Source organism: Salvelinus namaycush, chromosome 35 (genome assembly GCF_016432855.1).
Source record: "Salvelinus namaycush isolate Seneca chromosome 35, SaNama_1.0, whole genome shotgun sequence".
NCBI classification, from domain to species: domain Eukaryota; kingdom Metazoa; phylum Chordata; class Actinopteri; order Salmoniformes; family Salmonidae; genus Salvelinus; species Salvelinus namaycush.
In genome coordinates, this window is record NC_052341.1 from 20,175,534 (window position 1) to 20,247,622 (window position 72,089).

General features: G+C 44.3%; 1 protein-coding gene across 3 annotated transcripts; it reads left to right on the forward strand.

Moving 5' to 3' along the window:
• Positions 1 to 18,142: 18,142 nt before the first annotated feature.
• Positions 18,143 to 52,624, forward strand: LOC120029705 (UBA-like domain-containing protein 1). Of its 3 annotated transcripts, XM_038974968.1 has the most exons (3): positions 18,172 to 18,494; positions 19,137 to 19,196; positions 50,617 to 52,624. In XM_038974968.1, exons 1-3 carry the CDS (start codon positions 18,387 to 18,389, stop codon positions 50,953 to 50,955), a joined length of 507 nt encoding a protein of 168 aa, XP_038830896.1. In that variant the 5' UTR covers positions 18,172 to 18,386; the 3' UTR covers positions 50,956 to 52,624. The 3 variants fall into 3 exon arrangements, with proteins under 3 accessions (XP_038830897.1, XP_038830896.1, XP_038830898.1); XM_038974969.1 differs by lacking the exon at positions 19,137 to 19,196 and having other exon boundaries at positions 18,143 to 18,494; XM_038974970.1 differs by lacking the exons at positions 18,172 to 18,494; positions 19,137 to 19,196 and adding an exon at positions 47,670 to 47,926.
• Positions 52,625 to 72,089: the final 19,465 nt, after the last annotated feature.

Sequence of the window (72,089 nt, forward strand, 5' to 3'; positions counted from 1 at the left end):
GAAACAGAAAACATAGACTGCCCACCCAAAACTCACGCCCTGACCAATAAACACATACCAAACAACAGAAAACAGGTCAGGAACGTGACACAACATAAAAGTGACTGGTCTATGGGAGAAGCACAATGTATGATCTTAATCTTTATTTTTTCAGTAAAGTAATAGCTGCAAAATGTAAAGTATGAGGAAGCTGTTTTTTACTCTAGACCGACCTTGATCATAGGGAGAAAAAGAGGCATCAACCACTCAGAGAATTGCCTATAGAATTCTATAGGTAACCAATCTAATCCCAATGCCTTTCCATTTTGGAGGGAACCCATAACATCTGATAGCTCCTCAGTAGTAATGTCTTGATCTAAATTTAGCCTTGCTTCTTTAGGGCTAGGCCCCTTTTTTCTCCACTTCCTGTCTGAATGACATGCCCAAAGTAAACTGCCTGTAGCTCAGGCCCTGAAGCCAGGATATGCATGTAATTGGTACCATTGGAAAGAAATCACTTTGAAGTTTGTAGAAATGTTAAAATAATGTAGGAGAATATAACACAATAGATATGGTAGGAGAAAATTCAAAGAAAAACCAACTAGATCTTTTTTTTTTTGAGACCAACCTCTTATAAATTCAAGAGAAAGGTCATATTGAAAATTAGCTCCCTGGATGCAATTCCTATGGCTTCCACAGGGTGTCAGCAGTCTATGTTCAAGGTTTCAGGCTTGTAACTTCAAAAATGAATAAGAAATATCAGTTTTAGCAGAAGGACACAGTCTTGGAAATTCGTGTTTGCGTGCGCTATGAAGACATTACGCACCTGCTAAAATCGGTTTCCTATTGAACATACTTCTTTCCGTAAGAAATATTATAGTTTGATTACATTTTAGGGTATCTGAGGAGTAACTGGAAATGTATTTTGACTTGTTGAAACAAAGTTTAGGGGTAGAGTTTCGGATTCCTTTCTCTGCATGTTGAACGAGTGGATTACTCAATCGATGGCGCCAACTAAACTGACTTTTTGGGATATAAAGAAGGATTTTATCTAACAAAACGACACTACATGTTATAGCTGGGACCCTTTGGATAAATATTTTGATTTGGGGCGCCATCCTCATACAATCGCATGGCATGTTTTTGCTGTAATAGCTACTGTTAATCGGTCTGTGCAGTTAGTTTAACAAGAATGTAAGCTTTCAGCCAATATAAGACACATATGTACATAAATGTTTAAAAACCATATTATTTATGATTATTTATATGAATTGCGCGCCCTCCAGTTTCACCGGAAGTTGTCCCGGGACACCTAGCCCTAAGTTATAAAGTTGGTATATTGATATCATTCAGGAAGGTATTAAAGAGTCTGAGTTACATTGCAAACTAGATGAGTACAAGTCTTCATAGAATAGTCTAAACGTTTCATTAATTTGAAGTGGATCTACTGTTGAATCTAACACTGCCATTTTTTTTAACACTGCCATTGTAATGAACACGATGGGAGACAGAGAGTTGGTTTCAAGCGCAGGGCGCAGCAGGTGTTTATTTGTAAAGGACCACAGGAGGAGGCAGGTTGCTGGGTCCAGGGGCAGGCACAGTGGATCCAAAAAGGCAACAGTACAGGCAAGGAAAAGGCTAGTAACGTCATCCGGGAGGTCACACTATAGGTTGAAAACAGGAAATCCGATAGACTAAAGTACAGGCAGGGAATAGGCAAAAGGCATCGCTAGTGAGGCAGGCCTAAACTATCATACACAGGAGGATATATATATATATATATATATAAAATATATTTTTAAAAACATATATCCGAATAGAAGTGTGTCACAAAACAAACAATACCTCACAATGATGGGATGCAAAGAACTGAACTAAATAGTGTGTGATAATGACGTACAGGTGTGTGAACAGGTGATCAGAATTCAGGTGATTGGGATCTGGAGAGTGAGCTGCGTTCAGGGGATCTACATGATTGAGAGTGTGAGTTGGAAGCAGACGTTACAGCCACCCTTTCTTCTGTTTCTTTCTTTCTTTGCCAAGCCAGTAACTTGCCAGCCATTTCACCTTGTTCTACATATCTTTGTTTTGTTTTTAAAATAGATAGTTCTATAGAGTGAGTATTTCAAGGTGTTGTATCTCATATTTTAATTCTCTAGTTGGCGAAGTGTGATAGATTCTTTAGTAACCGGATGCAGAATCTCCAAGTGTTTTATCTCCTTTTCAATATATTTCAATTCATCTTTTGTTTTCCTTTTTAGAGAAGAAGCAAATGCTATGTTGTTCCCTCTAAAGTACGCTTTCAGGGTATCCCAGACCTTTCAAGGCATACTGCTGTGTTCCCGTGCACTTCAAATGAACATAATCAATTAATTAATGATCTGCTAGTAGTGATATGTTGAATCTCCAAGACTTTGGTGTCACAGGAGGTTCGGCAAATTCAATTGCAAAAAACAGGACAGAGTGGCCAGATAGGATTCTAGGATAATAAACACAATTTGAAATCTTGGAGAAAAATGTTTTTTTTGGAACAAATAACAATTTGTGTACACTAGAATAAAAAATACCCTTTCATTAGGATGTTGTGCTCCATACTTCTTGAAGTCCCAAATCTTGAGTGTTATGGACAAGTACTATAGACATATTGGACAATGATTGGACATTAGTTGATGATTTATCAAAATTTGGTATCCAAAAATACAAATAAAATCCCCCCCACACACTTGGGGTCATCCTGATTAGGGAAGTAGCAGTTTAGTAAGATGACCTCAGACTTAATTTATTCTGGGGAAAAATACATATTTTGTCTAATCAGGATGGCAACACCTCTAGTGTCGGATGTAAAAGAGGAATAGAAAACTTTCAACCCATCCAGGTCAAAGTTGCTCATGAGCAGGTGGTAAGAGATGAGTCTCTTGTAGAAAAGCTGTCTACTCTCTTTTTATTCAAATAACACCACATTTTTGTATTTTTCAAAGTGCTATCCAAACCATTGACATTATGGCTCACAAAGTTGTATTTGAGCATTTCATTTTCAAATTCATAATCATCTTAGGAGTGACATAATAAACACAGGAAAGACAAACAAAATAACAACACAAGACAACATAACACAATAAGCACATATAACAAGCAAGACATGAGGGGGAAAAGTGTCCCCCCCCCACTCACAATTGCAGCACCCTAAGAATGTCCCCCCTGTACAGATGCAGGGTTGTGGCATAACAAGGTGTGTCACGACTTCTACCGAAGTCGTTGCCTCTCCTTGTTCGGGCGGTGTTCGGCGGTCGACGTCACCGGCCTTCTAGCCATCATCGATCCATTTTTCATTTTCCATTGGTTTTGTCTTGTCTTCCCACACACCTGTTTTCAATCCCATTCATTACCTATTGTGTATTTAACCCTCTGTTTCCCCTCATGTGTTTGTCAGAGATTGTTTTATGTCAAGTATTGTTTTCTTGTTGTATAGGTGTGCGACGGGTCCCCGTACCCATGTTTATTTGATATATGTATATTTTCGTGCTTGGAGCATATTGAGTGGACATTTAGTAAAAGTCTACATTTACACTCCGTCTTACTCTCCTGCGTCTGACTTCCATGCCACCTATACACACTATTATGACAGAATCTCTGACCACATTATGAAGTCAGCAGGAAGAGGCACTTCGCTCATGGAGGTAGAGGAACGCGTTATGGAACAAGCGGAGGAGATTGACAGTCTGAGCGCTGCCATGGATCGCATTGTCCAGAATATGGACCGCTGGGAGAGACAGGGAGCTTTTCCAGCACCTCCACCACCACAACCTGGATTTCCTTTGAACGCTTTTTCTCCTCCTGAACAGAACAGGATCCATTTATCCCTACCCACGGGATACAATGGAGATACTGCCAGCTGCCAGGGTTTTCTCCTAAAACTGAACTTGTATCTGGCCACGGTCTCTCCAGTACCATCAGACCGTGAGAAGAGTTCCGCCCTCGTCTCATGCCTCACCGGGAAAGCCCTGGAGTGGGCCAACGCTGTGTGTGGAGAGGATGCGGCGTTGGACCATTTTGAGGAGTTCATCCGCCATTTCCGGAAGGTATTCGACCACCCATCCGAAGGCAGAGCAGCGGGTGAGCTCCTCTATCATCTGAGGCAGGGGATGAGGAGTGCACAGGAGTTTGCTGTGGAGTTTAGGACTTTAGCTGCCGGCGCTGGATGGAGCGACAGGGCCCTGATCGACCACTACCGTTGTAGTCTACGCGAGGACGTCCGTCGGGAGCTGGCCTGTAGAGACACCACCCTCAACTTCGACCAGCTGGTGGACATGTCCATCAGGCTGGACAACATGCTGGCTACTCGTGGACGTCTAGATCGGGGTCTGGTTGTTCCATCCTCCCGCACCCTCTCTCCCGAACCTATGGAATTGGGAGGGATGGTGCGCAGGGAGACCGGAGGGGGTTCCCGCTCGAGCACCATCTATGATCGCAGAGATCACACTGCTGGTCGGTGCCGGGTTGGTTCCTCTGGGAATAGAGAAGGCAGGCAGGGCACTCTGGCATCACCCCAGGTGAGTAGGCACCATTCTCATCCAGAGCCCTCTGCTGCACTTATGTTTGTCTCCGTCACTTTTCCGGATTTTTCCCTGCATTCCCAGTATAAGGCGCTAGTAGATTCAGGCGCGGCTGGGAATTTCATTAATAAAAATTTAGCTCATAGTTTAGGGATTCCTATTGTTTCTGTGGATATGCCTTTCCCTATTCATGCATTAGATAGTCGACCAATAGGGTCAGGGTTTATCAGGGAGGTCACCGCACCTTTGTCTATGATAACGCAGGAGGGTCACAAGGAGAAGATTAGTCTTTTCCTTATTGATTCTCCTGCGTATTCTGTGGTGCTAGGCATACCCTGGTTAACTTATCATAACCCCACTGTTTCTTGGCCACAGAGGGCTCTCACGGGGTGGTCGCGAGAGTGCTCAGGTAGGTGTTTAGGGGTTTCCGTTGGTGCTACTACGGTGGAAAGTTCAGACCAGGTCTCCACCGTGCGCATTCCCCCAGAATATGCCGATTTGGCTCTCGCCTTCTGTAAAAAGAAGGCGACTCAATTACCACCCCATCGACGGGGGGATTGTGCGATAGATCTCCTGGTAGACGCTGCATATCCCAGGAGTCACGTGTATCCCCTGTCGCAAGCGGAGACAGTGGCTATGGATACATATATCTCTGAATCCCTGCGTCAGGGGTTCATTCAGCCATCCATTTCACCCGCCTCTTCGAGTTTCTTTTTTGTGAAGAAGAAGGATGGCGGTTTACGCCCGTGCATTGATTATCGAGATCTCAATAAAATCACGGTGAAATATAGTTACCCGCTACCTCTGATCAATACAGTTATGGAGTCAATGCGCGGGGCACGCTTCTTCACAAAATTGGATCTCAGGAGTGCGTACAATCTGGTGCGTATTCGGAAGGGTGATGAGTGGAAGACGGCATTTAGCACCACCTCAGGTCATTATGAGTACCTGGTCATGCCATATGGGTTGATGAATGCTCCATCAGTCTTCCAATCATTTGTAGATGAGATCTTCAGGGACCTGCACGGGCAGGGTGTAGTGGTGTATATCGATGATATTTTGATATACTCCGCTGCACGCGCCGAGCATGTGTCCCTGGTGCGCAGGGTGCTTGGTCGCCTGTTGGAGCATGATTTATATGTCAAGGCTGAGAAATGCTTGTTCTTCCAACAATCCATCTCCTTCCTAGGGCATCAGATTTCCACTTCAGGAGTGGAAATGGAGAGCGACCGCATTACAGCCGTGCGTAATTGGCCGACTCCAACCACGGTAAAGGAGGTGCAGCGTTTTTTAGGGTTTGCCAATTACTACCGGAGATTTATCCGGGGTTTTGGTCAGGTTGCAGCTCCCATTACCTCACTGCTAAAGGGGGGACCGGTGCGCTTGCAGTGGTCGGCCGAGGCGAATAGGGCTTTTGGAAAACTGAAGACTCTGTTTACCTCGGCGCCTGTGTTGGCTCATCCGGATCCCTCTTTGCCATTCATAGTAGAGGTGGACGCATCCGAAGCTGGGATAGGAGCAGTGCTCTCTCAGCGTTCGGGTGTGCCACTGAAGCTTCGCCCCTGTGCTTTCTTTTCGAAGAAGCTCAGCCCGGCGGAGCGAAACTATGATGTGGGGGACCGAGAGCTGTTAGCTGTCGTAAAAGCCTTGAAGGTGTGGAGGCATTGGCTTGAGGGGGCTAATCACCCTTTTCTCATCTGGACTGACCACCGCAATCTGGAGTACATCCGGCAGGCGAAGAGACTGAATCCTCGCCAGGCAAGGTGGGCCATGTTTTTCACTCGTTTTGTGTTTACGCTTACTTACAGACCAGGCTCCCAGAACGTCAAGGCAGACGCATTGTCTCGGCTGTATGACACAGAGGAGCGGCCCATGGATCCCACTCCCATACTCCCAGCGTCGTGTTTGGTGGCGCCAGTAGTGTGGGAGCTGGACGCGGACATTGAGCGGGCGTCACGTGCAGAGCCCTCTCCTCCTGAGTGTCCAGCTGGTCGTCTGTACGTTCCGTCTGCTGTCCGCGACCGATTGATCTATTGGGCTCACACGTCACCCTCCTCTGGTCATCCTGGGATAGGTCGGACGATGCGCTGTCTTGATGGGAGGTACTGGTGGCCCACTTTAGCTAAGGACGTGAGGATTTATGTTTCCTCCTGTTCGGTGTGCGCCCAGTGCAAGGCTCCTAGACACCTGCCTAGAGGTAAGCTTCTACCTTTACCCGTTCCTCAACGGCCGTGGTCGCACCTGTCAGTAGATTTTTTGACTGATCTTCCACCTTCACAGGGTTACACCACGATCCTGGTCGTTGTGGATCGGTTCTCGAAGTCCTGTCGTCTCCTCCCTTTGCCCGGTCTCCCTACGGCCTTACAAACTGCAGAGGCCCTGTTTACACATGTTTTCCGGCACTATGGGGTGCCTGAGGATATAGTGTCTGATCGGGGTCCCCAGTTCACGTCAAGGGTCTGGAAGGCGTTCATGGAACGTCTGGGGATCTCGGTTAGTCTTACCTCAGGTTTTCACCCCGAGAGTAATGGGCAGGTGGAGAGAGTTAACCAGGATGTGGGCAGGTTTCTGCGGTCCTATTGCCAGGACCGGCCGGGGGAGTGGGCGAAGTTCGTGCCCTGGGCAGAGATGGCCCAGAACTCGCTACGTCACTCCTCCACTAACCTTACTCCTTTCCAATGTGTATTAGGGTATCAGCCGGTTCTGGCTCCTTGGCATCAGAGTCAGACCGAAGCTCCTGCGGTGGACAATTGGTTTCGGCACGCTGAGGAAACCTGGGAGGCAGCCCACGTCCACCTTCAGCGTGCCATAAGGCGCCAGAAAATTGGCGCAGACCGTCGCCGCAGTGAGGCCCCGGTGTTCGCACCAGGGGACAGGGTCTGGCTCTCGACCCGAAACCTGCCCCTCCGCCTGCTCTGCCGGAAGCTGGGTCCGCGGTTTGTGGGGCCGTTTAAAGTCCTGAGGAGAGTGAACGAGGTATGTTATAGGTTACAACTGCCCACTAATTACCGTATTAACCCCTCGTTCCATGTGTCTCTCCTCAGGCCGGTGGTGGCTGGCCCGCTCCAGGAGGCTGAAGTGCGTGAAGTTCCTCCGCCTCCTCTAGACATCGAGGGGGTCCCGGCGTACTCTGTTCGATCCATTTTGGATTCGAGACGTCGGGCGAGGGGCCTTCAGTACCTCGTGGACTGGGAGGGGTACGGGCCGGAGGAGAGATGCTGGGTTCCGGTGGAGGACGTTTTAGATCCTTCCATGTTAAAAGAATTCCACCGCCTCCATCCGGATCGCCCTGCACCTCGTCCTCCGGGTCGTCCCCGAGGCCGGTATCGACGCGCTGCTGGAGCCGCGCGTCAGGGGGGGGGGTAATGTCACGACTTCTGCCGAAGTCGTTGCCTCTCCTTGTTCGGGCGGTGTTCGGCGGTCGACGTCACCGGCCTTCTAGCCATCATCGATCCATTTTTCATTTTCCATTGGTTTTGTCTTGTCTTCCCACACACCTGTTTTCAATCCCATTCATTACCTATTGTGTATTTAACCCTCTGTTTCCCCTCATGTGTTTGTCAGAGATTGTTTTATGTCAAGTATTGTTTTCTTGTATAGGTGTGCGACGGGTCCCCGTACCCATGTTTATTTGATATATGTATATTTTCGTGCTTGGAGCATATTGAGTGGACATTTAGTAAAAGTCTACATTTACACTCCGTCTTACTCTCCTGCGTCTGACTTCCATGCCACCTATACACACTATTATGACAAGGTGCTTAGCATCCGTCTCCTAATGTAAAACATGAATTAGTAGAGAAATTAGCAGTCTAAATAAAAACATTTGTATTTTATTTAAGTGCTATATTATTAGCGAATACAAAAACATTATGCACAAATGCTGATCTTAGGCTGGCTGCTTGAGATGTTCATTCATGTCAGTGTTCTTACGAAGCATCCCAATGAGCAGCGCCTGCATGGCTTAATTCAATATTTTTTAAAACTCGGCAAGGGAAAATTGTCAATTTACTTTCCCAGTTCACTCCCACCCCATTTGTATAACGGCCAATTAGCAAAAGGGAAACTCTACTAGATATTGTATAGGCCTAGATTATTTCGATTGTTATAACCATATACTTAACAGGGCTCCAAACAAAACAAAATGATTTCATTCTTGGCAGATCATCCGTTCAAACACAACAAGTCTCAATTATCAGACCAAATCTCAGTCCATTAGAACAAGTCGGAGTGGTCTGCTCTGCTTGATTCCACAGAGCGGCGCAATGTCCATAACCAGAGAATTGATTGTCCATTATGGCCCCCCAAAATTATAATAATAGCAACCAAAAATAGAAATAGCTTGATCATTTGGCCCTATCAGCAGACAGTCGGCTCAGATTGAATCTACAGAATAATTAGATCTATCGTCTGATAGGTCATTAGCCTAATTAGCTATACAACAAAAGAAAAAGCATCTGTGAAGCATTTCGGCCGAACACAGCCAGTGGCGATTTTAGCATGTATATCTTGGTTGGGCAAACTCCATTTTTTTTGTTGCTGTATGACAGCAAAGTCACTACACAACACAACGCAACACAACACAACACTAAACAATACATGAATTGCACTATAATGTGATAAATGGTGCCCACAAACTGTTAGGGCCTACATAAAGCTGTCCCAACAGCAGAGATTTCTTTTCAGCACCATGGAGTGAATCCTTATCACCGCTACACCTGCCTAACAGCGCAGCTAAGACTAACATAGTCAGCATAACTATTTGTTCAGCACTTTTGAAATGTACAGCGACAGAATTCAGAACATGGACTGTTCTTACAGTATTCTCCCTGTACACCAAGTCAGAACTGTAGGATATATAAAGGAGGCATATAAGCAGACAATGAAAGCTCTTACAATATTCGATGATTACATTTCTCTAAACAGGCTATATGCTACATGTGCACCACCAAATTAGAACAGTAGGCTAAGTTATGAGGGGGAAAGGGACCAAATTATTAGGGTGAGCCACATGGGCAACTAACAGATTACTACACAACATACACTTAGTATTACTTTGTTAGCTACAGTATACATATCTTCCTGGCATATTACATAATTTATGCAGCAGCATACAATACATTTTTGGACTCACCATTGTGCTGTACTCACTTGTACAGTACTCACTTGTACAGGAAGGTGGTGCGGCGGTCCTTCTTGTGGCCAGATTTTGTCATGCTACTTGATCATCAAAGTCTGGCATTCTCTGGATTTATGGGGCTTTCAAGACAACTGGGAACTCTGAAAAAAACAAGGTCGAATCACGACATCAGTGATCTTCAGGTCGGAGCTCTAGAAAGACGCCCGAGTTCCCGACTTGGAATTCCGAGTTGGATGATCGTTCAAAATGTATATTCCCAGTCGGAGCACATCTCTTCCCGAGTTCCCAGCTGTCTTGAACTCCCTGAAGTTTGAGATTTCCCTGTTCCGAGTTTCCAGTTGTTGTGAACGCGCAAAAAGGCATGCTAGATTGACAGCATGGCCAATGTATTCAACCTTTTCTGGCCCATGGGGTTGTGTGTGAATGTTTATCCTTTTAACATGGAAAATACACCAATTAAACCCAGACTTGGACCACACACCCTCTCCACTGAATAGCAGGGGAAGCAAAACAGTGATTGCTTTGCAATGCTTGCAGTTAGCCACTGATTCCTTCCAAACCACTCATTGTTGAATTTGCGATTTCGTACTTGTTGTGTAATGTTTATGTCCAATGGCCGATGAGCACCGATACGTTAGTTTTATCTGTGGCCAATGACGTTGAGCCTTCTTGGATGGACACTTCTAAATGTAAATATATGGCAGCACCCAAGGGGGCTTAAACTTTCTAGCTCTCCCTGTAGATTTTGTGGTGAGGTAATGTCCCCATGAGTGACAGAACACTGAGCCAATCACGGCACAACTAGAGATGTACCAACCCCTATGCTCTGTATTTTCCGCTGACTGCCCCTCCACCACAGAAAGCACAGAGCTAGGCTGTTTGTATGCAGCTTTATTAACTCAATATATATTTTTTAACATTATTTGCAAACTGATATGTGACACTTATTAATTCCAAAATAACATGCAATAACAGGCTCAGCCCATTCTGCCCTGAATGACAGGTCGCCACTGACTGTAGCCTAGGCCTACTTGAATCTTAAGAGGCTGCATAACCCACAAATGAGAGCACCCAAAAATAAAACACATATTTTCATCAGACTGGAAGTGGAGCTAGGCTAATGTCCAAATTATCAGACGGGAGATGGACGGAGCTGTTGCTCATTGGGCCAAGAATTGGTTTGAATACCATAGTGATTCTTGGTGTCTTTGGAGTCTCTGAAAGATATTGTGATGTCCCGGAAAGTGACAATCAGCCTGCAGGGAAATAGCAGCCCATATCTGATTATTGTATCCCGCAGGTGGGTACGCACTTTGTTGAACGATGCCTGGTTTTTCATTAGTTCAGCAGAGACATCCGCGTAGATGTGCACTCTCTGGCCCTGGTACTTCAGATTGCCAGCAGCCTCACCAGCCAGCCGCACAATGGTCCGCATCGTCTGACGATTTCCTCTGAGAATTTAGCATGTTTAGAGTAAATGGAATGTCATCACGTGATCAAAAAGTGGTCCACACACACCAACACAGTCGTGAAGAAGGCACGACAACGCCTCTTCGCCCTCAGGAGGCAAAAAAGATTGAAGTCTGCATTGACCCTTTTTTAACTAACTCTATTGACTCACCACATACGCTGCTGCTACTGTTTATTATCTATTATGTTGCCTAGTCACACATACAGTTGAAGTCGGAAGTTTACATACACTTAGGCTGGAGTCATTAACACTTATTTTTCAACCACTCCACAAATTTCTTGTTAATAAACTATAGTTTTGGCAAGTCGGTTAGGACATCTACTTCGTGCATGACACAAGTCATTTTTCCAACAATTGTTTACAGACAGATTATTTCACTTATAATTCACTGTATCACAATTCCAGTGGGTCAGAAGTTTACATACACTAAATTGACTGTGCCTTTAAATAGCTTGGAAAATTCCAGAAAATTATGTCATGGCTTTAGAAGCTTCTGATAGGCTAATTGACATAATTTGAGTCAATTGGATGTGTACCTGTGGATGTATTTCAAGGCCTACCTTCAAACTCAGTGCCTCTTTGCTTGACATCATGGGGAAAACAAAAGAAATCAGCTAAGACCTCAGAAAAAAAATTGTAGACCTCCACAAATCTGGTTCATCCTTTGGGAGCAATTTCCAAACACCTGAAGGTACCACGTTCATCTATACAAACAATAGTATGCAAGTATAAACACCATGGGACCACGCAGCCGTCATACCTCTCAGGAAGGAGACATGTTCTGTCTCCTAGAGATGAATGTACTTTGGTGCAAAGAGTGCAAATCAATCCCAGAACAACAGCAAAGGACCCTGTGAAGATGCTGGAGGAAACAGGTACAAAAGTATCTATATCCACAGTAAAATTAATCCTATATCGACATAACCTGAAAGGCCGCTCAGCAAGAAAGAAGCCACTGCTCCAAAACCGCCATAAAAAAGCCAGACTACCGTTTGCAACTGCACATGGGGACAAATTTCGTACTTTTTGGAGAAATGTCCTCTGGTCTGATGAAATAAAAATAGAACTGTTTAGCCATAATGACCATTGTTATGTTTGGAGGAAAAAGGGTGAGGCTTGCAAGCCGAAGAACACCATCCCAACCGTGAAGCACGAGGGTGGCAGCATCATGTTGTGGAGGCGCTTTGCTGCAGGAGGGACTGGTGCACTTCACAAAATAGATGGCATCATGAGGGAGGAAAATGATGTGGATATATTGAAGCAACATCACAAGACATCAGTCAGGAAGTTAAAGCTTGGTCGCAAATGGGTCTTCCAAATGGACATTGACACCAAGCATACTTCCAAAGTTGTGGCAAAATGGCTTAAGGACAACAAAGTCAAAGTATTGGAGTGGCCATCACAAAGCCCTGACCTCAATCCTATAGAACATTTGTGGGCAGAACTCAAAAAGCGAGTGCGAGCAAGGAGGCCTACAAACCTGACTCAGTTACACCAGCTCTGTCAGGAGGAATGGGCCAAAATTCACCCAACTTATTGTGGGAAGCTTGTGGAAGGCTACCCGAAACGTTTGACCTAAGTTAAACAATTTAAAGACAATGCTACCAAATACTAATGTAAACTTCTGACCCACTGGGAATATGATGAAAGAAATAAAAGCTAAAATAAATAATTCTCTCTACTATTATTCTGACACTTCACATTCCTAGAATAAAGTGTTGTTCCTAACTGACCTAAAACAGGGAATTTTTATTGGGATTAAATGTCAGGAATTGTGAAAACTGAATGTAAATGTATTTGGCTAAGGTGTATGTAAACGTCCGACTTCAACTGTATCTACCTCAATTACCTAGTACCCCTGCACATGGACTCGGTACTGGTACCTAATGTATATAGCCAAGTTATCGTTACTCATTGTGTATTTATTCCTCTTGTTATTATTGTCCCCCACGATGAAATCGGTGAGGGAACTGTGGATCAGTCTCTGTCTGTCAGTTCGTACATTAGTCACACACGATATCTCAGACAGCACTGGCCCGATTTTGAACAAACTTGGGTAAATGATGCGTCTTGCCATAGAGATCCGGCATTTACAAAATTACACAGATTGGCCCAAGGTGAGAGCTATAGTAAATAATTTATTTGTCACACCAGACAGGAAGACACGAAGCAAGAGGGATAACTGGGCCCAACATCTCTTTTCCACAGCATGTGGCTTTGTTTCGTTTTTTCGCTTACCAAGCAAGGTCAATGAGAGTGCCCGAATATGGTAAACAAACATTTGTGGCTTATTTGATGGAATAGAAGTTTTGTAGTGCTTAGGTTGTTATGAATGTAGTGATACTGATAAGTTTACAATTTAAAAAAAAACAGAGGAAAAAACCCTGTTTCCATCTATTGCCTAGTGAAAACTACCTCAGCTCCTCTCATAGAGATGCACTGCCACTCTGTGGAAATAAAGTGTACTGCAGCTGAGACTCACTTATTGATTATTTTAATTTGAGCCAGTTTGCCACAGCAGGAAAATAATCCTGTAGAGACAGGAAATGTGAATTATTATGTGGATTATAATTAATGTACATTTTTGTAGGGCTTGATACATTTTTCGTAAGGGAAGATTAAGTCTAAAACTTCAAAGTGGAAATTACAAACTTCAGAAGCCTTTTAAAACCTCAAATAAACTTCAAGTATTATATTTCCTGTTGCAGGACAGTTCTCCTGCAACAGGGTGATCAAATTAAGATCCTGCACCTCTACCCAGAGAGCTGAATCAATCTGTATTGATATGAAAGAACTGGACAGGTGAAAGAAAATTCCTGGCTTGTACAGTGCATTCGGAAAGTATTCAGACCCCTTGACTTTTTCCAAATGTTGTTATGTTCAGTGGTGGAAAAAGTATCCACATGTAATTCTTGAGTAAAAGTAAAGATACCTTAATAGAAAATTACTAAAGTAAAAGTGAAAGTCACCCAGTAAAATACTACTTGAGTAAAAGTCTAAAAGTATTTGGTTTTAAATATACTTAACTATCAAAAGTAAATGTAATTGCTAAAATATACTTAAGTATAAATAATTTCAAATTCTTATATTAAGCAAACCAGACGGAACCATTTTCTTGTTGTTTTTAAATTTACTGATAGCCAGGTGCATACTCCAACACTCAGGCATAATTTACAAACAAAGCATTTGTGTTTAGTGAGTCCATCAGATCAGAGGAAGCAGAGATGGCCAGGGATGTGCGTGACCATTTTCTTGTTCTGCTAATCATTCAAAATGTAACTAGTACTTTTGGGTGTCAGGGAAAATGTATGGAGTAAAAAGTACATGATTTTCTTTAGGAATGTAGTGAAGTAAAAGTAAAAGTAGTCAAAAATATAAATAGCAAAGTAAAGTACAGATACCCCAAAAAAACTACTTATGTAGTACTTTAAAGTATTTATACTGAAATACTTTACACCACTGGTTACGTTATAGCCTTATTTTAAAATTGATTAAATTGTTTGTTTCCCCCTCATCAATCTACACACAATACCCCAAACTGTTTTTTAGAACATTTTTCAAATGTATAAAAAAATATATATCTGAAATATCACATTTACATAAGTATTCAGACCCTTTACTCAGTACTTTGTTGAAGCACCTTTGGCAGCGATTACAGCCCCGAGTCTAATTGGGTATGACGCTACAAGCTTGGCACACCTGTATTTGGGGAGTTTCCCCCATTCTTCTCTGCAAATCCTCTAAAGCTCTAAAAATCCTCTAAAGCTCTGTCATCAGGTTGGATGGGGAGTGTCGCTGCACAGCTATTTTCAGGTCTCTCCAGAGATGTTAGAATGGGTTCAAGTCTGGGGTCTGGCTGGGCCACTCAGGGACATTCAGAGACTTGTCTCAAAGCTACTCCTGCATTGTCTTGGCTGTGTGCTTAGGGTCGTTGTCCTGTTGGAAGGTAAACCTTCGCCCCAGTCTGGGGTCCTGAGCGCTCTGGAGTAGGTTTTCATCAAGGATCTCTCTGCACTTTGCTCCGTTCATCTTTCCCTCGATCCTGACTAGTCTCCCAGTCCCTGGTGCTGAAAAACATCCCCACAGCATGATGCTGGCACCACCATGATTCAGTGTAGGGATGGTACCAGGTTTCCTCTAGACGTGACGCTTGGCATTCAGGCCAAAGAGTTCCATCTTTTGGCAAACTCCAAGTGGGCTGTCATGTGCCTTTTACTGAGGAGTGGCTTCTGTTTGTCCACTCTACCATAAAGGCCTGATTGGTGGAGTGCTGCAGAGATGGTTGTCCTTCTGGAAGGTTCTCCCATTTCCACATAGGAACTCTGGAACTCTGTCAGAGTGACCATCGGGTTCTTGGTGACCTCCCTGACCAAGGCCCTTCTCCCCCAATTGCTCAGGTTGGCCGGGCGGCCAGCTCTAGGAAGACTTTGTGTTTCTAAAGGTATGTCTATTTTTATTTTTAATAAATTGGCAAACATTTAAAAAAATCTGTTTTTGCTTTGTCATTATGGGGTATTGTGTGTAGATTGATGAGGATTTTTTTTTATTTAATCCATTTTAGAATAAGGCTGTAACGTAACAAAATGTGGATAAAGGGAATAGGTTTGAATACTTTCCAAATGCACTGTACGTGCATGTAGATCAATGCAAATGAAGTATAGGGCATGGGCAGAGGAAACCACGTTAGACTATTGAGATGCTCCCTATGGTGGTTTCAGCACCTTCAAACAGATGGCCCCAGACCACAGCCAGCGATAGATCAGGCATTTTCTAGAGGTTCACACAGATTAAGGATCATAACCTGACCTGACCCAACTCTCCCTCATGCACTTGACGGCTTTACAGTGACCTGTCCTGTAACCATGTGACCCTGTTGCTCAACCCTGGACCATGTGTACACTCTATGGCAGTTTCCCTTTCTTAATCCCTGGACTGGTTACACAACCTACACAATCTTTGCACTTTCACAGACCTAATTTAGCCTCTGATGTAGTTTATCTGAATCTCTGTATGTTGGCCTTAGAATCCTATACTAATGCCTCTCCCAAGAGTCTGGACCTTATGACACAGAACAGGGTGGTTGGAACCCCGAGCTGGCTGTTCCCCCTCATTTGTTACATTGGTGGCAGTGGTGGGATAATACGATAGTCTCTTAATCATTACACTATTAATAGTGGACATTCATGTACTAAGGAGCCTTTGGTCCATGCACCATCCAGGACTGTATAAGACTGGATAGCAGAGGGGGTTCACAATCAGTAGGCCTAACTGCCTGTACAGATCTGGGGCAAAGTAGAGCTCTGAATGCTGGGTCAAAGGAGAAGTGGGTCACATCACTGCATGTAAAAACTGAGATAAGCCAATCCAGCTGTCACATGCTGCTGTCTGTCACGGAAGGAAGGAGGCATTACATGGTTTCAAAATGCTTCCAGGTTTGTTTCAGTTCATTCACAAAGGGCACTGGTGAAACAGGGTAAATGTTTGACCAGCTGCTCTTATTGTTGTGAGAAGCAGCCGCAGTGTTTCTCAAGAGAGGCCTATGGCATACAGTACGTGTACAGTGTACAGACAGGGGTCTATTGTAATAGGGGATGTCTTAGAATCTATCATTATGCACCTAGTCCTGCATGACGTCTAGCCCACTTTTTTTCAGGAAACTGAAATCATGCCAGGGTGTTTAATTATGATGTCGTCAAAGGGTCTTCATAAAGGTAAGCAGATCAAACAAAAAGGGAATTACAGTACTAAAAGAGGCAACATTTTCCATATTCATAGAGAGTCCAAAACTATAATTTGGGGGTTTGGCTGTGCTCTAAGGATGGCTACACAGTAATAGAAAATCTATTTTATTTTGAGCTCTGACCTAATGCACTGCTCAAAAGGACCATTTCACCAGCAGGTGTCTCCATTTCCAAAGCCTAAATCGTGCGCGCAAAAACACACACACACACACACACACACACACACACACACACACACACACACACACACACACACACACACACACACACACACACACACACACACACACACACACACACACACACACACACACACTTCTGTTTTAAAGTCCCCACAGAGAGACTGCCCATAAGCACACGGCCAATAACAGGATGTTTACAGTGTCCAGTTTCCCACAATCCTTGGCAGTTTATTGATGGTATTGAGGATTCTATTTACACACAGTCTACTCCCTGTGGCTACAGTGCTATTTTCCTTTCACTCTGCATCCCCATCAATGCAATTTTAAGTACAGGCAACAGGGACTGTTGTTATTGAGTATTCTTACGAGAGCTAAAGGGGTCAGCCAACTAGAGGCTCAATGCATAGTTGCATGGTGAATGGACAGAGAGAGAAAAAGCAGTAGGCCAGTGGAAACACATATTATCAACACAAATTATTCATAGCACACAACACTGAGAGATTAATTTCAAATGACAGCAGGATATTAAACACATTGTTTATAAACATGCCATAAATTATTTAGTGAATGTATATTGGTAATATAGCTTGTGCTGTGTGGTTTTGGCTGCAATATTGACCTCACTGCGCAGACATGACGCGTCTGAATATACTTTAAATACACCCGCCAGGAGACTGTCGATAATGTAACTCCGTGAAATGTAATTGGTGGTGGAAGTTTTGTTTACCATATTTGGCCAGATAGCGACACAGCGCGTATGGGAATTGGACAGGAGTGGCCGTCATTCACAAAATTCAGTCGCCTAGGACCACTGTATGTGCTAGAAATTTACAAACAAAGCGTTGGCTCACGGGACTTGTAGTCCAAAACAAATAAAAAGAAGACATCCTTATTTTGGGGGACATGGTAATCCTCTCCTATTTGATATTACTTAATATAATTATTCTATATTATATTTTCATGAACATGTGAACTGTCTAAATTCCAAGCTTTTCCATATTGTTTTTGCACTGTACTGACCATCTTGTCTTGTGATTCGAGAGAATGGAATCATTTCATCAGCGGCGCTCGTGTTGTGGCAGGACTTTTGTGGCATACATATCCCATTTGCACGGCTCTGTCTTAATTGGCTACCGACTGGTGTCACTCAAGGGGGCGCTACTTACACTACTGATCAGCGCTCTTACAGTAAATATTTGTGTTTGCTCAACCGGCTGTAATGGTGGATGACTGAGACAGAAAAGAGAGGAATAAAACCACGAAAACGAAGTCCAGACGCAACACTACGAGCCGCGAGTAGGAATAAAGCTTCGTTGCAAAATGGAGGAACTCAAACACCAAGTAATGATAAACCAGTTCGTCTTGACAGCAGGTTGTGCGGCAGATCAGGCGAAGCAGCTTTTGCAAGCGGCACATTGGCAATTTGAGGTAAGGGGTTTACGATCATTAGCGAGATGGCTAGCTAATGTTTATGTCTGACTGCCACTGTGACAGACAGTACTTTTAGTTTTGACTGTGCTGCGATGTTCGTTATTATCATGGCTGACATTTGATGTTGCTTAACATTAGAAAATAGAGATCAGTATCAACACTTTTAAACTCAACTTCTAGCGTCTATTTATTTGTGTTATATATAATTGTTCTGTTGTATGTATGTATGTTATAAATATCCATAGTATCCATGAAGTAAGGCTGGACTGGGAAAAGTTTACCGTTAGAATTTACTCTATAGAGATTAAATATACTAGCTATAGCTAATCCTGTTCCCATGCAGCGGCTAGGTGAGGCTAGAAAATGCTATTATGCAATGAAGATAAATGTTCGTTTGTATTGACTGCACGTGATTGTTTAGTCTGAACATAACAGTGGAATATATTTTTCACATCAAATTTGATTCAGCTCCATTGTTTATGTGCTGAATGTTTTGTAAACACAAACTGTTGTATTACTTATATTACACAATTCTCTACACAATTTGTATTTGTATATATTTATTTTTTAAATACATTTTCTATGTAGTAAAGGCTAAATATAATTGATCAAATTATATTGTATTTTTGTATGTTTTAGACTGCCCTCAGTGCCTTTTTTCAAGAAACGAATATTCCATACGGTCACCATCATCAGATGGTGAGTATGGGCTCTCTATTAGAATGCAGTCAACTCTTCACCCTAATGTTTTTTAATATGATGGTGTTATTACAATATTATTACTAACTGTGTCAATAGTACCGATACGCCTTCTCTTAGTTCAATAATTACTTAGAAAACGATGCGTAAAGACCCATAATTATGATGATGTAGAAACAATAACAAAGCACATGTCGGCCATGTTGTGGAGTCGGGGTTTCCATAAATAAACACATGAGGCAAGCGTTTAGAAGCAGCAGCCACGTTTGGTTCAGCCAGCACAGCACAGCCTGCGTTCGATTAGAATGTTGATGATTTTGGAATGGAAAGAGGGATGTTGAAGATGGATTCGAAGAAGATGTCAGTGATATGTGTACTGCATAGTGGTGGATACACGTGAACGGATTCCACATTCTGTGTGCCCCAAACACCATGTCCTTGTGTTTCTGGGGAAATGTTATATTTCCCGTTAAACGAAGGCTGATGTTGTATTCCATTTGTCTGCCTATTTGATTACATCATTATGAGTTGTTATAACGGTATTACATACATAATGTAGTGCAGCTGTGATGTTTTAGGAATAGTGTAAAAAAAAATTAAAAAAAATAAATATAAAAAAAACAAAATATCAAGCATAAAATTGGCAGTCAGTCTGTCAACATTGCCTGAATATTATAGAACACTTGTTATGGTTTTGCACGCCCTGCACTGCCTACTCAGTGGCACATACGCCTTTGTGTTGAGCTGCATGGCATGGCAGCATCTAGCAACAGCTGCATTCTGGAACACACATATAGGCTAAATAAAGGATTTGGGGGAATGTTGATCAGTTTGGAGCTGAGCGGAAACTCATTCATGTGTCTGTCCAGATTCTTTCTTGTCAGGTGGCCTCACCATGCTAGTGGACATTTTAGTGTTCATGCTGGTCTGTGAATGCAATGATTGGTTTCAGATACGTTTTATGTGGGTGCATGTTGCTCACAGTACAGTGTATTCATACAACATTGTTCAAGCTGGAGAATATAGTGTTTTACCTGCAGCTTTTGTGATTGAAAATAAAACACTGTAAGAGTGATAAAATCAAGACTTGATAACATCTATTAGCTGTGCAGAAACAATATGTCTACCCTCCAACCTTTATTTAGCCTATATGTGTGTCACCTGAAATGACTTTAATTTAGTAAGTCAACATAGGCTCAGATATGGGTGAACCTGGGTTGTACACACGTCTTTGTGTACAGTAGCCTGTATCATATCAGTGGAGGGTATTTCATATCGCTGTATCCATAGAGACAGAATAAAGAACTTTTCAATTTCAATACAAAACAGCTTGCCCTCTGTCTCTGTGTTTCCCTATGTAGGCCTGTGTAAGACTGCTAAACAAGACTGCTATATAGCCAATCAAATGGCTACCCAGACTACCTGCATTGACCCTTTAATGCACTAACTCTCTTGCACTGACTCTATGCACACATGCTGGACTCTACCCACACACTCACACATACTTACACTGACACCCCAACACATACACACACTACATACACTAGTGCTGAGTGATTAGTGCTTTTTGAGGTTGGGTTGGTTTTTGTTCGATTATTTTTTTTAATAAGAATGGTTTTCAATTTTGGTTTCAAATAATTTTTTGGAACATTAAATGCATTATGAAATAATGACTTTAAAGGATTTTAGAGATTTTTTATTAGGGATGCACGATATATCGGTAAGCATATCGGAATCGGACGATATTAGCTAAAAATGCCAACATCGGCATCGGCCCGATGTCTAGTTTAATGCTGATGTGCAAAACCGATGTGAAAGCTGACGTGCATACCTGTATAACGTAGGTAGATGATGCAATGACGCCACAAAAAATACAGAGCTACACGTGCAACACAGCATTCCTAACCTAGCCCACAATGTCTTCTGTGGGGATCTATTTTGACGTTTCAAAGGAAGATAACAAAAAGGCCATATGCAACGTTTGTGCTGCTATTATTTCCAGAGGGGAGAAAGTGAAATCTTTCAATACCACAAACCTAATTAGTTATTTGAAACTTCATCACCCCAGACGTTCAGCGACTAAAACTAAGCTCACACTTCCAACAACTAAACAAGTTCAAGTTGAACTTAAGAAAATTTCAGCAAGACAACTCAAAGGCTAAATCCATTAACGCCAAGATAATGGAATTCATTGTCCTTGACAATCAACCGTTCTCTATCGTGGATGATGTTGGCTTTCGCCAACTGGTCGAGCACCTCGAGCCCCGGTACACACTACCAAGTAGGCGTTATTTTTCAGATGTTGCCCTACCGGAGTTACACAGTATTGTTGAAACCACATCCATGAGCTACTTGCTATGGGCGTCACTGCTATTAGCTTCACGACTGACATTTGGACCAGCGATTTCAGCCCCATGAGCATTCTGAGTCTGACAGCATAGTGGTTCAACGAGGATTTAGTACTGAGGAAAGCCGTATTGCATGCTTAAGAATGTGCTGGTTCTCATACAGCTGCTGCCATTTCAATGGCATTTAAGAACATGTTTGAAACTTGGAAACATGAACATACTCCTAGCTCCATTCGATCAACTGACTCCAGAAATAAGCTCAATCAACTGTGTCTGTAGCAGACGTGATACCCTCTGTCATGGCATTGAAACGCCTGCTCAACAAAACTGCAGACACAGACCGTGGGGTTAAAACTTGCAAAAGTACTCTACTAGAGGCTGTGAACAAGCGATTCGGTGGCCTTCCCTCTGAGACTCTTTACGGTGTCGCCATCATGCTCGATGCTAGGTACAAGGACCGCTACTTTGATGCAGACAAGAAACAGGGTTACGTGAAATCTTACAGACACAGCTGGACAATATGGAAACAGACAGTGTGACCGTGCACACTGAGGAAGAGGACCCACGACAGAAGAGGTCACGGACAGACAGAGCTGAAACTTCACTGCTTGACATGTATGATGAAATCCTGGTTGAGAATGAAACAACTGATCAAAAACCACTGAGCAAACGAAACAGCACAGCAAGTAAGTGAAAGAAATATGTTTTCATTATGTTTTACTGGTAATGGGGACATACATACTGTAAATGCCAACAAAATAATTTTTGGATCAGTGTGTGTGTATGTGTGTGTGTGTGTGTTTCAACTATTTAACTGTACTAGAATGCTTGAAAGGACTCAAGAATTTTAAATATCGGTTATCGGTATCAGGTTTTTTGGCAAGGAAAATATTGGATATCGGTATTGGCCTAAAATATCGACATCCCTATTTTCACGAACTGTCTCTATTCCCTCTCTCCTTGTTGTGTTGTGTACATTCCCCTCTCATGCGGCCTATGCAATCTGTGTTTATCTAACCTAATGCAGCTGGCATAAAAGTGTATCCATTTTTGTTCGAGCCGGAAAGAACAGGCGCAATGGATTATGGTCATTGTGGTACCACGTTTCTGCGCTAAAATAGGTTGAATATTTGCTCAGTAAAAATGACAACTCCCTTCATCCCAACGTACAACATTGTTCTTGACTTTCTATTGTGAATTATTTGATTTCTCTCTAGAAAAACTCACAAAAAAATGACATTTTGGTTCATCGCACAGCACTAGCCCACACACACATAACATGCACACACATGCATACTGACGCCACACACTCACACACACTCACACTCACAGGCTGCTGCTTCTTTTCGATTATCTATCGTGTTTCCTACTTTACCCCTACCTATATGTACATAGCTACCTCAGTTACATCATACCCCTGCACATCAACTTGGTACTGATACTCCCTTTATATAGCCATGTTATTTTTACTCGTTGTTGTTATTCGTTATTCACTGTGTATTAGATCCTCGTGTCACTATTTCTGTATACATATATCTTTATTTTTAACTCTGCATCGTTGGAAAAGGACCATTATGTAAGCATTTCACTGTTAGTCTACACCTACTGTTTACGAAGCATGGATCAAAAAGGGGCTTAGGTGTTGGGCATGGCAAGGTGAGCGATCGGCCCACCTGCACGGCTGAATGTTAGAGATCATTTTAGAGGCCCCCATCTTGGCAGTGTAGAGACATTTTTCAATTTTTAAGCCAATTTCCTGCAATTGTACATATTTCTCCATGGAGCTGAGAGAAATTTTTGCAGTTTTAATGCAAATTTCCTGCAATTCCACACATTATGCCATGCAGTTGAGAGAAAATGTTGTCGTTTTAAAGCATTTTTTTTTCAATTCTATGCATTTTCCATGGCTAATTGCTGTGTTCTAGATATACTGCTAAATTCATTGTTTTTGGAATTTACAATTGTACATTCTCAATAATTATATTATAAAAAATAAATAGGTCCATTATCTTTTCTACATACTTTTTATCTGGTTTTAGTAATTTAAGTTTACACTGAAAGCTTTTTTCCATCCCAAAAATGAATTTCACTGTTTGGACTTAGGTGACTTGGAAAAAAACGCCCGCCCAAGGATTTCAATGGCAGAAAAATCCCAGTGTGTGTGTGTGTTAGTCTACTTCATGGCAGGCTGCAGCCATTGCCAATGCCAACTCCCTGGAGCTTATCAGCGTAGCTTGGCTATAGAGACTTAATCCACTTTGCTCCAGTATTTCCTCCGACTGGCACATTTTATTGTGATTGACAGACCTGATGGATGCAGGAAAAGCTCAGCGCCATACATTTCTTTAGTCTATGCTCATGAATTCCCATAAAATGTTCATCCTCAGTATGATGAGATGATAACTGTTCCAGACTATACTATAAAATATTCTCCTTATTAAGTCTAAATTGTATTATGATTTACCCTAGAATCAACACATTCTACCCATGAGTTTTTTCAGCCAGAGATGACCAATTTAATATCAACCATCTCCAGTAGCGGAATGCAGCTCCCCCCTCTTTCTTCTTGCATTATGTTGTGAAACATGGTAGATTTAGCCTAGCGAAGAATAAAGAAGGCCAGAGGAGTGCTGCAAAGCCCTGCCTGTTCCCTGGCACAACATAAACACACGTTAATCTTTGCACAGACACGTATTTGAGGTGTGTGTGTGAGAGAGGGAAAGGGATGGTATGTGGGAGTATGTGTGCTTGTGTTTGTACACAATATTATTTTAGAGAGCATGACAGGCTTCAAATGAGTCATGTAGCTATGGGTAGAATACTAATGAAGCATCCTCTAATTGACAACACAAAGACTAAAGGCCGTGAAGCAGAGCCTTTAATGTGGACTTTCTCTTCTCTGAGCCTGTTCATATTGATATAAAGGGCCTAGGGACAAGCATTGTGTCTGTCATTAAAGTGAGAGTTAGCCTAGCCATGGTGGAGTTAGGAGCCAACTACTCAGTGAGGAGCTTGCATGAGTAATGGGCCTAAGTAGGATCAGCTTTCCCTCCCTAAATCCTAACCTTAACCATTAGGAGAACTACAGACCTTCCAGATCAGTGGCGAGGGGAAACTTACTCCTAAAAATACTCTTGTCTGGGTAGTCCCCCTGCCCTCCATGCTGCCCTTCCTACCCTCCTTCCTGCTCCCCCCTGCCTCACCTTGGCTGTCTCTTCCCCCCGGCCCAGTGTTAATTTCATCAACAATAACTATGACAAAAAATACTTGTCAATAACCTATTTTTTTCTGACTAAAACTATGACGATAACGAGGCACGATGCCCTGGGAAAAAAACAGTAACTATTACAAATGACTTTTTATTTTAGTTGATGAAAATGTGATGAGACGAGAATTCCACGTGAGTCTAATGGACATTTCATTTGACGTGAAGCTTATTTTCATCTGTTTTGTCCAGTCCTAAGCAGGCATGCAGAATATTTCATGCAGTCTCCTCATTGGCAGGATTTACATCTTTCAGTTGCGCGGTCCGATTGAGCTGATCTGCCCGGCTCCCCCGCACAGCTCCCAGACAATCTTTTGAACTGATGCGAAGCCTGGACACTTGTAACTAACCTCAACTAGAAACAATGTTTACTCTCTTTTACTTTCATGTAGTCTATTTTTGCTTTGATCACATTAGAAGCTCTATATAACTAAAACTAAAGAAGGATGAAATTACAAAAATGTGACTAAAACTAAAAAGGTATTTTTAGATTTAAACAAAATCTAAAATAGCTGCCAAAATTAACACTGCCCCTGCCCCTCCTGACTCCTAAGCAGCCGGCCTGTGCTCGGCCATGTTTAGATTTGCCTCTTTGTTGTGTCTCGTCGGCTCTCCCCTCAGTGGTTTCCCTCTCCACACACTCTCTGCCCATACAAACAGTGCCACCGCAACACATTCCAACAGGAAGCCAGGCTCCGGCTTCCCCAAAATGGACTCTTTCAGAGCAGCAGGGGCCAGTTAGGCTGCGGACACAGAGCTAACTATCTGGCTGTGTTTTGGTAGAGCCTCGACAGAGGCCATAGTGTCGGTCTCTGGGAGTATGAGCTGGGAGACTTTCTGAATGGGAGGTGGTCAAACCACTGACTCAGTGAAGTGTGTGTATGTATGTGCACGTGCGCATTAATGTGTGTGTGTCTGCTATTCAGAGCGAACGCTATTTGTATTCACACGAGAAACAAAATCACATGCATATAGTTACCAGAAACTATTCCTCATTCCTCCATCCATCCCTCTCTCCCTCCCCCATCCCTCCATCCCCTCCCTCACAACCTCAGAGTATGCATAGTGCCAGGAAATAATCTTTCAACTACTCTTAACATGCTCTGCTGTCCAATCCTTTCTTGACTACGTCACTGTATCCAGACGATAGTTAGCCAGCAACTGTGAATGCCAGCATTTTAATCGAGTGATTCATTTGACCTCAAAATGACATATGGAGCCTATCGGTTTGTTCATTGATCATCTAGACCTGCCCTAGACCAACAATATCACACCAGACATGAATGAACAATGACATACTTGTCTGCACACTGTATATTTGTGTTTGAGTGAGTCATTTCCACTGGTAGTCAAATCCACAGGCTTATGTTGTTTTAGTATTAGCCTTTATAAACTGTATTTCCTGGTTGTAAGTGTATCTAGTTGTCTAGGTTAGTTATCGGTCACATGGGTTACATGTGCTGTAGTGGAAGTCAATCCACTTCCTCTTCCCAGGTCATATGATGCTTCATTCACTTTACTACAGTTGTAAGGCCCAGATAGAGGTATAGATCAGAGACATTGCTTTCAGTACCCCTCTCCAGCAAAGCAGACAGTCAATAACTAACACACACACACGCACTTGTTTTTCTATCTTTGTGGGGACCTACAATTGATTTCCATTCAAAATCCTATTTTCCCTAACCTTAACCCGTAACCCCAAACAAAGATAAATGGTATAAAGAATGATAGTTAAAAACTCTGGAGCACCTTAATTAAATGAAATTCTAGGCAAAAATAAAATAAGATTTTTTTTTAAATTATAAAGAACACCTTACGGCACAACAGGGACTGTGAAGAGACAGGCATTTTTATATATTTTATATGTATTTTTCATTTATGTAGTGTTATGTGTATTATATTTTATTTGTTGTGTTTAGTTTCCTGTTTGGACCCCAGGAAGAGTAGTAGCTGCCTTGGCCCCGGCTAATTGGGGACCCTAATAAAATACAAAAATACCCTAATTGTAATTTTAACCCTAACCTCAAATGTAGCCCTAAACCTAAACCCTAATCATAAAATAGTCTTTGTCCTCGTGGGGACGAGGTAGAATTTTCTTGTTTTACTATCCTTGTGGAGCAGGGTTTCCGTTAGCCGGGAATAGCAGGCTTTTTGTCTATATTTTATTTTTGAGAAGGCCGATAAATAAAACTGGCGCAGCCAATTCTCTGTAAATAATAGTCAATGTAAATACATTTGACTGGTTATGCTTATCGGACTATAGGTTCATTTGCATTCATTCACATTTAGTGGTACAGAACTTTTCTGGAGGAACCAGAACTCATTATTTGTTATATTATTATGTGTGTGTGATCATTTATTTTGGTAATACAACCCACGCAAAAGAATACAGTTGTTTTGAAGTTATTTCCAATGTTTTAAGGGTTTATGAAAAGTATATGTGTTACAGGTGTGTACTGGAGGCGAAGTCAGATGCAGGAGAGCAGAGTGTAGTTATTAACAGGCACACTTTTTATTCCGGTCCAAACGAAAGCACATAAGTACATATAAAGTGCCCAAAACACAGAACATAAACAAAAGTCTGGCGCGTAACAATACCCACGTAACATCAAAACAATTTCACACAAAGACATGGAGGGGAACAGAGTTCCCATGTTCATGTTTATGTTCCGTGTTTTGGGCACTTTATATGTACTTATGTGCTTTCGTACATTCAGTGTGATAGGGAATGAAAACCAGGTGTATGTGGAACAAGACAAAACAAATGGGAATATGAAAAATGGAGCGGCGATGGCTAGAAAGCCGGTGACGTCGATCGCCGAAAGCCGCCCGAACAAGGAGAGGAGCCGACTTCGGCGGAAGTTGTGACAGTACCCCCCCTTGACACGCGGCTCCAGCGGCGCGCCAACACCGGCCTCGGGGACGACCCGGAGGGCGAGGCGCAGGGCGATCCGGCCGGCGACGATGAAACTCCCGCAGCAGTTCGGGGTCCAAAACATCCGCAACCGGAACCCAGCATCTCTCCTCCAGGCCATACACCTCCCACTCCACGAGGTACTGAAGGCCCCCTGCCCGACGCCTCGAATCCAGGATGGAACGAACGGAGTACGCCGGGACCCCCTCGATGTCCAGAGGGGGCGGAGGAATCTACCGCACCTCAGATTCCTGGAGCGAACCAGCCACCACCGGCCTGAGGAGAGACACATGGAGCGAGGGATTAATACGGTAATCAGAGGGAAGCTGTAGCCTGTAACACACCTTGTTCACCCTCCTCAGGACTTTGAATGGCCCCACAAACCGCGGACCCAGCTTCCGGCAGGGCAGGCGGAGGGGCAGGTTTCGGGTCGAGAGCCACGTGAGCCTCACTGCGGTGACGGTCCGCGCTGGTCTTTTGGCGCAGCGCGGCTCGCTGGAGGTGAACATGGGCGGCCTCCCATGTCTCCTCCGCACGCCTGAACCAGTCGTCCACCGCAGGAGCCTTGGTCTGACCCTGATGCCACGGCGCCAGAACCGGCTGGTACCCCAATACGCACTGAAAGGGGGAGAGGTTAGTGGAGGAGTGGCGAACCGAGTTCTGCGCCATCTCGGCCCAGGGCACGAACGCCGCCCACTCCCCGGCCGGTCCTGGCAATAGGACCGCAGACACATGCCCACATCCTGGTTGACTCTCTCTACCTGCCCGTTACTCTCGGGGTAAAAACCCGAGGTGAGGCTGATCGAGACCCCCAGACGTTCTATCCAGACTCTCGACATGAACTGGGGACCCCGATCAGACACTATATCCTCAGGCACCCCGTAGTGCCGCTTCCGGCACGTGAGTAAACAGGGCTTCCGCAGTCTGTAGGGCCGTAGGAAGACCGGGCAGAGGGAGGAGATGACAGGACTTAGAGAAACGATCCACAACGACCAGGATCGTAGTGTTTCCCTGTGAAAGAGGAAGATCGGTTAGGAAATCCACTGATAGGTGTGACCAAGGTCGTTGTGGAACGGGTAAGGGATGTAGCTTACCTCTGGGCAGGTGTCTCGGAGCCTTACACTGGGCACACAGCGAGCAGGAGGAAACATAAACCCTCACGTCCTTTGCCAAGGTGGGCCACCTGTACTTCCCAGTCAGACAGCGCACCGTCTGACCGATCCCTGGATGACCAGAGGAGGGTGACGTGTGGGCCAAATAGATCAACTGGTCACGGACAGCAGACAGAATGTACATACGCCCGACGGGACACTGGAGGGGAGCGGGCTCTGTACGCAACGCCTGCTCAATGTCCGCATCCAGCTCCCACATGACCGGCACTACCAGGCAGGAGGCCAGGAGTATGGCAGTTTGATCCATGGGCCGCTCCTTTGTGTCATACAGCCGGGACAGTACGTCTGCCTTCATATTCTGGGAACCTGGTCTGTAGGACAGGGTAAACACAAAACGGGTAGAGAACATGGCCCACCTTGCCTGATGAGGATTCAGTCTCCTCGCTGCCCGGATGTACTCCAGGTTGCGGTGGTCAGTCCAGATGAGGGAAGGGTGTTTAGCCCCCTCAAGCCAATGTCTCCACGACGCTTTAACCACAGCCAACAACTCCCGGTCCCCCACATCATAGTTACACTCCACTGGGCTGAGCTTCTTCGAGAAGAAAGCACAGAGCACGGCAACTATCCCAGCCTCGGACGCGTCCACCTCCACTATGAACGCCAAAGAGGGATCTGGATGGGCCAGCACGGGAGCCGAAGTAAACAGAGTTCTTAGCTGCCCAAAAGCCCTGTCCGCCTCAGCCGACCACTGCAACCGTACAGGACCCCCCTTCAGCAGTGAGGTAATGGGAGCAGCCACCTGGCCAAAACCCCTGATAAATCTCCGGTAGTAATTGGCAAACCCTAAAAATCGCTGCGCCTCCTTTACTGTGGTGGGAGTCGGCCAATTACGCACTCTCCATCTCCACCCCTGATGTGGAAATGCGATTCCCTAGGAAGGAGACGGCCTGCTGAAAGAACAGGCATTTCTCGGCCTTTACATACAGGTCATGCTCCAACAGTCGTCCATGTACCCTGCGCACCAAGGACACATGCTCGGCGCGTGTAGCGGAGTATATCAGAATGTCATCGATATACACCACTACACCCTGCCCGTGCAGGTCCCTGAAAATCTCATCTACAAAGGATTGGAAAACTGATGGAGCATTCATAAACCCGTACGGCATGACGAGGTACTCATAATGCCCTGTGGTGGTACTAAACGCTGTCTTCCACTCGTCTCCCTCCCGGATACGCACCAGGTTATACGCACTCCTGAGATCCAGTTTAGTGAAGAAGCGCGCCCCATGCATTGACTCAATCGCCGTGGCGATAAGAGGTAGCGGGTAACTGTACCTCACCGTGATTTGATTGAGACCTCTATAGTCAATGCACGGGCGCAGACCTCCATCCTTCTTCTTCACAAAAAAGAAACTCGAGGAGGCGGGTGAAGTGGAGGACCGAATGTACCCCTGACGCAGGGATTCAGAGACATATGTCTCCATAGCCACCGTCTCCGCTTGCGACAGGGGATACACGTGACTCCTGGGAAGCGCAGCGTCTTCCAGGAGATTTATTGCACAATCCCCCCGTCGATGAGGTGGTAATTGAGTCGCCTTCTTTTTACAGAAGGCGAGAGCCAAATCGGCATATTTTGGGGGGATGCGCACGGTAGAGACCTGGTCTGGACTTTCCACCATGGTAGCACCAACGGAAACCCCTATACACCTCCCCGAGCACTCTCGCGACCACCCCGTGAGAGCCCTCTGTTGCCAGGAAATGGTGGGGAGATGATGAGCCAACCAGGGAAGGCCTAGTACCACGGGAAACGCAGGACAGTCAATGGGGAAGAGACTGAATTTCTCCTCGTGACCCTCTTGCGTCTCCATGGCCAGGGAGATGGTGGCCTCCCTGATTAGCCCGGACCCTAATGGTCGACTATCCAGAGCATGTACCGAGAAAGGTCTAACTACAGGAATAATGGGGATCCCTAAACTAAGGGCTAACGCTCTGTCGATAAAATTCCCAGCTGCGCCTGAATCGACGAGCGCCTTATGCTGGGAATGCGGGGAAAACTCAGGGAAACAAACAGGTACAAACAGGTGGTCAACAGAGGACTCTGGATGAGTGTGTTGCAGACTCACCTGGGGTGACGCCAGAGTGCCCTGCCTGCTGCCTCGACTCCCAGAGGCACCAACCCGGCACCGACCGGCAGTGTACCCTCTGCGGCCACAGATGGTGCACGTGATGGCCCCTCCTCCAGCCTCCCTATGCACAGCCCCTCCCAACTCCATTGTCACCGAAGCGGAGGTGCTGGAAGATGGAACCGACAGAGCCCCCTCTGGACGTCCGCGGGTGACCAGCAGGTTATCGATAGTGGTCGATGAGGGCCCTGTCATTCCAGCCTGCTCCGGCGGCCAAGGTCCGGAATTCCAGGGCAAACTCCTGGGCGCTCTTCGTCCCCTGCCTCAAATGGAAGAGTCGTTCCCCGGGGTGAACTCCTCGAAGTGGTCCAACGCCGCGTCTCCTTCTCCCCACACGGCGTTTGCCCACTCCAGAGCTCTCCCCGAGAGGCATGGGACAAAGGCGGACACTCTCTCCCTTCCCGAGGGAGCTGGGTGCACAGTGGCCAGGTATAGGTCCAGTTGTAACAGGAACCCCTGGTACTGTGCTGCCGTCCCATCATACTCCCTGGGAAGGAAGAGACGCATCCCACTGGGACTGGATCCGGCCGGGACGGGTCGAGGTAACCCCGGTTGCGCTGGTTGAGGCACTAGAGAGACTTCCTGTCTCTCCCAGCGGTCCATGGTCTGGACAACGCAATCCATCATGGCCCCAAGATGATGTAACATTGCCGAGTGTTCCTGGACGCGCTCCTCGACTCCTCTAACCGGGGTACCTGCTCCTGATAACTCCATGGTAGGTGTGAAATTCTGTTATGGGTGTGTACTGGAGGCGAAGTCAGGTGCAGGATAGCAGAGTGTAGTTAACAGGCGCAATTTTTATTCCGATCCAAACAAAAGCACATATGTACATACAACGTGCCCAAAACACGGAACATAAACAAAAGTCTGGCGCGTAACAATACCCACATAACATCAAAACAATTTCACACAAAGACATGGAGGGGAACAGAGGACTAAATACATTCAGTGTGATAGGGAATGAAAACCAGGTGTGTATGGAACAAGACAAAACAAATGGGAATATGAAAAATGGAGCGGCAATGGCTAGAAAGCCGGTGACGTCGATCGCCAAACGCCGCCCGAACAAGGAGAGGAGCCGACTTCGGCGGAAGTCGTGACAGTATGTCCATCCTGAATTTTACACGAGTCCTTTGTATTGGTGTAGCCTTGACGGACCAGATGGGACTCATTCCCTCCCAAACCAAAACGAGAAACCAATATTTTCTCTGGTAGGCACAACCTACCTGGCACCCCTATAAACAATAACCTCAAGTCAAAACCGTTACAGCGTGTGCACAGTATATTCGTTATGTATCTTATTTATCACACACGTACAGCATACAGATACAGAGCCTTTGAGTGCAGAATCTGTCAGACAGCGCGAGAGCTGCTTCTGCAGCATCTCAAACAGTAAATGCATAGGCAACGGAAGACAGCCTTCATCAGCTCGTCACACACCACTTTGCAATGAGCTGGAGGGAGTATGCATTTTGAAAACATATACTTAATTATTCGAAACTGGAACGTTTTACTACATATTATGAGGCATGTCTTACCTTGCTTCAAAGTAGCTTAGCCTATCTGTGGAGGCAATTATTTTATATCAACTTTCATTGTCCAGTAGCCAAAGGCACAATCCTAGTCATATAAGCAGCCCGTGCTAGCGTTTTCTACATTTCCAATGGATATTTTCATGTCTGTCACATGAAACCGCTCGCATGTGCTTTTGACAACAGTGTTTTCCCGCTAATTGCATTATGGAACAAACAGTCGCGAGTTGCCGACTGCCTTGTGTGTATTGCTGCGCTTTATAATGTGAAGAAATAATAGTTTATCAACATTTTAAGCTAAACATTCTGATCTGTTGCATCAGACTCATTGCTTATAAACGTTTTTCTTATATGTAACCTAGGCCTACTGGTTGTGTGAATTTGGGATCTATCGTCCCCCAACTGTCCCAGAATCTGGTTTGGAATAGGCCATTTCTTTCTTGGCAAGCTGACCAACAGATTAGGTAAACATTTCTACTATGTTGGATAGTAGATTGTCATAGGCTAGTGATTTTGCTGTTAGTTACTCATCTTGTTGGCTGAAGAAAAGTAAATGTGGGGAGTTATTTTAACATCAGTGTGCATCAGAATTAGGTAAGAAGGACCGCACATAGCATGTTCTGTTCATTTGAATTACCATCATCTAAATGTGATTTCTGTCATTCTGAGCACCGTGGGTGGACACCCTAATCAGGTTATGCACCCAATGCCTATGGGTCCGGTAAATTTCAAAAATGTCCGGTAAATTAAAATGCTGCCGGTCAAATGTCCTGCGCCACATTTTCCTAACGGAAACCCAGTAGTGGGAACTTTGGGGGATTTTAGGTCCCCACGAGGATAGACGAACAAGAGCACACACACATAACTGTATTTTGAAGTCTCCATTACGCTATAACTGGTTGTGTGTCAGATGGTAAGAGATGCACAAGCACAGTCATAAATCATCACAACATGGCTGACTGTACTGTTGCAATGGCTGCAGGGAGAGAAATTGTCCTATCCCTTTCTGTCTGCCTGGCCCTGGACCATGGTCAGTTTATCACCAGGGCAGGAGGGAACAAGGGAGAGAAAATAGAGGAGAGAAGTGAGGTAGCAAGTCAAGAGATGAAATGGAGGAAAGAAGTGCGGTAGCAACAGTGGGAACAAATAAGGAAAGGAGAAAAGGGGGAAGAGAAAGTGGGAGCACTTAGTTTTCCAGCAGGGTAGAATAGGGTAATAACAGGGTAATGATGATGAATTATTTGGAGAAGAGAGATCATTCTTTTCAGTTGATAACACAGATCAGCTTTGTGTCTATGGCAGTCTGTCTGGCTGGTGAAACAAGTTACACTTTTTCATTGGAATTGAATTGAATTGAATTGAACTGAAATCCAATGTATTTTTCCCGTATTGAGAATGTGCAGTGTGCCCCAGGTTTGTGTGAGTGTATGACTGTGTGTATCTGTGTGTGTGTTCTTGCTCATAGTTCCGAATCCAAGGCCTACATCTGTTTAAATGAAATAAAATGTTGTTGGTTGTGTACACATATTTTTCAGATGTTATTGCGGGTGTTCCTAGCTTCAATAGTACAGTAATACCTTACTATACATGCAACCCCCCCCCCACCCCCCCATGCTCAACAGTTTCCCGTGCGTATCAAGAATGGTCCGCCACCCAACGGACATCCAGCCAACTTGACACAACCACTGGGAAGTATTGGAGTCAACATGGGCCAGCATCCCTGTGGAACACTTTTGACACTTTGTAGTCTCATGCCCCGACAAATTGAGGCTGTTCTGAGGGCAAAAGGGGGTGCAACTCAATATTGGGAAGGTGTTCCTAATGATTTGACACTCAGTGTATATGTATATTATGGTGTGTATAGACATTATGGACAGTATATGAATAGAAAAGGTGTACAGCATTAGTTATATAGGATGAGCCTTGACTAGAATACAGTATATACATATGTAGTGGGTAAAACGGTATGCAAATATTATTAAAGTGACCAGTGTTCAATAACAATGTACATAGGGCAGCAGTCTCTAAGGTGTAGGGTAGAGTACCGGCTGGTAGCCAGCTAGTAACAGTGACTAAAGCTCAGGGCAAGGTACTGGGCGGAGGCCGGCCAGTGGTGACTATTTAACAGTCTGATGGTCTGGAGATAGAAGCTGTTTTCTCTGTCCAAGTTTTGATGCACCTCTAATGTCTCCACCTTCTAGATGGAGAACAGCCCATGGCTCGGGTGGCTGAGGTCTTTGATCTTCTTGGCCTTCCTGTGACACAGGGCTGTAGATGTCCTAGAGGGCTAGTGGGCTGACTGCACCACCCTCTGGAGACCCCTGCGGTTGCGGACGGTGCACGTGCCCGACCAGGCAGGGATTCAGCCCGGCAGGATGCTCTCAATGGTGCATCTGTTGAAGTTTAAGGTCTTAGGGGCCAAGACAAATTTCTTCAACCTCCTTAGGTTAAAGAGGCGCTGTTGCTCCTTCTTCAACACACTGTCTGTGTGGATGGACCATTTCAGGTTGTCAGTGATGTGCACGCCCAGGAACTTGGAAGCTTTTCACCCTCTCCACAGCTGCCCTATCAATGTGGATGGGTGCGTGCTCCCTCTGCTGTCTCCTAAAGTCGACAATCAGCGTCTTCATTTTGTTGACATTGAGGGAGAGGTTGTTTTCCTGGCACCACTCCGCCAGGGCCCTCACCTCCTTCCTCTAGGCTGTCTCGTCGTTATTGGTAATCAGGCCTACCACTGTTGTGTTGTCTGCAAACATGATGATGGAGATGTGCGTGGCCACGCAGTCATGGGTGAACAGGGATTACACGAGGGGGCTGAGCACACACCCTTGTTGAGGACCAGCGTAGTGGAGGTGTTGTTGCCTACCTTCACCACCTCGAGCTTAGTGATGAGCTTGGATAACGCTATGGTGTTGAAGGCTGAGCTGTAGTCGATGAACAGCATTCTTACATAGGTATTCCTCTTGTCCAGATGAGATAGAGCAGTTTGCAGTGCGGTAGCGATTGCATCATCTGTGAATCTGTTGTTGTGGTATGTAAATTGTAGTGGGTCTAAGGTGTAGGTGATATGATCCTTAACTAGCCTCAAAGCACTTCATGATGACAGAAGTGAGTGCTACAGGACCATAGTCATTTATTTCAGTTACCTTCGCTTTCTTGGATACAGGAACAGTAGTGGACATCTTGAAGCAAGTGGGGACAACAGACTGGGATATGGGGAGATTGAAAATGTCTGTGAACACTCCAGCCAGCTGGTCTGCACATGTTCTGAAGATGCGGCTCGGGATACCGTCTGGGCCTGCAGCCTTGCAAGGGTTAACACGCTTAAATGTCTTACTCACATTGGAGAACAAAAGGACTTGAGTTCCTGTACGTTACCACAATCACACCATGAGTAGTTAATCATAAAACATACACCTCCACCTTTCTTTTTCCCGGAGAGTTCTTTCTTCCTGTCTGTGCGATGTACAGAGAACCTCGCTGGCTGTATGAACGCGGACAATATATGCAGAGAGAGCAATGATTCCGTGAAACAGAGTATGTTACAGTTCCTGACGTCTCTCTGGAAGGAGATCCTCGCCCTGAGCTCGTCTACTTTATTGTCCAGGGACTGAGCATTCACAAGTAATAATTTCGGAAGCAGTGTATGCACGCCTCCTGAGTTGGACTAAAAGCCCATTCCGTAGCCCCAGGGATGAGTGGAAATGCCTCGGGGGAGGGGGGGGGGGGGGGGGGGGGGGGGCTAAGAACATAGGATCCAATTCAGGAAAGTGAGTTGCTGGTGAGTGACCGGCGATCTGATATCCAAAAGTTATTTAGGACTGTAGGTAATAATGCGAGAAACGTTATTACCTACACACACACGGCGCCATCTTCTGATTCAGGCCACGCAGTGTGTATAGTATTTCCTTGTGCCTTTCTGTATGTGTGTCACAGTGCCAGGCAGTCAGCCACATCAGAAGAGCCTTGGCCTGAGCTCAGCATGTTCCAGCGTGCTGCCCTGCGTGTTTCCAAGAGCACCGCTTCCGAGAACACTGGGCCTGGCTAACCACACCTACACACACACACACACAGGCACACACACGCTGGCTGGCTGGCTCAGGCGACACAGCGAGTGAGGACACGTGGGGGGAGTGCGAGAAGCAGATGTGTTCATGAGAAGTGGTGTTCGCTTTGGTTACACACACACACACACACACACACACACACACACACACACACACTACTTTTCCCAACCTGTAACTGTGAGTGTTCATTGGTGACAGTGTATGTGAAGGATGATGGAAATTCCCAGACTGTGTCGCTGAATATCAGTTCTACATGCCTGACTGACTGACAGACTTACCAGGGGATTTAGGCTAACTAGCAATGAATCTATAGGCCATTTCTCACATTGAATCAGGTTCCCATTAGGGGTGTGAACGTTTAAACCAGCGTTTCCCAAACTCGGTCCTCGGGACCCCAAGTTGTGCACGTTTAGTTTTTTGCCCTAATACTACACAGCTGATTCATATGATCAATGCTTGATGATTAGTTGATTATTTGAATCAGCTGTGTATGCTAGGGCACAAACATTGAACCTTGAAGTCCACCTGTGGTAAATTCAATTGATTGGACATGATTTGGAAAGGCACACACCTGCCTGTATAAGGTCCCACAGTTGACAGTGCATGTCAGAGCAAAAACCAAGCCATGAGGTCGAAAGAATTGTCCGTAGAGCTCCGAGACAGGATTGTGTCGAGGATCTGGGGAAGGGTACTAAAAAAGGTCCCCAAGAACACAGTGGCCTCCATCATTCTTAAGTGGAATAAGTTTGGAACCACCAAGACTCTTCCTAGAGCTGGCCGCCCGGCCTAACTGAGCAATCGGGGGAGAAGGGCCTTGGTCAGGAAGGTGACCAAGAACCCGGTGGTCACTCTGACAGAGCTCCAGAGTTCCTCTGTGGAGATGGGAGAACCTTCCAGAAGGACAACCATCTCTGCAGCACTCCACCAATCAAGCCTTTATGGTAGAGTGGACAGACGGAAGCCACTCCTCAGTAAAAGGTACGTAACAGCCCGCTTGGAGTTTGCCAAAATGCACCTAAAGGACTCTCAAACCATGAGAAACAAGATTCTCTGGTCTGATGAAACCAAGATGGAACTCTTTGGCCTGAATGCCAAGCTTCACATCTGGAGGAAACCTGGCACCATCCCTACGGTGAAGCATGGTGGTGCCAGCATCATGCTGTGGGGATGTTTTTCAGCGGCAGGGACTGGGAGGCTAGTCAGGATCGAGGGAAAGATGAACGGAGCAAAGTACAGAGAGATCCTTGATAAAAACCTGCTCCAGAGCGCTCAGATCCCCAGACTGGGGGCGAAGGTTCACCTTCCAACAGGACAACGACCCTAAGCACACAGCCGAGACAACGCAGGAGTAGCTTTGGGACAAGTCTCTGAATGTCTTTGAGTGGCCAAGCTAGAACCCGATCGAACATCTCTGGAGAGACCTGAAAATAGCTGTGCAGTGATGCTCCCCATCCAACCTGACAGAGCTTGAGAGGATCTGCAGAGAAGAATGGGAGAAACTCCCCAAATACAGGTGTGCCAAGCTTGTAGCGTCTTACCCAAGAAGACTCGAGACTGTAATTGCTGCCAAATGTGCATCAACAAAGTTCCGAGTAAAAGGTATGAATACTTATGTAAATGTGATATCAGTTTTTTTAATTTAATACATTTGCTCCAATTTCCAAAAAACAGTATTTGCTTTGTCATTATGGGGTATTGTGTGTAGATTGATGAGGGAAAAAAACATTTTAGGATAAGGCTGTAACGTAACAAAATGTCTGAATACTTTCCAAATGCACTGTATGCGCACAGTCTGCCCCCTCTCTCCATCTTGCACTGGCTTGCCGCTCTCTTTAACTTCACTAATAATGCGAGTGTGTGTTCGGTCGTTGGTTTGTTTCATGTAGAATATCCCAGCTTTTTCATTGATGATAGGCCCAGCTTTACTGAAGTTGCGAGACATTTCAAGCCAAGAAATTGTGAGATGCAGCATTCCATTGAGAGATACAGCTTTTGATTACCAATAGATAGGCGTACGTGCTGACTCTGTCTGCCTGGTGGCTGACCTGCCTATGTTTTTTGAAAAATTAGCTAAAATTTGTAGTTTTAGTAAGTGGCTCCCATTTTGGCTGTAGTGTTTGTTGCGCGTTCCGGTGAGGGCGCGTACTTCGTTATTTATCTCCGGTAATGGTCTCCGGTATTCTCCGTCTTAAATTGTATTGTTTATTTACATATTAGGGTACCTGAGGATTGATTAGGAACGTTGGTTGATATGTTTGGAAGAAGTTTATTGGTAACTTATGGGATTCATTTGTATGCATTTTGAACGAGGGAAACCGGTGGATTCCTGAGTCAAGCGCGCCAATGAAACATACTTTTTGGGGATATAAAGAAGGACCATTTGTTATGTAGCTGGGACCCTTGTGATTGCATCCAGATGAAGATCTTCAAAGGTAAGTGATTTATTTTATCGCTATTTCTGACTTTCGTGACGCCTCTGCTTGGTTGGAAGATGTATGTAATGCTTTTGTGTGCGGGGCGCTGTACTCAGATAATCGCATGGTGTGCTTTCGCCGTAAAACCTTTTTGAAATCTGACAAAGCGGCTGGATTAACAAAAAGTTAAGCTTTTAAATGATGTATGACACTTGTATTTTCATGAATGTTTAATATTACGATTTTTGTCATTTGAATTTCGCGCTCTGCAATTTCACCGGATGTTGTCGAGGTGAGACGCTAGCGTCCCAATGATCCGTAAGAAGTTTTAAACATTAAGAAAAATCTGCCATTTGTCACATCCCTAGTTTTCATAGTGTCTGGTATTGTCGTTTTCACAAGTAATGTGCTCTCCTGTTTCTAGATATGACTACTGTATATTCATCACCCATTGTTGATCTGCTGTCTCTTGTTTTGCCCAGAGTATGGTGCCCATTGTCATGCACACTTGAAATAAGAAATACACCCCGCTTGGGGTGTTACTAGGAAGGTTAATCAACAGCCATGTTGAGTCCAGCGATCATTCAGCCATCACATAGGGAGGAGAGGTGGGGGCAGCAGAAGACCGATCCACTCCTGCATATGATCATAAGCAGTATGATTGTCAGAGCACAGTGAGAGCTGCAGTGTGTGAACAAAGAACACTGCAAATGTGCTGCATAGTAGAACTGAGCACTCCTACTTTAAACATTGAAAAGATACAGTACTCTCCTCCCTCCTCTCCCCCTCTCTTTATCTCTATACCGTTCTCTATCTCATGTCTCTCTCTCTCGTTCCGACCATTCAGACACCGTTGCCAGTCTGTGCATCATCATGTCTTATCAGGTTGTCTGACATTTTACGGTGGTACACAGAGACTCATCAATTATTCCATTACCTACCATATAATTCCATTAACTACCATAATATTATATGAACTACAGGACGTCCTAGTCACCTAGTCCTAAGGGTTCCTGATAGTCAGAGGAAGCATCCCAATAGTCTAAAGTAAATTATATTGCTTATCTCCTTTCCTGTAATTGCACTGACCTGAAAGGACTGGACAGGTGAAAGCAGTGCTGATGAAGGAGAGGAGACAAGGAGCAGAAGCTACTCTGTTCAGAAGATGCATCACCCACTCAAACAGACCATCCTGCTTCAGTCAATGTCTCTGAAACAACTAGAGGTCGACCGATTAATCGGAATGGACAATTAATTAGGGCCGATTTCAAGTTTTCATAACAATCGGTAATCGGCATTTTTGGACACCGATCTTGGCCGATTACATTGCACTCCACGAGGAGACTGCGTAGCAGGCTGACTACCTGTTATGCGAGTGCAGCAAGGAGCCACGGTAAGGTGCTAGCTAGCATTAAACATATCTTATAAAAAACACACGGTTGATGATATTACTAGTTTATCTAGCTTGTCCTGCATTGCATATAATCAATGCGGTGCCTGTTAATTTATCATTGAATCACAGCCTACTTTGCCAAACGGGGGATTTAACAAGCGCATTCGCGAAAAAAGCACTGTCGTTGCACCGATGTGTACCTAACCATAAACATCAACGCCTTTCTTAAAATCAATACACAAGTATATATTTTTAAACCTGCATATTTAGTTAATATTGCCTGCTAATATGAATTTCTTTTAACTAGGGAAATTGTGTCACTTCTCTTGCGTTCTGTGCAACAGAGTCAGGGTATATGCAGCAGTTTGGGCCGCCTGACTCGTTGCGAACTGTGTGAAGACCATTTCTTCCTAACAAAGACAGCCAACTTCGCCAAATGGGGGATGATTTAACAAAAGCGCATTTGCGAAAAAAGCACAATCGTTGCACGAATGTACCTAACCATAAACATCAATGCCTTTCTTAAAATCAATACACAGAAGTATATATTTTTAAACCTGCAAATAAATTCATGTTAGTAGGCAATATTAAACTAGGGAAATTGTGTCACTTCTCTTGCAGGGTATATGCAACAGTTTGGGCCGCCTGGCTCATTGCGAACTAATTTGCCAGAGTTTTACGTAATTATGACATAACATTGAAGGTTGTGCAATGTAACAGCAATATTTAGACTTATGGATGCCACCCGTTAGATAAAATACGGAACGGTTCCGTATTTCACTGAAAGAATAAACGTTTTGTTTTCGAAATGATAGTTTCCGTATTTGACCATATTAATGACCTAAGGCTTGTATTTCTGTGTGTTATTATATTATAATTAAGTCTATGATTTGATAGAGCAGTCTGATAGAGCAGTCTGACTGAGCGGTGGTAGGCAGCAGCAGGCTCGAAAGCATTCATTCAAACAGCACTTTCGTGCGTTTGCCAGCAGCTCTTCGCTGTGCTTCAAGCATTGCGCTGTTTATGACTTCAAGCCTATCAACTCCCGAGATTAGGCTGGCAATACTAAAGTACCTATTAGAAGTTCCAATAGTCAAAGGTATATGAAATACAAATGGTATAGAGAGAAATAGTCCTTTAATAACTACAACCTAAAACTTCTTACCTGGGAATATTGAAGACTCGTGTTAAAAGGAACCACCAGCTTTCATATGTTCTCATGTTCTGAGCAAGGAACTTAAACGTTAGCTTTTTTACATGGCACATAATTCACTTTTACTTTCTTCTCCAACACTTTGTTTTTGCATTATTTAAACCAAATTGAACATGTTTCATTATTTATTTGAGACTAAATAGATTTTATTGATGTATTATATTAAGTTTAAAATAAAAGTGTTCATTGTTTATTCAGTATTGTTGTAATTGTCATTATTACAAATATATATATAAGAATCGTCCGATTAATCGGCAACGGCTTTTTTGGTCCTCCAATAATCAGTATCGGTATCGGCGTTGAAAAACCATAATCGGTCGACCTCTAGTCACATCACAGTGCAATGACTTTGGAACAGAACTCTTTATTGGACAGAATGGATTTTGAAAACAATCCTGCACCATTCTCCATTATGCTGCTGCACATTCCACCGCTTATTGCAAGGCTCTCGCAAAATGTTTTAATATTTGTTTAATTGTTTATTGAGCGAGGGACGTCATTGGACAGGGATTCATGCCGTGTTACAGTACTAATCGGAACTACGCAACTCTGAAATTTCCTAATTGATAACTGATTGAAGGTTGCAAGTGTAAAACTTCAACCAATTGAAAGTGGCACGTGTAAAAGTACAACCAGTTAGCAAGTTGAAAATGTCAGAGTTTCCTAGTTCCAACTAGCATATGAACACGGCATTGCTCCCGAGTGGCGCAGCGGTCTAAGGCACTGCATCTCAGTGCTAGAGGCGTCACTACGGACCCTGGTTCGACAAAGCTCTCCCTCACCCTCCATTTGCCAAATCTGACCATAATTCTATCCTCCTAATTCCGGCTTAAAAGCAAAAACTAAAGCAGGAAGCACCAGTGACTCGGTCAATAAAAAAGTGGTCAGATGAAGCAGATGCTAAGCTACAGGACTGTTTTGCTAGCACAGATTGGAATATGTTCCGGGATTCTTCCGTTGGCATTGAGGAGTACACCACATCAGTCGCTGGCTTCGTCGATAAGTGTATCGATGATGTCGTCCCCACTGTGACCGTACGTAAATACAGTTGAAGTCGGAAGTTTACATACACTTAGGTTGGAGTCATTAAAACTCGTTTTTCAACCACTCCACAAATATCTTGTTAACAAACTATAGTTTTGGCAAGTCGGATAGGACATCTACTTTATGCATGACTCAAGTAATTTTTCCAACAATTGTTTACAGACAGATTATTTCACTTATAATTCACTGTATCACAATTCCAGTGGGTCAGAAGTTTACATACACTAAGTTGACTGTGCCTTTAAATAGCTCGGAAAACTCCAGAAAATGATGTCATGGCTTTAGAAGCTTCTGATAGGCTAATTGACATAATTTGAGTCAATTGGAGGTGTACCTGTGGATGTATTTCAAGGCCTACCTTCAAACTCAGTGCCTCTTTGCTTGACATCATGGGAAAATCAAAAGAAATCAGCCAAGACCTCAGAAAAATAATTGTAGACCTCCACAAGTCTGGTTCATCCTTGGGAGCAATTTCCAAACACCTGAAGGTACCACGTTCAACTGTACAAACAATAGCACGCAAGTATAAACACCATGGGACCACTCAGCCGTCATACTGCTCAGGAAGGAGGCGCGTTCTGTCTCCTAGAGATGAATGTACTTTGGTGTGAAAAGTGCAAATCAATCCCAGAACAACAGCAAAGGACCTTGTGAAGATGCTGGAGGAAACAGGTACAAAAGTATCTATATCCACAGTAAAACGAGTCCTATATCGACATAACCTGAAAGACCGCTCAGCAAGGATGAAGCCACTGCTCCGAAACCGCCATAAAAAAGCCAGACTATGGTTTGCAACTGCACATGGGGACAAAGATCGTACTTTTTCCTCTGGTCTGATGAAACAAAAATAGAACTGTTTGGCCATAATGACCATCGTTTGGAGGAAAAAGGGGAGGCTTGCAAGCTGAAGAACACCATCCCAACCGTGAAGCACGGGGGTGGCAGCATCATGTTATGGGGGTGCTTTGCTGCAGGAGGGACTGGTGCACTTTACAACATAGATGGCATCATAAGGAGGAAGGAAAATTATGTGGATATATTGAAGCAACATCTCAAGACATCAGTCAGGAAGTTAAAGCTTGGTTGCAAATGGGTCTTCCAAATGGACAATGACCCTAAGCATACTTCCAAAGTTGGCAAAATGGCTTTAGGACAACAAAGTCACTTTAACTCTACCTACATGGATGTACATATTACTTCAATTACCTTGACTAACCGGTGCCACCGCACATTGACTTTGTACCGGTACCCCCTGTATATAGCCTCGCTATTGTTATTTAACTGCTGCTGCTCTTTAATTATTTGTTACTTTTATTTTTTACTTAACTTCTTTGGGGTAGGGGGCAGTATTTTCACGTCCGGATAAAAAGCATGCCCAGAGTAAACGGCCTGCTACAAAGCCATAAAAGCTAGAATATGCATATTATTAGTAGATTTGGATAGAAAACACTCTGAAGTTTCTAAAACTGTTTGAATGATGTCTGTGAGTATAACAGAACTCATCAGGCAGGCAAAACCCTGAGAAAAAAATCCAACCAGGACGTGAGAAATCTGAGGTTGGTTGATTTTCAACTCAGCTCCTATTGAAGATACAGTGGGATATTGGTAATGTTGCACTTCCTAAGGCTTCCACTAGATGTCAACAGTCGTTAGAACCTTGTCTGATGCCTCTACTGTTTAGTGGGGCCGAAGGAGAGAGGATTGAGTCAGGTCTGCCATGACCTGAACATGCTCTGACCATGCGCGTTCATGTGAGAGCGAGCTCTGTTCCATCGCAATTCTGAAGACACAGGATTACTCCGGTTGGAACATTATTGAAGAATTATGTTAAAAACATCCTAAATATTGATTCAATACTTCGTTTGTCATGTTTTTATGGACTGTAATATAACTTTTTAAACTTTTCGTTCGTACTTTCCGCTGGACCTGCCCGCGCATCGTGAGTTTGGAAAGTGTACTGAATGCAAGAACAACAAGGAGGAATTTGGACATAAATGATGGACATTATCGAACAAAACAAACATTTATTGTGGAACTGGGATTCCTGGGAGTGCATTCTGATGAAGATCATCAAAGATAAGTGAATGTTTATATTGTTACTTCTGACTTCTGTTGACTGCATAATATGGCGGCTATATTTGTGTCTTGATTGGGCTCTGAGCGCCGACTCAGATTATTGCATGGTTTGCTTTTTCCGTAAAGCTTTTTTGAAATCTGACAAGGCGGTTGCATTAAGGAGAAGTGCGTCTAAAATTCCATGCATAACTGTTGTATCTTTTAGCAACGTTTATTATGAGTATTCCTGTAAATTCATGTGGCTCTCTGCAAAATCAAAGGACGTTTTGTGACTTCTGAATGTAAGGCGCCAATGTAAACTCAGATTTTTGGATATAAATATGAACTTTACCAAACAAAACATACATGTATTGTGTAACATGAAGTCTTATGAGTGTCATCTGATGAAGATCATCAAAGGTTAGTGATTAATTTTATCTATATTTCTGCTTTTTGTGAATCCTCTCTTTGGCTGGAAAAATGGCTGTGTTATTCTGTGAATAGGCACTCACCTAACATAATCGTTTGGTTTGCTTTCGTCGTAAAGCTTTTTTGAAATCGGACACTGTGGCTGGATTTACAACAAGTGTATTTTTAAAATGGTGTAAAATACATGTATGTTGAGGAGTTTTAATTATGGGATTTCTGTTGTTTTGAATTTGGCGCCCTGCACTTTCACTGGCTGTTGAAGAGGTGGGACGCTAACGTCTCACGTACCGTAGAGAGGTTTTAACATGTTATTTTTCTTAAAACTACATTGTTGGTTAAGGGCTTGTAAGTAAGCAGTTCACTGTAAGGCATTCGGTGCATGTGACAAATACATTTTGATTTGATTTGATTCCAGGCTGGGTCACAACTGGCCTGATTGGGAATCCCGTAGGGTGGCGCACAATTGGCCCAGCGTCGTCCGGGTTATGGTTTATTTTTTTAAATGTTTTATTTAACCTTTATTTACCTGACTTGCCTAGTTAAATAAAGGTTAAATAAAAAAATAGCGGGAATGTGGGTGGAGGGAAAGATAATGACGGTGAAAGGTGAAGTTACTCCTAGACACTGATCTATGGTCAGTTTGATGTTTTCCCCCTAATGATTAGTATTAGGATTCGGGGAGGGTAAGCTGATCCTAGGTCTGTGCCTAAGGGCAACTTCTACCCAGAGCTTTGTGGTTATTTAGTTAAACTCTAATGGATCTGTCTGCAGGTGGTGACGTGAAACAGCTACCTGAAGGAGAGACAGAGACCTTTGTAACATGTGGTTGAATCATATGTAGGGCTACAGCATTCATGTGATGTTTCAAGGCAGAGGGGTAACGTTTGAACCCCTCCAGTCTGTGAATGCAGGCTGGATAGTTATAGGGAGGAATATCTGCTTCTCCTTACAAATTCAATACAAATTGCTCCCTGTAAACATGGTTTTACTCAGGAATGTCGTCGGTCAGACTGGAAATGACTGCTCATCAGTCTTGCAAGGAGAAGCACAGAGAGAGCAGTGAGGAGTGAGCGACTGAGACTTAAGCTTCACCAAAGTGGAGGGCTGGTTGGACAGACAGACAGGCAGGCATGTCTAGAGCGGTGCAGAGTGAAACTTCAGATTGGAGTCCACAGTAAACTGCACTCAGTAAACAGATCTGTAGAAAGTTAATGACAGATGTGTCTAAGCTTGCTCTAGTCCTATCCATCACCACCAGGTCTGTCTTCCTCATAGCAACGGACCGTCCCCAAGGCAACGCCTCAGTGTTTGCCGTGTTTAGAACACACTCCTAGAACAAATATTCACCAGTTCTCTAAATAATGAATGCTGGTAACATGCATTTCTCTTAGTTTAGGTAACATCCATGTCCCCCTGATTCCCCTTACCGAAAAAACGGCCTTCTGAGGGGTTGGGTTAAATGTGGAAGACACATTTCTATTGAATGCATTGTTATGTAGCTGATTAGGTATGCCTTTCCCTTCCCCAAATACGCATGTATGAATGTATGTGCTTTTCTCATTTTAAATGCACATGCCACCAGTCGCCTCAGCCAATCGGATTTGATTCTTTGCCCGCACGCACTGTCCCAGCTAGCCTTTGAAGTATTACCTGACTGTGTCCTTCACAGACAAACACCTCCTAGTTTTAATCTGCTGCCAGCCTAATCAAGCTACTATGGTTTTACAGCAGGCGCTAATGCTGCAGTCTGCACAGCCCTAGCCTGTGTGTGCTGCCTGGCTACCGCTGATATGTGGGAATAAACTGTACATATAGTTTCTCTGAGCATGTGCTTCATCTTAGGCTATATTGACATTGTTTGGGACTGCACCGAAAACATCTAGGCTAGGCCTGCTTCGTTTTTCTTTGGATAAACAACAGCAGCACCTAGACAATGACTGCTAGGTTGAGGGCACAGAGACTAGACCTCTACAGTGTGCTGTCTACACTGAGAACAGATCATTTCCCCAATGGAGCAATACATAATCACTGTCCTGTTGTGTGCGTGCGTTAGAGCTGGGCAATATGGACAAAAATCCATATTGCGATAAATTGTCTGAATTGATGCGATAACGATAAATAGAATGATAAGTTTATAACATTAATGTGCATCACAGTTTTTTCTAGTAATTTGATGGTTGTAGCAATCAATTGTCCTATTAACAATCATCCATGTTAGCAAACTTGTTTAATTTCAAACTTCACATTTCTTTATTATCGGCTACTTATTGTAATAAAAAATATCAGCAAAAGTAATCGGTATGGCCGGTGTCGTACATTTTTCGTTTCATCGTCCCAGCTCTAGAATGTGTGTGTGTGTGTGTGTAGGACGTTGGTGAGTGTATGTGAGTGAGTGAGAAGGGCATATGTGAGCTCAGCAGTAAAACAATCTGGGGTGGTCTGTTTAACGGTGGCTGTGTTAGATATCTGAGTAGAGTAAATAGGGAGGAAGTAGAGGGGGTAACCATGAAGGACAGGAAGTTACCACTCGCTGCAGGGTGTCTCTTTACACATAGGACAGGAAATAGACCGTAGACATGACACAGCACTTCCTGTTAGAGGGCAACAGAGACATGCTCACCCTTCATATCATGCCGCTCATCGGGGCTAAATCTGGATGCATACATGACACATTCTCAAAATGAGCATTCATCACGCGCTGGGCTTTTCTTACACTAGTTTTGTTCTTCGGACCTTGTTTACCTGCTGTTGGGAGTTAAAGGTAATAATGGCTTGTTGTAGTTCCAGGTCTTTAGACTAACTTTTTCAGTTGATAGCACCAGCACATGATTTGGTCGCACCAATTTTTCACCGCTACTTGGCAATAATAACTGTCTCATAATGTACCTGCATTCCATACAGAAACAGGCTAATAATGACGATCCATCTTTTAAATTAGCATGCCCTTGCAGGGCTTGACATTCAGGTACATTTGGCAGTGGCACCCAGGGCCATCAGAAAGCTACTGGACCAAATGAAAATAATACTTGCCCGGGAAAGCGGATGATGCGTGCATAATTTAAATGTTATCTGAGCAAGTAGCCTATAATGACTTACCCTCCATACACAAATAATTACATTTTAACTTGACAATATCATAATTACATTGATTGCACAATCTCAAAAAGGGTGTTATTGTTAGCGTTTTTAAACAGACACTCTACAGTTGTAGAGCCCTTAAAATGTGTTTGATCTTTTCATAAATTCAGTTTTTGTAGTAACATTTTTCTAGGTTTACGAGGTATTCGGTCTCAAAATCACACTTTTTTTATAGAAACACTACAAAATCTGGATGTTCTAAATCCAAACAATGCTTAAGGAGACCACTTTTAAGGTCGGGAAACATTACAAAAAAAATGTGTAGTGTGTTGATGCCCTTTAATTCAATTGTGCGCTTAGCTAGAGACCTTGTGTTTAGCTAGCGGTGTTTCGTACTGTACAGTGTGTGATGGCAGAGTTAGCAAAACAAATGCCCCGCGATTGATACAAATCATCATGATATCATTCTGCCAGGTAAGCAGGCCTACCTTGCCATCAAAATGTACTGTAATTGGGAAGTTTTTTTGAGAAAGCATTTCGAAATGTTCATTCAAACAGCGCATGATGACTGAATTGAGCGTCGCAAAGATTTAACCAAGACTTCGGACTAAACTTTTTAAAAACCTGGTCTGCATGCCCATTGTTGCGTATCCATTGCTGTTTGAATAAATCTGCATCATAAAAAAAATAATTGTGAACCAAAAACAAACTTTACCAACAAAAAATATTTCACTGGCACCCCAGTTTTGAGCCCTCCTTCAGAAGTAGACAGTAGGTCTATGGGGCTGCCTGTGTAACAGCTTGTTGTTGTGGTCAGCTATAAACAGTAGGTCTATAATAATAGGCCTATCTATGTGGAGTAAAGGAAACTGGCCCTGGACCAACCAGGCCTCTTGGAGTGAGATCATTTTTGTTTTTGCCTCAACACTTTGAGGAGTGTGTTCTGAAAAAGTGTTTAAGTCTACCTGACCTGGCTTCTGACCTGCAGGGAGGTGCTGGTTGGCTGCTCCATGTTGTTTTTGGCTGGATAGGGGGTTGTACTGTATATGGGGGAGTTCTTTCTGACATTGTTGTCTTCACCCACACCACCATCGTCGTCACTGAAGGAGCTACTACCAGAGACGGGACCGTGACAATCAGGTGATCTGCTAACATGATGTGAGGTCATGGAGGGTCACCTTGTTAATAGGGACATATAACACTGAATGAGTTTCCAAAACCTTTCAGAGTATATTTATGTGATCAAAGCCATTCCCAGTGGTCTAACTGCACTAATGAAAAACAATATTAGCTTTGATGATGATCACAGAGCTTATCCAGAACTCAGCCTGGAAGGCGTGGGCTTACTTGAGAAATCTTGTAACAAATACATGAGACACGTTTCCATTCAAAGAACCAATTTATGCCTAGAGGTAAAACAAATACCTTACAAATACTGTATACCAAACAAACTTAAGGAAGTGCTCTTTTAAGATTTTGCATAAGATATCACGTATCCATGTAATTCCATGTTGTCCAAATTTGTTGATGTTGATATGTGTTTTCTGCAAAAAAGAAGGTGAAAATCTGACACACTAGGTTCTACTGTATGAGTGTAAGTCTGTGATAGATTTCTGGGAAAACCTTGCAGAATACATATTTAGCTTTTATAAAACTACACATGTTTTTGACATGAAGGTTATACTATGCTACTATTGCGATGATAAGACCATTGAAATTATTGTGATTTTTTTTTATTTATTCTAGTTGCCAAATACATAATCAATACACAAATACACAATCAAAAATTCCAGAATTCTATACCAAAATGACAAATATTTGATTTAATTGAATCATCTAGTTAAGACATCATCCTACTTAATAACAAAAATAATGACATCTTCTTGAATCATTATGAGGTCATGTATTTAAAGTCTGTTGTTTTTACCTGTGTGTTTTGTTTTGTGTTAGACATGTTTGATTTAGTGATGTAAGTTGTTGATTGCTGATAATATGTAGAATTCATATTTTTGCCTGATATTTGTAATGTGTACAAAAAAACAACACAAAAAATGTTGTTAGGAACAGAACAAAGAGGAGGAAAAGAGAGGAGGAATGTCATCAGGATCCTCAGGGAGAGAGAGGACGGGATCCCCCTACATTCCCCTCTCTGTTTTGGACTGACCTTATACAGGCTTAGATATACAGGCATCCTCATCCTGGATGTAGTGATGGTGTGAAACAAACTGGATGCACGGCAGTGATAGTGTGATAGTGATACGTATAGTGATAAGTGTGATAATGATAGTTATATCACATTGTGTGATGTATATGGATGTGCTCCTCCATATGTCTTCTCTCCCCCTAACATCTCTCTCCATCTCTCTCCTCCAGATGTGCACCCCAGCCAACACACCGGCCACCCCGCCCAACTTCCCTGATGCCCTCACCATGTTCTCCCGACTCAAGGCCTCGGAGAGCTTCAACAGCAGCAGCCCCATGGCCTCCATGGCCACCTCTCCCCCTCCTCCACACGGTTGCTGGGGCGTGCCCCCACTCCCCATGCCCATGAGCGGCCCACAGGGTCAGGGACTCTGGACTCAGGGGCAGCCCCCTTCGCAGCCCCCCTCTAACCCCACTGTCTGGCCCACGGGGGTCACCGTTAACCCCCACCAACACCAACACCCAGCCACCGAACAGAAGGCGAGTGTGGCCATGGAGGCCGAGAGATGAGGGGCAGGACTAGACGGCCCTGGAGGGAGGGGAGGGGAGGGGAGGGGAGGGGGATGAGTGATGAGGAAAGTGAAGGTGTGTCTCTTTCCAATTGAGGATGGTAGGGTGGAGATAGAGACAGCTACACAAACCAAGAAAAACCAAGCAAGTACTAAACGTGGACAATTCAAGAAGTGGAAACAATGCAAATAAGAAATCAAACGTTTTTTTTTGTTTTTAAGAAGCGCACACACTTAGTAATAAGAAAGAGAGCAACTGAAATCTTTGTTTAGAAAAAAATATTCTTTCAGTAAATGCATAGATAAGAGAAATGTATGGAACAAAAAATCTTCAAGTCCAAGGATTATACTTCTGATGTTTTCTGAGACAAGGACTTAAAAGGCAGCAACTGTTTCTGCTCTTTCTTTTCTTCTCTTCTTTTCATCTGTGTTTTTCTCTACTGGGAACATGTTATAAAGAGTGTGTGTACTGCATGGAGAGAGAGGATCTGGCAGTGCAGTGTTTATACTCTACTCATCACGAACGTGTTTGTGTGTAACCATCTCTCACACACACACACACACACGCACAGCAGAGCAGAAGAAACAGCGACCTAGTTTTCATTACCCATCATAAGGTGGGACTCTTCTTACCTCACCTAGTCGTCACCTGACTTCTTTCAGCCTATCAGGGATTCTCAACTGTTTGACAACGCAGGACATTTTTTTTAAACCAATTGTGATTTTTCAGCTCTGGTATTTGCTCATGTTGACGGTGATATTGTGCACTGCTATAGCTTTTCTTTCCAACGAGGGGTGATGCTTTGCTATTAACCTAGTCTGGAAGATAGAACTGTCCACTGCAAGGTTTCTGCAGATTTGGGTATTATATAAAAATCACGGTTTGATATATTATAGTTTAATATGTTTTTTTTCCTTGGTGGGAGGATTTGCGAGTGGGCGGGATTTGTTTAGATTGTGTTTGGGAAGAGCTGATCGGTGAGGGGGAGAAAAATATCTACAGAAAAAACAGACTACTATACTATTTGTAAAGCAGAACTTGCCACTTTGCATGATGTGCTCATAATGTATACTGTCTTTTGTAGCAAATATACATGAAACCGAGATGTGTTTCTGGCTGTGGGGGCAGGGGATACTACATTTGAACCAGTATTTTACTAGGCACGTCAGTTAAGACCACATTCTTATTCACAATGACGGCCTATATGTTTTTTTCCATTCCCTCTGGTATATAATTTCTATTGCAGCATTATACAACTGGTCATCCCGTGTACTGTGATCCTGCCTATAGCAGGCTATGAAAGGCATTGATTCAAGGCAATATTCACATGCATTCAGTTCTGTTGTCATTGGGTTATTTAAATTGAATAAAGTATATAAAATAAAACCTAGCTAGAAATATCTTTTTCTTTTTTTAGGAAGAAAAATTAAACTAGGAATAACTTCTTTGGACAATATAATACTGATTATGAGTAAACCATCTTTAAATTGACTAAAATAATGTTTCAGTTCATCCCTTATCCACCATTTTGTTTGAATCCGGGCGTCTCGGGATGGTTTCCCCCTGTATGACTGTATTGATATACCATTTCCACAATATTTGTGGACTACCTGATAATTAACTTATCATTTTTTGTGTTCCTAAATAAATATTGTATGTTGACCTTCAAGGTATGATGTATGTCTCTTTAGTTGTGACTGAATTTACTCTAGCCGTTAGCTGGTGAGTGAAAGAGAGATGGCGATTTAGAGACGAGAGGGGTAGAGAGAGATTGATATTTACTGAACAAAAATATAAATGCAACAATTTCAAGATTTTACTGAGTTACAGTTCATATAAGAAAATCAGTCAATTGAAATAAATTCATTAGGCCCTAATCTATGGATTTCACATGACTGGGCAGTGGCGCAGCCATGGGTAGGCCTGGGAGGGCATATGCCAGCCAATCAGAATTAGTTTTTCCCCACAAAGAGGGATTTATTACAGACAGAAATACTCCTGTTTCATCAGCTGTTCAGGTGGCTGGTCTCAGACGATCCCACAGGTGAAGAAGCCGGATGTGGAGGTCCTGGGCTGGCATGGTTACACATGGTCTGCGGTATTTAGTTCAGTTGGACGTACTGCCAAATTCTCTAAAACAACGTTAGAGGCGGGTTATGGTAGAGAAATTAACATTCAATTATCTGGCAACAACTCTGGTAAACATTCCTGCAGTCAGCATGCCAATTGCACGTTCTCTCAAAACTTGAGACATCTGTAGAATTTTGTTCTGTGACAAAATTGCACATTTTAGAGTGGCCTTTTATTGTCCCCAGTACAAGGTGCACCTGTGTAATGATCATGCTGTTTAATCAGATTCTTGATATGCCACAGCTGTCAGGTGGATGGATTATTTTGGCAAAGGAGAAATGCTCACCAAAGCATCACCGGGGGCAAACTACCCGCCCTCCATGACACCTACAGCACCCGATGTCACAGAAAGGCCAAAAAGATCATCAAGGACATCAACCACCCGAGCCACTGCCTGTTCACACCGCTACCATCCAGAAGGCGAGGTCAGTACAGGTGCATCAAAGCTGGGACTGAGAGATTAAAAAACAGCTTCTATCTCAAGGCCATCAGACTGCTAAACAGCAATCACTAACTCAGAGAGGCTGCTGCCTTCATTGAGACCCAATCACTGGCCACTTTAATAAATGGATCACTAGTCACTTTATACAATGCACTCTAAATAATGCCACTTTAATAATGTTTACATATCTTACATTACTCATATCACATGTATATACTGTATTTTATACCATCTATTGCACCTTTGCCATCCATATACTTATCTGTACATATTCTAATTCACCTCTTTAGATTTGTGTGTATTAGGTAGTTGTTGGGAATTGTTAGATTACTTGTTAGATATTACTGCCCTGTTGGAACTAGAAGCACAAGCATTTCGCTACACTCGCATTAACATCTGCTAACCATATGTATGTGACAAATAACATTTGATTTGATGCAAATTTGTGCACAGAATTTGAGAGAAATACGCTTTTTGTGCGTACGGAACATTTCTGGGATCTTTTATTTCAGCTCATGAAACATGGGACCAACACTTTACATGTTGCGTTTATAATTTTGTTCAGTATAGATAGAGAAAAGAGTTGGAGGAGAAAGAAAGGGAGAGTCAGCTTGGGTGAACCGAAATGTGTTAACAGTGACACAGAGAAGATGGATGAATCCTAATTATCACGCCTGGCTACTCAAGCGAGGAAAAGGAATTTAATCCACCAGACCAGTGTCAGACAGAAAGACTCCTAACTCCCGTTTAACCAGTAGGCTACCGTCGGTCTTCTTGTCCCTCAATACTGGTCTGACAACTATGCTGACTGGGCACTGATGACTATGTTTAGGCTCTCCTGCATGTGAGGTCATCAAGGCTGTGGGGAGGGGGAGGGGATGTGTGTGGACGAGTGTAGGCTCTCGTGACAGACTGGTAATGTGCAAGATTAGGTTCTGGGTTCTGAGATTCGTTTGTGTGAGTTTTTCTTCCTCACTACCACCTTATTAGAAAGAGCCACATACGCACCTACTGTAGCAACGCTGAGCTGTAAGTATTGGATGAGATACAACTGATCCAAAAGACGGAAAGAATGACACATAAAAAAGGGAAGGTGTGGCGTTCGACAGAGAATAGATTAAAGAGTAGGAGAGAGAGCGTCATTTGATTTGATAGAGGGTTTGATCAAGAAGGCAGCCATCCCTCCTTTTACCTCCCAGAATAAAAGAGTTGTACGTGTAAACACAAACACCAGCTGTTTCCAACACACACGCAAAACGCACACTCATAAACAGACACATACAAACACATCCGTCCTATCGTCATAGTAACGGTGAGGTCACTGAGTTTTCCCTCAGCTCACCGCTGCCTGCTTCACACTCCTCAGCAGGAAATGAGAGAGAGCGCCTTTGATTCCTGTGTGCCCTGCCCTTCCCAACCCAGCGTTGTGTGTGTGAGTGATTCAAAGCACTGCCAACTTGGCACTGGGCTGCGGCTCTGAGCCTGTGGGAGCAGGCATGGGACCCAGCCTGACTAACATTACCCAGAGTATTCTGTCTCGCACACACACTGTTGTGTTTAGAGCACCACAGAACAGCACAGCCTGGTACAGTATGGTGCAGTGGAGGCAGTAGGCCAAAATACACTCACATGACAATGAGACCTGAAGACTTACATCAAGGCTTTAGCTCAGCGTGCTAACACGGTACTGAGTCACGCAGACCAGACCACCCAGGTTGGATACCTGTTTAGTTGGTTGCTATAGAAGAGTAGGCTATGGTGTAGATTTTCCATGACACAGCCAACCACATTACACAGCACAGTAGCACTGCTCACAGAAACTCAATACAGCATATCCAATGTTAGTCTAAAACCTTATAGCAACGCTTACAGGAAAATTGCATATAATCTAATAATGACAAAGTCAGTTTCATACATAGGCTTCTCTTATTCAGCGGGCAAACCATTTGCAAGGCCACCAATATTAGAAAGCAGCCTTCGAGTCCAACCACTCTAGTCAGGAATGCTGGACTTTAGTTTCCGCTTTCACTGGAGCTGGCACTGGACCACACTGAGATAACCATTTCAGGCGCAAATTGCCCTTCACCACAGATCTAGGATCAGCCTACTCACCCCTAATCCTAGGGTGGGAAACGCAAAACTGACCTTGGTGTCTAGGGGTAATTTCATCATATGCTGAGTAGGCCAGCCAGGCAGGAGAGATAAAGGGAGATAAGAGGAGAGCAGGGGAGAGTATCAATCAAATCTATTTTATAAAGCCCTTTTTATATCAACAGTTGGCACAAAGTTTTTATACAGATACCCAGCCTAAAACCCCAAAAGGCAAGCAATGCAAATGTAGAAGCACAGTGGCTAGAAAAAAACCTGGAGAGGAACCAGACTCGAAGGGGTGGTCAGTGCTCTTCTGGCTATGACGGGTGGAGATTGTAAGAGTACATGGCTATTAAGGCCAGATCATTCTTCAAGATGATCAAATGTTCATAGATGACCAGCAGGGTCAAATAATAGTCACTGTGTTTATAGAGGGTGCAACCAGTCAGCACCTGAGGAGTAAACGTAGGTTGGTTTTTCTGAACTGAGCATTCAGAGGTTGAGACAACAGGTGAGAGAGAAAGAGAGAGAGAGAGAGAGAGAGAGAGAGAGAGAGAGAGAGAGAGAGAGAGAGAGAGAGAGAGAGAGAGAGAGAGAGAGAGAGAGAGAGAAAATCTAGTAGAGGAGAGTAAAGGAAAGCAGGGGAGAGTAGAGGGCATGGTGGTATTGGGTGCGTTGGTAACCTGGCCCCCGAGTCTCTCCGGGTGAGGCTGAAGACGGTTGGTTCCTTAATAAATGTCCATGAGTTAGCAGGAAATGGGACAAAGGTTGTAACATGCTGGAAGGGAGGGGCAGGAGGGAAGGAGGGAAAGAGAGAAATAAGACAAAAGAAAGAGTGTGAGTGTGTAAATAAGAGAGAGAAATAGACTGCACAAGAGAGCGAGAGAGGGAGAGATTAATATAGATGGATCCATAAAAACCTATTACAACTCTCCGCTGGTCCATTCTAGTGGTTTATAGTGTTGAAACTCAGCCATAGAGAAGTCTACAGGGAGACATCTTTACTCACCTCACTGCCCTCACACTCACAGCAAATCACCGTTACAAACACTAGCCAGGATACCATTCAAATATACTTATATACTCTCATGAACAGATATATAACTCATACACAAAATATAGTACAATAGGTACAGTGCTTTATTATCCATGTTTGTTAGAAAGATGGACCTGTACATTTCACAGTGCAATGGCTATGTGCAATGTACTGTATGTAGCCTACCATGTGAATGAGATGCTCCATTTATTCTATACAGCAGTATCAGTAGCAACATTCAGCAGTAGCCTGTACTAACTGGCCTTGACATGCACCCTGTGAACCTACAGTAGCATGACAATGCCCCATGCAGCTTCAGCCCTTCCATGGTCCACTTCCTAAGTGGGGCACAAAAGGCTGGTTTATTGTGCCTCTGTTCTGTGGCGTGTCAGTACTGCCTGAGTAAACACATTAGCACGCCTCTTAACACTGCAGATATAGGCTGGACAGGGCTGGAGATGGACACACACCAAACACACACGTACACACACACACAGTGAAGGCCTAGACCTGTCTGAAGAAAATCAACTTGGCTCCTAAGACCGTCACGAACTTCCACATATGCACCATCGAGAGCATTCTGTCAAGCTGTATCACCGCCTGGTACAGCAACTGCATCACCCGCAGCCGCAAGGCTGTGCAGGGCAGTGCCTAAACTCCAGGACATCTACAGCACCCGGTGTCACAGGAAGGCCAAGAAGATCATCAAAGACCTTAGCCAGCCGACCCACGGCCTGTTCACCCTGCTACAATCTAGAAGGCAGAGACAGTAAAGGTGCATCAAAGCTGGGACCGAGAGACTGAGAAACAGCTTCTATCTCCTGACATTGCTCATTCTAATGTTGCTCGTTCTGACATCTAATTTATTGATATTTATTTGTGTGTGGTGCAATGGACCAGTCCAACACCAAGTATGTCCTACTGTGATGTGTCGTAGGGGAGACAGCTGCTCTTCTGTGTCCTGAATATGCTGCAGCAGAGGAGAGAGAGAGAGAGAGAGAGAGAGAGAGAGAGAGAGAGAGAGAGAGAGAGAGACTAGTGGCTGTGAGTCTCTTATGTGTCAGTTCTTTCATTCTCATGGCATTACTCTGCTTAGTGCTACATGGGAAGTAACCTCAATGTTTTAATTCAGACAAATATTGAGAACACACACAGACACACCAACTAAGTACAGAGGAGTTTATTGATGAGAACTCAGAGGCTGAATAGGAACAGAATTCTGTGGCGTAATCCGGCCATGATGCAATCTTCCAGATCAGTGGTTCCCAAACTTTTTATAGTCCCGTACCCCTTCAAACATTCAACCTCCAGCTGCATACCCCCTCTAGCACCAGGGTCAGCGCACTCTCAAATGTTGTTTTTTGCCATCAATGTAAACCTGCCACACACACACACTATACAATACATTTATTAAACATAAGAATTAGTGAGAGTTTTTGTCACAACCCAGCTCGTGGGAAGTGACAAAGAGCTCTTATAGGACCAGGGCACCATTAATATAATAATAATAATAATCAATAATTCTGCTCTTTATTTAGCCATCTTACAAATAAAACCTTATTTGTTCATCAAAAATGGTGAATAACTCACCACAGGTTAATGAGAAGGGTGTGCTTGAAAGGATGCACCTCTGCAATGTTGGGTTGTATTGGAGAGAGTCTCAGTCTTAAATCATTTTCCACACACAGTCTGGGCCTGTATTTAGTTTTCATGCTAGTGAGGGCAGAGAATCCACTCTCACATAGGTACATGGTTGCAAAGGGCATCAGTGTTTTAACAGCGCAATTTGTCAAGGCAAGAAACTGAGCGCAGCCCAATCCAGAAATCTGGCAGTGGCTTCAAATTGAATTCAATTTTCACAGAACCGCTTGTTGCAATTTCGATGAGGCTCTCTTGTTCAAATATCTGTAAGTGGACTGGAGGCAGGGCATGAAAGGGATAACGAATCCAGTTGTTTGTGTCATCCGTTTCAGGAAAGTATCTGCATAATTGCGCACCCAGCTCACTAATGTGCTTCGCTATATCACATCTGACATTGCCCGTAAGCTTGAGTTCATTTGCACCCAAAAATCATAGAATGATGGAAAGACCTGTGTGTTGTCCTTGTTAATGCAGACAGAAGAGCTCCAACTTCTTAATCCTAGCCTCAATTTTGTCCCGCACATTGAATATAGTTGCAGAGAGTCCCTGTAATCCTAGATTCAGATCATTCAGATGAGAAAAATCATCACCCAGATAGGCCAGTCGTGTGAGAAACTCATCATCATGCAAGCGGTCAGACAAGTGAAAATTATGGTCAGTTCAAGAAAACTTTAAGCTCGTCTCTCAATTCAAAAAAACGTGTCAATATTTGCCCCTTGAAAACCAGAGCACTTCTGTATGTTGTAGAAGCGTTACATGGTTGCTGCCCACATCATTGCATAATGCAGAAAATACACGAGAGTTCAGGGGACAGCATCCAAAACGTCGTTCAAGCTGTCAGGCATTCCCTTGACAGCAAGAGCCTCTCGGTGGATGCTGCAGTGTACTCAAGTGGCGTCAGGAGCAACTACTTGCACGCGCGTTACCACTCCACTATGTCTCCCTGTCATGGCTTTTGCGCCATCAGTACAGATACAAACACATCTTGACTACCAAAGTCCATTTGATGTCACAAAGCTGTCCAGTACTTTAAAAATATTCTCTCATGTTGTCCTGATTTTCAGTTGTTTGCAGAAGAGGATGTCTTCTTTAATTGACCCCTCATAAACGTAACGGACATATACCAGGAGCTGTGCCAGGCCCGTCACGTCTGTTGACTCATCCAGCTGTAATGCATATAATTCACTGGCTTGTAGATGAAGCAGTAATTGTTTCAAAACATCTCCTGCCATGTCACTGATGCGTCGTGAAACAGTGTTGAAGGCATTGTCTGTACAGTGTTTTTGGCCTTTTCCTCCAGCATTGTCCCAGCCATATCCGCAGCAGCAGGAAGAATTAAGTCCTCCATAATAGTATGGGGCTTGCCTGTCCTAGCCACTCGGTAGCTCACCCTATAAGACGCTTCTAGCTCCTTTTTATTAATGGTATCTGTTGCTTTTATACATGTCTTTCTTCTCGCTCAAAAAACTCTGGTGGCTTATTTTTCAAATTGTCATGTTTCATTTCTAAATGTCTGCGCAAGAGTCAAGGTTTCCCGCGAGAGAGTAACGGTTAATGTGATTGGATGTTAATTATTTGACTAGGCTACCTGTATTTGACATTGTGTTCTTATTTCGCTGAACACTAGACACTTAATTGTATTTTTGGCAATGAAACGAGGCTACTCAGGCCAGAAAAAAATCTCACCCAAAATATAAATGTACTGTTTGAACAACAACAAAAAGCGAATCACATTTTTATTTGGCGTACCCCCGATGGCATTGTGCATAGCCAAGTTTGGGAATACCTGTTCCAGATGAGTGTATCACATTAATTCCTATCTCCTTTGAAAGACCCAATGCAACATCTACAGTCTAATGGGTTAGGGTATAGGTTATTAGTCTAGTCCTAACCCTAGCTTCTGTTCCACATCCTAGCCTCAACTCTAACCCTAGCTTCAGGTCCACATTCTAGCCTCAACCCTAACCCTATGCTAGCTTCATGTCCCCATCCTAGCCCAAACCCTAACCCTAGCTTCTGTTCCACATCCTAGCCTCAACCCGAAACCTAGCTTCTGTTCCACATCCTAGCCCCAACCCTAAACCTAGCTTCTGTTCCACATCCTAGCCCCAACCCTAAACCTAGCTTCTGTTCCACATCCTAGCCTCAACCCTAAACCTAGCTTCATGTTCACATCCTAGCCTCAATCCTAAACCTAGCTTCTGTTCCACATCCTAGCCCCAACCCTAAACCTAGCTTCTGTTCCACATCCTAGCCCCAACCCTAAACCTAGCTTCATGTTCACATCCTAGCCCCAACCCTAAACCTAGCTTCTGTTCCACATCCTAGCCTCAACCCGAAACCTAGCTTCTGTTCCACATCCTAGCCTCAACCCTAACCCTAGCTTCATGTTCACATCATAGCCTCAACCCTAAACCTAGCTTCATGTTCACATCCTAGCCTCAACCCTAAACCTAGCTTCTGTTCCACATCCTAGCCCCAACCCTAAACCTAGCTTCTGTTCCACATCCTAGCCCCAACCCTAAACCTAGCTTCTGTTCCACATCCTAGCCTCAACCCGAAACCTAGCTTCTGTTCCACATCCTAGCCTCAACCCTAAACCTAGCTTCTGTTCCACATCCTAGCCCCAACCCTAAACCTAGCATCATGTCCACATCATAGCCTCAACCATAACCCTAGCTTCATGTTCACATCCTAGCCTCAACCCTAAACCTAGCTTCTGTTCCACATCCTAGCCCCAACCCTAAACCTAGCTTCATGTCCACATCATAGCCTCAACCATAACCCTAGCTTCATATCCACATCCTAGCCCCAACCCTAAACCTAGCTTCATGTTCACATCATAGCCTCAACCATAACCCTAGCTTCATATCCACATCCTAGCCCCAACCCTAAACCTAGCTTCATGTTCACATCCTAGCCTTAACCCTAAACCTAGCTTCTGTTCCACATCCTAGCCCCAACCCTAAACCTAGCTTCATGTTCACATCCTAGCCTCAACCCTAAACCTAGCTTCTGTTCCACATCCTAGCCTTAACCCTAAACCTAGCTTCTGTTCCAAATCCTAGCCCCAACCCTAAACCTAGCTTCATGTTCACATCATAGCCTCAACCCTAAACCTAGCTTCTGTTCCACATCCTAGCCCCAACCCTAAACCTAGCATCATATCCACATCCTAGCCTCAACCCTAACCCTACACTAGCTTCATGTCCCCATCCTAGCCTCAACCCTAACCCTAGCTTCATGTCCAAATACTAGCCTAAACCCTAACCCTAGCTTCATGTCCGCATCCTTGCTTCAACCCTAACCCTAGCTTCATGTCCACATCTTAGCCTCATCCCTAACCCTAGCTTCATGTACCAAATTCTAGCCTCAACCCTAACTTCATGTCCAAATCCTAGCCTCAACCCTAACCCCAGCTTCATGTCAACATCCTAGCCTCAACCCTAACCCTAGCTTCATGTCCACATCCTAGCTCAACCCTAACCCTAGCTTCATGTCCACATCCTAGTCTCAACACTAACACAAGCTTCATGTCCACATCCTAGCTCAACCTCAACCCTAACCCTAGCTTCATGTCTGCATCCTTGCTTCAACCCTAACACTAACCCGAGCTTCATGTCCACATCCTAGCATCAACCCTAACCAGAGCTTCATATCCACATCCTAGTCTCAACACTAACCCTAGCTTCATGTCCACATCCTAGCTCAACCCTAACCAGAGCTTCATATCCACATCCTAGCATCAACCCTAACCAGAGCTTCATGTCCACATCCTAGTCTCAACACTAACACTAGCTTCATGTCCACATCCTAGCTCAAGCCTAACCCTAGCTTAATGTCCAGATCCTAGTCTCAACCCTAACACAAGCTTCTTGTTCACATCCTAGCCTCAACTCTAACCCTAGCTTCAATTTCACCTCCTAGTCTCAAGCCTAACTTCATGTCCACATCCTAGCCACAACCCAAACCCTAGCTTCATGTCCACATCCTTACATCAACCCTAACCCTAGCTTCATGTCCACATCTTAGCCTCAACCCTAACCCTAGCTTCATGTCCACATATTAGCCTCAACACTAACACTAGCTTCATGTCCACATCCTAGCTCAAGCCTAACCCTAGCTTAATGTCCAGATCCTAGTCTCAACCCTAACACAAGCTTCTTGTTCACATCCTAGCCTCAACTCTAACCCTAGCTTCAATTTCACCTCCTAGTCTCAAGCCTAACTTCATGTCCACATCCTAGCCACAACCCAAACCCTAGCTTCATGTCCACATCCTTACATCAACCCTAACCCTAGCTTCATGTCCACATCTTAGCCTCAACCCTAACCCTAGCTTCATGTCCACATATTAGCCTCATCCCTAACCCTAGCTTCATGTACCAAATTCTAGCCTCAACCCTAACTTCATGTCCAATTCCTAGCCTCATCCCTAACCCCAGCTTCATGTCAACATCCTAGCCTCAACCCTAACCCTAGCTTGATGTCCACATCCTAGCTCAATCCTAACCCTAGCTTCATGTCCACATCCTAGTCTCAACACTAACACAAGCTTCATGTCCACATCCTAGCTCAACCTCAACCCTAACCCTAGCTCCATGTCCGCATCCTTGCTTCAACCCTAACACTAACCCTAGCTTCATGTCCACATCCTAGCTCAACCCTAACCAGAGCTTCATATCCACATCCTAGCATCAACCCTAACCAGAGCTTCATGTCCACATCCTAGTCTCAACACTAACACTAGCTTCATGTTCAAATTCTAGCTCCAACCCTAACCCTAGCTTCATGTCCCCATCCTAGCCTCAACCCTAACCCTAGCTTCATGTCCCCATCCTAGCCTCAACCCTAACCCTAGCCTCATGTCCACATCCCAGCCTCAACTCTAACCCTAGCTTCATATCCACATCCTAGCCTCAACCCTAACCCTTGCTTCATGTCCACATCTTAGCCTCAAGCCTAACCCTAGCTTCATGTTCACATCCTGGCCTCAACCCTTACTTCATGCCACATCCTAGCCTCAACCCTAACCCTAGCTTCATATCCATATCCACATCCTAGCCTCAACCCTAACCCTAGCCTCATGTCCACATCCCAGCCTCAACCCTAACCCTAGCTTCATGTCCACATCCTAGCCTCAACCCTAACCCTTGCTTCATGTCCACATCCTGTTCTCAACCATTACTTCATGCCACATCCTAGCCTCAACCCTAAACCTAGCTTCATATCCACATCCTAGCATCAACCCTAACCCTAGCTTCATGTCCACATCCTAGCCTCAACCCTAACCCTTGCTTCATGTCCACATCCTGTTCTCAACCATTACTTCATGCCACATCCTAGCCTCAACCCTAACCCTAGCTTCATATCCACATCCTAGCATCAACCCTAACCCTAGCGTCATGTCCACATCCTAGCATCAACCCTAACTTCATGTCCACATCCTAGCTCAACCCTAAACCCTAACCCTAGCTTCATGTCCACATCGTAGGCTCAACCATATCCCTAGCTTCATGTCCACATCTTAGCCTCAACCCTAACCCAAGCTTCATGTCCACATCCTAGCCTCAACCCTAACCCTACCCTAGCTTCATGTCCACATCCTAGCCTCAAATCTAACCCTACCTTAATGTCCACATCCTAGCCTCAACCCTAACCCGACCCTAGCTTCATGTCCACATCCTAGCCTCAACCCTAACACTAGTTTCATGTCCACATCCTAGCTCAACCCTTACCATACCCTAGCTTCATGTCCACATCTTAGGCTCAACCTTATCCCTAGCTTCATGTCCACATCTTAGCCTCAATCTTAACCCTAACCCTAGCTTAATTTCCACATCCTAGCCTCAACCCTAACCCTATCTTCATGTCCACATCCTGTTCTCAACCATTACTTCATGCCACATCCTAGCCTCAACCCTAACCCTAGCTTCATATCCACATCCTAGCATCAACCCTAACCCTAGCTTCATGTCCACATCCTAGCATCAACCCTAACTTCATGTCCACATCCTAGCTCAACCCTAAACCTACCCTAGCTTCATGTCCACATCGTAGGCTCAACCATATCCCTAGCTTCATGTCCACATCTTAGCCTCAACCCTAACCCAAGCTTCATGTCCACATCCTAGCCTCAACCCTAACCCTATCCTAGCTTCATGTCCACATCCTAGCCTCAACCCTAACACTAGTTTCATGTCCACATCCTAGCTCAACCCTTACCATACCCTAGCTTCATGTCCACATCTTAGGCTCAACCTTATCCCTAGCTTCATGTTCACATCTTAGCCTCAATCTTAACCCTAACCCTAGCTTAATTTCCACATCCTAGCCTCAACCCTAACCCTATCTTCATGTCCACATCCTGTTCTCAACCATTACTTCATGCCACATCCTAGCCTCAACCCTAACCCTAGCTTCATATCCACATCCTAGCATCAACCCTAACCCTAGCTTCATGTCCACATCCTAGCATCAACCCTAACTTCATGTCCACATCCTAGCTCAACCCTAAACCTACCCTAGCTTCATGTCCACATCGTAGGCTCAACCATATCCCTAGCTTCATGTCCACATCTTAGCCTCAACCCTAACCCAAGCTTCATGTCCACATCCTAGCTCAACCCTTACCATACCCTAGCTTCATGTCCACATCTTAGGCTCAACCTTATCCCTAGCTTCATGTTCACATCTTAGCCTCAATCTTAACCCTAACCCTAGCTTAATTTCCACATCCTAGACTCAACCCTAACCCTATCTTCATGTCCACATCTTCACATCATGTCCACATCTTCATGTCCACATCGTAGTCTCAACCCTAACCCAAGCTTCATGTCCACATCCTAGCCTCAACCCTAGCTTCATGTCCACATCCTAGCCTCAACCCTAACCCTAGCTTCATGTCCACATCCTAGCCTCAACCCTAACCCTAGCTTCATGTCCACATCCTAGCCTCAACCCTAAACCTAGCTTCATGTTCCCATCCTAGCCTCAACCCTAACCCTAGCTTCATGTACACATCCTAGCTCAAGACTAACCCTCCCCTCAACCCTAACCCTAGCTTCATGTCCACATCCTAGCCTCAACCCTAACCTTAGCTTCTTGTCCACATCCTAGCCTCAACCATAACCCTAGCCTCAAACCTTACCATATCATATTTGTGTACCTTTTCTCCATGTGTTTTATTTGTTCCTGCCTGGTGCATCAGTAAAACTGCGAAAGCCAAGCCAAGCCATTAAAAAATCCATATTACAACCTGTGTTGTGATAATTGCCCCAAATCCAAGATGGCGTAGCAGTGTAGACGTGTTTTGTTTCATCCTCTCGTGTACGTTTGTATTTTTCGTATTTCTTGTATATATATATTTTTTTTTTCTATCTCTTTTCGATTTTTATCTCGATTATACCTTCCGGTAACCCCTCACCCAATGTGATACGGAATCGCTATTATTTTTTAACTTTGGAACACATTCAAGAACCCCCAGTAGCTAACCAGCTAATCAGCTACAAGCTATTTAGTCATTTTTAGCCGCTGCTAGCAGCTTTTACCTTCTGCACAGACACCAGCCCTGTTATTAGCCTGGATATTACTCTCCAATTTACCAGCATCGGACTGTCTCTCCACAACAACGCCGGATTCCTGCCGTAATCCCTGAGCCACTACTTCTGATCCTCACAGCTAGCTTGCAGCTAGCACCACTGCCACGAAGCTAGCACCAGTTAGCAAACACAATTCTACAATACCTCTTTCGCCATCGCCATCCGGCTTGGATTCTCTGTCGACACGACCACGTCTGGTCTGCAGACGAATACCCCATCCGCTGTGCCCTCAACCGGCCTCCGTCTGAGCAGACCCCCTCCGTCTGAGCAGACCACCCCCCGGGCTACTAACTTTAAACGCCGCGTGCTAGCGTAGTGGCGGCTTCCCTGCTCCATCTACGGCTGCCCCCTGGACACTATGATCACTTGGCTACATAGCTGATGCCTGCCGGACTGTCCATTAATTTACGGTACTCCATTCTGTTTATTTGTGTTTTATTTGTCGGCTCTGTGTTTTAACTCAGGCTCTGTGTGTAGTTAATCCGACCCTCTCTGCCTAGTCGTCGCCATTTTTACCTGCTGTTGCTGTGTTAGCTGACTAGCTGCTGTTATCTCACCTGTTGTTTTAGCTAGCTCTCCCAATCAAGACCTGCAATCACTTTATGCCTTACTGTATGTCTCTCTCAAATATCAATATGCCTTGTATACTGTTATTCAGGCTAGTTATCATTGTTTTGGTCTGCAATGGACCCCGTAGTTCCACTCTCCGTACCTCTGATACCTCCTTTGTCCCACCTCCCACACATGCGGTGACCTCACCCATTGAGACCAGCATGTCCAGAGATACAACCTCTCTTATCATCACCCAGTGCCTGGGCTTGCCTCCGCTGTACCCGTGCCCCACCATACCCCTGTCTGCACATTATACCCAGAATCTATTCTACTACGCCCATAAATCTGCTCCTTTTATTCCTTGTCCCCAACGCTCTAGGCGACCAGTTTTGATAGCCTTTAGCCGCACCCTCATCCTACTACTCTGTTCCGCGGGTGATGTGGAGGTAAACCCAGGCCCTGCATGTCCCCAGGCACCCTCATTTGTTGACTTCTGTGATCGAAAAAGCCTTGGCCTCATGCATGTCAACATCAGAAGCCTCCTCCCTAAGTTTGTCTTACTCACCGCTTTAGCACACTCTGCCAACCCTGATGTCCTTGCCGTGTCTGAATCCTGGCTTAGGAAGGCCACCAAAAATTTGGAGATTTCCATACCCAACTATAACACTTTCCGTCAAGATAGAACTGCCAAAGGGGGAGGAGTTGCAATCTACTGCAGAGATAGCCTGCAAAGTTCTGTCATACTTTCCAGGTCTATGCCCAAACAGTTCGAACTTCTAATTTTAAAAATGTATCTCTCCAGAAATAAGTCTCTCACTGTTGCCGCCTGCTACCGACCCCCCTCAGCTCCCAGCTGTGCCCTGGACACCATTTGTGAATTGATCGCTCCCCATCTAGCTTCAGAGTTTGTTCTGTTAGGTGACCTAAACTGGGATATGCTTAACACCCCGGCAGTCCTACAATCTAAGCTAGATGCCCTCAATCTCACACAAATCATCAAGGAACCCACCAGGTACAACCCTAAATCCGTAAACATGGGCACCCTAATAGACATTATCCTGACCAACTTGCCCTCCAAATACACCTCTGCTGTCTTCAATCAAGATCTCAGCGATCACTGCCTTATTGCCTGTATCCGCTACGGGTCCGCGGTCAAACGACCACCCCTCATCACTGTCAAACGCTCCCTAAAACACTTCTGCGAGCAGGCCTTTCTAATCGACCTGGCCCGGGTACCCTGGAAGGATATTGACCTCATCCCGTCAGTTGAGGATGCCTGGTCATTCTTTAAAAGTTACTTCCTCACCATATTAGACAAGCATGCTCCGTTCAAAAAATGCAGAACTAAGAACAGATATAGCCCTTGGTTCACTCCAGACCTGACTGCCCTCGACCAGCACAAAAACATCCTGTGGCGAACTGCAATAGCATCGAAGAGCCCCCGCGATATGCAACTGTTCAGGGAAGTCAGGAACCAATACACGCAGTCAGTCAGGAAAGCAAAGGCCAGCTTTTTCAAGCAGAAATTTGCATCCTGTAGCTCTAACTCCAAAAAGTTCTGGGATACTGTAAAGTCCATGGAGAACAAGAGCACCTCCTCCCAGCTGCCCACTGCACTGAGGCTAGGTAACACGGTCACCACTGATAAATCCATGATAATCGAAAACTTCAACAAGCATTTCTCAACGGCTGGCCATGCCTTCCTCCTGGCGACTCCAACCTTGGCCAACAGCCCCGCCCCCCCGCTGCTACTTGCCCAAGCCTCCCCAGCTTCTCCTTTACCCAAATCCAGATAGCAGATGTTCTGAAAGAGCTGCAAAACCTGGACCCATACAAATCAGCTGGGCTTGACAATCTGGACCCCCTATTTCTGAAACTGTCCGCCGCCATTGTCGCACCCCCTATTACCAGCCTGTTCAACCTCTCCTTCGTATCATCTGAGATCCCCAAGGATTGGAAAGCTGCCGCGCTCATCCCCCTCTTCAAAGGGGGAGACACCCTGGACCCAAACTGTTACAGACCTATATCCATCCTGCCCTGCCTATCTAAGGTCTTCGAAAGCCAAGTCAACAAACAGATCACTGACCATCTCGAATCCCACCGTACCTTCTCCGCTGTGCAATCCGGTTTCTGAGCCGGTCACGGGTGCACCTCAGCCACGCTCAAGGTACTAAACGATATCAGAACCGCCATCGATAAAAGACAGTACTGTGCAGCCGTCTTCATCGACCTGGCCAAGGCTTTCGACTCTGTCAATCACCATACTCTTATCGGCAGACTCAGTAGCCTCGGTTTTTCTAATGACTGCCTTGCCTGGTTCACCAACTACTTTGCAGACAGAGCTCAGTGTGTCAAATCGGAGGGCATGCTGTCCGGTCCTCTGGCAGTCTCTATGGGGGTACCTCAGGGTTCAATTCTCGGGCCGACTCTTTTCTCTGTATATATCAATGATGTTGCTCTTGCTGCGGGCGATTCCCTGATCCACCTCTACGCAGACGACACCATTCTGTATACTTCTGGCCCTTCCTTGGACATTGTGGTATCTAACCTCCAAACGAGCTTCAATGCCATACAACACTCCTTCCGTGGCCTCCAACTGCTCTTAAACGCTAGTAAAACCAAATGCATGCTTTTCAACCGTTCGCTGCCTGCACCCGCACGCCTGACTAGCATCACCACCCTGGACGGTTCCGACCTAGAATATGTGGACATCTATAAGTACCTAGGTGTCTGGCTAGACTGCAAACTCTCCTTCCAGACTCATATCAAACATCTCCAATCCAAAATCAAATCTAGAGTCGGCTTTCTATTTCGCAACAAAGCCTCCTTCACTCACGCCGCCAAACTTACCCTAGTAAAACTGACTATCCTACCGATCCTCGACTTCGGCGATGTCATCTACAAAATAGCTTCCAATACTCTACTCAGCAAACTGGATGCAGTTTATCACAGTGCCATCCGTTTTGTTACTAAAGCACCTTATACGACCCACCACTGCGACCTGTATGCCCTAGTCGGCTGGCCCTCGCTACATGTTCGTCGTCAGACCCACTGGCTCCAGGTCATCTACAAGGCTATGCTAGGTAAAGTGCCGCCTTATCTCAGTTCACTGGTCACGATGGCTACACCCACCCGTAGCACGCGCTCCAGCAGGTGTATCTCACTGATCATCCCTAAAGTCAAAACCTCATTTGGACGCCTTTCCTTCCAGTTCTCTGCTGCCTGCGACTGGAACGAATTGCAAAAATCTCTGAAGTTGGAGACTTTTATCTCTCTCAACAACTTTAAACATCTGCTATCCGAGCAGCTAACCGATCGCTGCAGCTGTACATAGTCCATCGGTATATAGCCCACCCAATTTACCTACCTCACCCCCCATACTGCTTTTATCTATTTACTTTTCTGCTCTTTTGCACACCAGTATCTCTACTTGCACATGATCATCTGATGATTTATCACTCCAGTGTTAATCTGCTAAATTGTAATTATTCGATTTATTGCCTACCTCCTCATGCCTTTTGCACACATTGTATATAGATTCTCTTTTTTCTACCATGTTATTGACTTGTTTATTGTTTACTCCATGTGTAACTCTGTGTTGTTGTCTGTTCACACTGCTATGCTTTATCTTGGCCAGGTCGCAGTTGCAAATGAGAACTTGTTCTCAACTAGCCTACCTGGTTAAATAAAGGTAAAAATAAAAAAAATAAAAAAATTGCATTTTTTTGCTCTATAACCCATTAGTTCATATGCCACCGTGATGAAATCAAATTGCATTAGTCACATGCACCGAATACAACTTACTTACGAGCCCCTAACCAACGATGCAGCAAATACAGAAATAAAAGTAACAAGTAATTAAAGAACAGGAGTAAAATAACAATAGCGAGACTACATACAGGGGGAGTACCGGTACAGAGTCAATGTGCGGGGGCACCGGTTAGTTGAGGTAATATGTACATGTAGGTAGAGTTATTGAAGTGACTATGCATAGAGAATAACAACAGAGAGTAGCAGCGGTGTAAAATGGGGGGGGGGGGGGGGGGGCTGCAAATAGTCTGGGTAGCCACTTGATTAGATGTTCAGGAGTCTTATGACTTGGGGGTAGAAGCTGTTTAGAAGTATCTTGGACCTGGACTTGGCGCTCCGGGTACCGCTTGCCATGCGGTAGCAGAGAGAACAGTCTATGCTAGGATGATATAGCATACAATAAGCCCATGACAACAAAAAGACAACAGTCACATAGTGGCGGAATAAATGAAACTACACACATTTGTTTCATCACAAAACCGCAAAGCAACATCTGTCCAGTGAAGTCCACAAAGCAACATCTGTCCAGTGAAGTCCACAAAGCAACATCTGTCCAGTGAAGTCCACAAAGCAACATCTGTCCAGTGAAGTCCACAAAGCAACATCTGTCCAGTGAAGTCCACAAAGCAACATCTGTCCAGTGAAGTCCACAAAGCAACATCTGTCCAGTGAAGTCCACAAAGCAACATCTGTCCAGTGAAGTCCACAAAGCAACATCTATCCAGTGAAGTCCACAAAGCAACATCTGTCCAGTGAAGTCCACAAAGCAACATCTGTCCAGTGAAGTCCACAAAGCAACATCTGTCCAGTGAAGTCCACAAAGCAACATCTGTCCAGTGAAGTCCACAAAGCAACATCTGTCCAGTGAAGTCCACAAAGCAAATAGTGCACGTAACAAACATCTATATCGCCTGCAGTATGGTCAAGCAAGTTAATATTTGACAGTTTACTAAACAACTACTGATTTAGAACCACAGAGTTACCGCAAATCATCACAAAGGCAACAGGAACACTGCCTCTGCTAATCCAGCACCATTTCAATTTAAACATTTATATATCATCAAATTAACAAAGCTACAGTGCCTTCGGAAAGTATTCAGACCCCTTGACTTTTTCCACATTTTGTTACGTTACAGCCTTATTCTAAAATGGATTAAATAAATAAAAATCCTCAGCAATCTACACACAAAACCCCATAATGACAAAGCGAAAACAGGTTTCTAGAAATGTTTGCAAATGTATCCAAAACAACATAAATACCTTATTTACAGAAGTATTCAGATCCTTTGCTATGAGTCTCGAAATTGAGCTCAGGTGCATCGTGTTTCCATTGATCATCCTTGAGATGTTTTTACAACTTGGAGGAGTCCGCCTGTGGTCAATTCAATTGATTGGACATGATTTGGAAAGGCACACACCTGTCTATATTGAAGGTCCCACAGTTGACAGTGCATGTCAGAGCAAAAACCAAGCCATGAGGTTGAAGGAATTGTCCATAGAGCTCCGAGGCAGGGTTGTGTTCAGGCACAGATCTGGGGAAGGGTACCAAAATATTTCTGCAGCATTGAAGGTCCCCAAGAACACAGTGGCTTCCATCATTCTTAAATGGAAGAAGTTTGGAACCACCAAGACTCTTCCTGGAGCTGGCCACCCGGCCAAACTGAGCAAGGGGAGAAGGGCCTTGGTCAGTGAGGTGACCAAGAACCCGATGGTCACTCTGACAGAGCTACTCTGTCAGAGTTTGGAGTTTGCCAAAAGGCACCGAAAGACTCTCAGACCATCAGAATCTTGTTCATCTGGTCTGATGAAACCAAGATTGAACTCTTTGGCC

Bases quoted from the DNA above. Each gene is read 5' to 3' on its own strand.
- LOC120029705 (XM_038974968.1), top strand. From the start codon at position 18,387: ATGGAGGAACTCAAACACCAAGTAATGATAAACCAGTTCGTCTTGACA. The intron at 18,495-19,136 runs GTAAGGGGTTTA...TGTATGTTTTAG, and splicing joins CGGCACATTGGCAATTTGAG to ACTGCCCTCAGTGCCTTTTT. The intron at 19,197-50,616 runs GTGAGTATGGGC...TCTCTCCTCCAG, and splicing joins ACGGTCACCATCATCAGATG to ATGTGCACCCCAGCCAACAC.